The following is a 70,000-nucleotide window of genomic DNA, read 5'->3' on the forward strand; positions in this document are numbered from 1 at the left end:
TCCCCTAAAAACTTTTCATCTGTTCGGATTTCCTAGGTGAAAGTCTAGTGATCCGAAAATTATAGGGATCAAAACTTACCTTTTCGAAAATTTCAGCAAGGAAAAGGCTCCCGAAAATTCTAGGTGGCCCTTTTAAGGGTAAATATCCGTTTAAAATGGGTAATTATACCATTTTGTAGATGTTCGAAAATCCTAGGAGAGGCAGGCAAGCAAGAAATTTTACAACAAATGTTCCGAAAATTCTAGTTCTCAAATCGTCTTCCGAACAGATATTTTCCCGAAAATTGCCGTTGGGTGCCCCTGATGTAGTTACAACAACGCATATGAAATTTAAAAAAAGCGTTTTCGAAACCGCTGATTTTTTTTTTTTCTGAGAAGGAAATGTCTCACCTTTTTTCGTGTAAAATCACGGCCTGTAAGGCAACGTCTCACTAAAGACAGAATAAACTCTCGGCCACAAATGTTTTCAAGTTAGTTTAACAGTTTCTCTTAAGCACGCCCCTGGACAGCGCATTTATTAATACACCCCGTCAATAAAAATGCTTTGCCACTTGCTTCAGATGCCATGACATTTGGCCTATCAATTCGGTGACGCCGCATAACTCGGCTGCTTCGCGGGCTGTTCTCCTCATTCCCAAAATCAGTCATATAATTCGCCATTGCAAATTTGTATTGCAGGGCGGAAGCTTTTTTCTAAAAAAAACTCAAACGACATGTTCTTTTCAAATTGGAACAAAGAGCCCGACAAAGAAAAAAGTTATCCTTGAACCGAGGTTATTCACAAGTTGGACAATAGCAAATATAAAATGCACACGGGCGCACATGCAAGAAAACAAAAGTATATATAACTATATATAAACAAAAGTATATTATCTACTACAATAAACTTGTCGCTTGAATCAGGATTTTTCCTTGACACTTGGAAAGAGTCGATTGTTACACCCTGCTAAAAGACAAGGTCTTGACTTGGTTTTTAAAAACTTTCGACCGATCAGCAATCTTTCCTTTGTTTCAAAATTGGCTGAAAGAGTGGCGGCTGATCAGATTCAGTCCTACTTAAATGAGCATGACCTTTTTCCTTCATTGCAATCAGCCTATCGACGGCACCATAGCACAGAAACTGCCCTGCTTAAAGTCAAGAATGACATTCTGATGAACATGGAAAATCAGAAGGTCACGTTGTTAGTGCTTCTTGATTTAAGCGCTGCATTTGATACCGTGGACCATCGGATTCTCTTAGATCGCCTCCAGTTTGATTTTGGAATTTCAGGCTTTGCACTTAATTGGATTGAATCGTACCTTTCTAACAGAACTCAACGCATCCATATAGACGGAGTTCTATCGAGTAATTTTAATCTTAAATTTGGAGTTCCACAAGGCAGCTGTCTCGGGCCATTATTGTTTTCCCTCTGTGCTATCCTAATTCCCATTGTTATGCAGATGACACTCAACTGTACATCGCATTTAGATCAGGAAATGATTTGGAGGAGACCGCTGCTATAACTGCCATGGAATCATGTATTGCTGATATCAGTCAATGGATGCATTCGGATAAGTTGAAACTGAATTCCGATAAGACAGAATGTCTTCTGATTGGAACACGACAACAACTTCAGAAGTCAGTAACATTAGTACCTTATCGGTTGGGGACTCCCAAATTGCTCCATCTTGTGAAGTTCGAAACCCAGGAACCTGGTTTGATTCTAAAATGAGTATGCTAAGTCATATCAACAAAACCTGCTCGTCCGCTTTCTATTATCTTTATAACATGCGTAGAATTAGGAAATGTTTAAGTCGTTCAGTCATCGGATCATTAGTTCATGCTTTTATCACCAGTAGAATAGATTATTGTAACAGTCTACTATATGGCCTCCCGAATTCACATATCATGAAACTCCAACGGATACAGAATGCCGCGGCTCGGTTGGTCACCGGAACACCTAGATTCTGCCATGTTACACCATTGCTTTTCCACCTTCATTGGCATCCAATAAGTTACTGTGTAAAGTTTAAGATTGCACTTTTGACATTTAAGTGCTTATATGGTGAAGCTCCTAATTATCTAATTGATTTCATTACCATAAAAAAAGCAATCCAGGTACTCTCCAAGGTCAAATGAGTCTATATTCCTCGAGTTACCAGGCATTAAGACCCATCCAACTCTTGGCGATCGTGCACTCCAGTCAGCTGCACCTTATCTCTGGAATGCATTACCTTCGGCAATTCGCAACATGAAGACATTGGACACTTTTAAGACTGCTGTTAAAACTCATTTTTTCAATTTAGCTTTTAAACAGATTTAATTGTTGGCTTTTATAATAGAGTTTTATTATTATTATTATTATTATTTATTTATTTATTTTTTTATTTATTTATTTATAGTTTTTAATACTTTTTATTGTAGTTTTTAATAGTTTCTCATGCTTTAGTCACCTTTAACATAAATTTAATGAAACAATATTGTAAAGCGCAAACGAATATATTCATATAGAGGTTTGCGCTATATAAATGTAAATTATTATTATTATTATTATTATTATATGTATATATCTCTCTATATGAAAACCTTTTTGAAAACGGGTATATATATATATATATATATACACCCATTTTCAAAAAGGTTTTCATATAGAGAGATATATAGATACATAGATACTTTTGTTTTCTTGCACGTGCGCCCGTGTGCATTTTTCACCCGTTATTGTCCAACTTGAGAAAAAACTCGGTTCAACGATAAATTTTTTCTTCGTCGGGTTCTTTGTTCCAATTTGAAAAGAACATGTCGCTGAGTTTTTTTCAGAAAAGTGCACGCGCCCTGCAATAAAATTTGCAATGGCGAATTACATGGCTGATTATAAGCCGTCACACAAAAAAAAATTTTCTTGGAATATTCTGTGTCATTCGGTAGAAACGGAAGTCCCCAAATTGGTAGACCATTAATGTCATGGCATCTATATCAAGTGGCGAAGCATTTTTTATTGATGGAGTGTATTATGCACTGTCTAAGGGCGTTCTTAAGAGAAACTGAAAACTAACTTCCAACCATTTGTGGCCGAGAGTTCAGTATTCTGTCTTCAGTGAGACGTTGCCTTACAAGATGTGATTTTAAACAAAAAAAAGTGAGGCATAAATATGTCTGACCAACCCATCATTTTTATGATAACATGTACTGCTATGAACCTCGACAACGAGAGAAATTGGAACTAAGAACCTGACGAAAAGAAAATTCATCGTTGAACCGAGTTTCTTCACAAGTTGGACAATAACAAGTGAAAAATGCACACGGGCGCACGTGCAAGAAAACAAAAGCATATATCTATCTATATATCTCTTTATATGAAAACCTTTTTGAAAACGGGTGTATATATATATTTAACATTAAAAAACTTCACCAGTTATATTAGCCAAGTAGTACCAACGTACGCAGGTGTACTACCTTTGTTCTTGCAATGTTGACAAGAATTAATTCTCGACCTACTCTTTTCTGATTCGTTTTTCAGATATCAAGGGGGCACTTATTACTTTGACAACTGCTCTTCCTCATCCATCAAAGTGGACACAGCTATTATCAGAAATAATGCCAGACTAAATGGTTGCAGTGACTGTATTTGCTTTTCAGTCAAAAAAGAGAATCAATATTCTTCTTTGCTCGGAAGAAACTGTAACGGGAAACTGGGTTACATTTGTGAACAGAGTATGTTAAAAAAGTCAAATTTGTTGTTTAAGCACGTTTTAGCTAACAGCCTTTAGGATATTGGATGAATATATCTTTATCTTTAAGGTAGCTAAATATAACATTCTCTTTTCCTAAAATTGCATCATTAACACCCGTCAGGGAGTGGTGTCAGTAATATAATACGCTAATTTTGATTTGAACATTCTATTAGAGACGCCAATGAAAACAAGAACATTTCTTTCCGCAATGATATCACCTGTAACAACGTCAAAGTCTATGTCAACAACAACACGGATTACAGTAACATCAGCCTCGATAACACCGAAACCACTGCCAGGTAGACCAAAGTCTTCGTCTTTAATTTTCCGAAAGCGCGTATTGATTAACAATCTTGCATCAAACTATGAAAGGTTTGAGCCCAGGAGTCATTCCTAAAGTAGGTTGAGTTTGATCGTCCGGATGAGCGTAGTCCTGAATAGGACTTTTGTTGTTGACAGTGACTGACGTTTCGACAACCTGTGCGGTAATGATCTTCAGAGTCAAAGTGACTTGTATCACGTCAGTTGATGGTATTATACTCTGGTTACAGATCTGATTGGTCAATTACGTCGCGATGTTATTGGTCGTCTGTCAGTAAAGCCGTGATGCTATTGGCTATGAAGACTCGTAATCAGTAATTGGTGCGTTTTGGTCTGTCTATTGTCACAGTTAAACAGTCGTCTATTGTTTGCCAAATTGTCAGTTCTCCAGTCGTTCTCTCGTAGTTAGTTTTGCTTGATCTGGTCAATAAGTCGCTTGTACTGCTCTGGTAACTGTTGGCTACGATTCACTTGCGTTTTTTATAAGTTAGTAAGCCAGCTTTCTAAAGTAAGACGTTGATAGTAGTCTGTAGAATGCGTTATACATGTGGCAAATTCCAGTCAATTTGATGTTTCGTCTTCAAATGGTGCTCAGCATTCTGATTGTTGACGTCACCATTTCTCGTCGCGCGTTTGTGTTCGGTCAGTCGCGTGCTTAGGTTTCTGCCGGTTTCACCACTGTAAGAAGCCTGGCAGTCGCAGCATTTGATGTTGTATACTGCTCCCTGTCTGTCCTCCGGTTTGTCTTTGTCATTGACATTAGTAAGCAGTCGCCGTAAAGTGGTTATCGGTTTGTGTGCAACACGTATATTGTAAGGTTGTAATATACGTGCAATAGTTTCAGAGGTGCCTCTGATGTACGGTATAGTCGCTGTCGTAACAGGCCCAGAGTTGGTCTGACTGTTGGGGTCAGTGTTACTGCAATGTTACTGTGAGTGTTCCTTCTAAAAAAGTCCGTGTTGTAATTGTTTTTACTAAAAACGTTGTTAAGATAATCAGTCTCGTCTTGTAGGCTGTCAGGTGAGTCGCAAACTAGTTGCGCTCGTCTCGTCAGGGTTGTCCAATACACCCGCACCGTAACGGTCCGTATAAGCCATGTGTCGATACGTACGGATCGAACGGATCGACAAAAGGGGTATACGGTCTGTAAGAGTGTTTTATGGTCCGTAAATCGCATCTCATTAGTGGGACTTAGAATTTTTCATGGCAAAGGTGGTCATATACGGTTTGTCGATCCGTACGGATCGAACGGATCGACAAAAGGGGTATACGGTCTGTAAAGAGTGTTTTACGGTCCGTAAATCGCATCTAATTAGCGGGACATAGAATATTTTCATGGCAAGAGTGGTGATATACGGTTTGTCGATCCGTGCGGATCGAACGGATCGACAAAAGGGGTATATGGCACCTCTGAAACTATTGCACGTATATTACAACCTTACAATATACGTGTTGCACACAAACCGATAACCACTTTACGGCGACTGCTTATTAATGTCAAGGACAAAGACAGACAGGAGGACAGATTGGGATCAGTATACAAGATCAAATGCTGTCAGGCTTCTTACATTGGTGAAACCGGCAGAAACTAAGCACGCGACTGACCGAACACAAACGCGCGACGAGAAATGGTGACTTCAACAATCACATTGCTGAGCACCATTTAAAGACGAAACATCAAATTGACTGGGACTCTTCGGCATGTATAACGTATTCTACAGACTTCTATCAACGTCTTACTTTAGAAAGCTAGTTTACTTACTTAGATCAAACGCCACTGAATCGTAGCCAACAGTTACCAGAGCCGTACAAGCGACTTATTGACCAGATCAAGCAAAACTAACTACGAGAGAACGACTAGAGAACTGTCAATTTGACTAAAAATAGACGAATGTTTAACTGTGACAATAGACGGATCGAAACGCACCAATTACTGATTACGAGTCTTCATAGCCAATAACATCACGGCTTAACTGACAGACGACCAATAACATGGCGACGTAATTGACCAATCAGATCAATAACCAGAGTATAATACCATCAACTGACGTGATACAACTCACTTTGACTCTGAAGATGACTACCGCACAGGTTGTCGAAACGTCAGTCACTGTCAACAACAAAAGTCCTATTCAGGACTACGTTCACCCGGACGATCAAACTCAACCTACTTTAGAAATCTTGCATCAATCAAATTAAAAATAAAACATTGAGCCAGCGGTCCCTCAACGAGAGGGGCAGGGAGGACCCCTCCCCCCGCTCAGGCCCGCTCTCTCACCAATCACTAATACTTCTGAAGCTGCCTCTTTGAACAAATTAATTTGGTCAACACGCTGATTAGAAAATTTTCTATTTTACCTTTTTAAATCTCATCACAGATTTTGTGACATCGTATTTTGAAAACCTGACAGCAAAAGTCGTGGCAACAACAGAAATAACGCCAACTTCTACAAAACCAAAGGCATTAGCAACTTCATCGACACACTTCAGTACAGCCCCTCCAACCGAGAGCCCATCGTCGAAATTCAATGCTGAAGAGAAGGTCAACGAGGGTAAGAGGGTCGTGGCAACAACAGAAATAACGCCAACGTCTACAAAACCAAAGGTATTAGCAACTTCATCTACGCAGCTCAGTACAGCCCCTCCAACCGAGAGACCATCGTCGAAATTCAACGCTGAAGAGAAGGTCAGTCTTTTTTAATACATTTTTGATTGCCATTAAAATGGCATTTCAATTCACATTTATTAAATAACCAAGATGGTACGCGCGCTCTGATTAGCTGAGAGGAGAGTTTGCATGAGAGTATGTAAACATGGTTGTGACGTCAAGATGTTTTGCTTTTCGCGCGCTAATCACGCAAGCACGAATTTGAAAAAGTTTTCAAGTTCAAAACTTGACAAGTTTACTTTATTTACCCATTCCTTCGTCGACTGAAACTTGGAAAATCGTTACAAAGAAAGGATGTCAATTTTTTTTCGCTTAAACTGACTTTTTAAGCGAGAAAAATCCGTATTTTAGAAAGCATCTTTTTGCAAAACAAGAACCGATTACGTGTGCAAGACTTCGTGGACAAGACTTTGCGACTGGTAAGAATTTCTCTTTTGATCAGTGCCATACAAAGAGTTTTTTCTCGGGAAATTTATTGTATAAAAGCAATAGAAAACTTTTTTCTTGTGTTTTCATAGCCTGATATAAACACGAGAGGTTTCGTCTCGGGTTTGCATAACCGTCTCGAATTCTCCGAACCCCTCTCGTGTTTATATCAGGCTATGCAAACACGGAAAACGTTTTCTATTGCTTAAATATCACAATCAAAGTCGGACCGAAGTGGACATTTATTTATATATTTTTTTTTTCAATTGATTGATTTTTCTGCAAAAGATCGTGCTAATTTATGACGAACCTCTATTGAGCGGCCAACCGGACATCCATTCACCCTCGCACGTACACCCACTCATACCCTCAACGTGGTAAAAGGTAGGCCTAGGGTGTGTCGGGGGCTGTTTTGAACCACTCCCTTGCGTTTTCGTTACTTTACTATATTTTGAAAAGTTTCTACCCTTAACAGATAGCCAGTTATGTCGCCTAGAAGATGATGTTAACATTATGGGATAAATATGCAAATGAGGCAGCTGGTGGTCAGTGACGTCATCCAACATCGCAGACTTTTTTTAGAGTTTTTACTTTTTGCACTATCTTAGCATGTAAGAGATGATTAGGTCTCTAAACTTTTAAAACATTACATTTTAATACATGTTTTAGAGTTAATCAACACGCCTTTTTTGTCATTAAATGTCTCCCACATTTACAGTCCGATTTTCGCCAAATTCACAGCAAATATGTCTCAAAGATAAGCAAAAAGCTACTGAAATCGAGAAGTGCCCAGATAATCGTCTTGTTAAAAATTTAATAAAATCGTGAGAGGGGGCAATCCCCCCCACCCCCCCCCCCCCCATCACGATCACTTGCACCTCCGAGGGTTAAACGGCAGGGGCGTAGCGTCCCTATTAACACATACGCCGGTGCGTAGAGCTGAAATCTGGAAAAAAAAGGAGGGAAATGGATCCGAATGTAAAACAAAGATCTAAGTTGATACTTTTGACCACGCCAACCCCCAATTTTATCCTGGAGTATATGTAGCTCTCATAACCTTGGTAACTTTAATATACTGTTTCAACAAGCACAGGTAAACGTAGCTTCAGCGTTATAAAGAGACTGAAAACTTCTTTACGAAGTACCATGATCGACGAGAGATTGCAATTCTGCACTACACAGGCACAAGGACATTGATTGATATAGATTGCGTTGTAACAGAGTTTGCCCTTCTGAAGGGTACATGTCTCGCCCTTTGCTTGTAAACTAGTACTCCTTGATATCGTCGCTGTTTGACCTTTCTTTTCCGTAAACACTGTACGTTGTAGATAACACTAGATATAGATCAAATAAACAACGGTATTTTCCTTTGTTTTTTATTTACCGAAAATGTCCAGTGGAAAACGCTGAATTTCCTAGACCCTAAAATTTAAAAATATCCTGGGGTAGCATGCCAGACCCCCTAGATTGGGGCGCCTTGGGCGCTCTAAATTTTCTTCCTATTCGAAAATTTTCAAAATCTAACGCTACGCCCCTGAACGGCCACTTGTCGGTACCCCGAGGGTCACGCTTAATGGTGGTAGAAGATTAGCTTCCACACAAGCACTGCTACGCGGACGACACGCAGATTTATCTGAGTTTTAGGCCTGACAGCAGTACATCCCAGGGAGATGCAATTCGAGTGATGGAATGTTGCATTGAGAAGGTCAGGCGTTGGCTAATCTAGGAAAGACTCCTTGTTATTGACGATAAGACTGAGTTTATGGTTATTGGAACTCGGCAGCAACTTTGTAAATTGCTGGCTATGAACATCAAAGTAGGTAGTGCAGAGATAAAACTTACCTCGCAAGTTAAAAATCTAGGCTGCTGTCTCGATTCTAATCTGTGTATCCGTGAGCTTATCAGAAACGTTTTTAAAGCAGCTTTCTTCTACTCGCATAATATTAGACGCAAAAGGAGGTATTTATCGAATGACAGCTTACGTACTCTCGTGCACGCATTCATCACGAGCAGGTTAGATTATTGCAATGGCTTGCTTAATGGCCATCAGAAAGAAGAAATAGCTAAGTTGCAACGCGTGCAAAAAACAGTGGCCAGACTAGTAATGGGTACCACTAAGTTTTCCCCTGTCACTCCTGTACTTCATGAATTACACTGGCTACCGGTGCAGGCGCGCATACATTTTAAGATTCTATTATTAGCTTTAAAGGACATTCATGGTCTCGCACCTGCATATATTCTAGCCTTTAAATGCAAGTCCTCCTATAATCTCAATTCCAACTAAGGCATTTTATTAGAGCCACCCAAGGGTAAGATGCTAGAAACTCTTGGCAAGCGTGCATTTCAGGCGGAGGCGCTTCATTTACTACATGCTTTTTGTGGTGCGAATCCAAATTACCCTTATATCTTTCCCTCCATAAGACATACTGTTTAAATTTACCTTAACTGGCCCACTGTCTTGCCCCTTAGCTTATAAAGTTTGTAATAGATAGATTATTGCGTCCAGTCATTATAAAGGTTAGGGTTTTTCATTTTAAGTCTTGTTATTAGCTAAGACTGAACCGCTTAGTAAACTGCATCGACCATTCGGTAATGTTAATTTTGTGGCAGTTGAAATCGCAGATGAAGGCCCTAGATGTCGGGAAAAAAGACTCCTTACAGGTAAAACAGATTTCTTTTCTCTCCAAAATTATAGACTATAATACCCTGTTCACATTAAGATATGTTATAGGAAAGTTCAGATATAAAGCGCACTCTGATTGGTTTAAAAAGCGTGCTTTATGAGAGTATAAAACACGGAGCTAAAGCAGTCATGCCATCTGCCAATAGTTTGTTTTAAAAATTAGAAAGTAAAGCTTGGGGAATTTAACGGATTTTTGTAATAAAACAAATAAAGAAGCCTTGACTGTGCTCTCTTCTGTGGTAAAGCACTGAGGAAGCGGCTAAAGCACTCAAGATATACTCGACTACGTCTCGTGTTTCCCCATAGACTTCCTTCTTGCAGATACAACAGAACAGAGCACAGTCACAGTTCTTTATTTGTTTTTTAAAACATTCAAGGGGGCTAAGGAATACTTGCTTTTGTGCCAGAAGTAATTTCAGATGAAGGTAGAAAAATTTAAATAAGTCTCATGGATAAGGCAACCATTTCAGTACGTTATGGGCAAAAAAAACAAATCTTGAAAGGTACTTTGTCAACATCATAAACTCGAGTTCAGGGTCAGCACTATAGTTTGAAAGAAGGAGGAGGAAAGGAGGAGTGGGGAGGATGATGTGGAGAAGTTTAAGGGAGATGAAAACAAACCAAAGGATGCAGTTTAAAATTTGATACTGACTACTTTACAATATAACAACCAATTACCAACAATAATCACTTGTTGACACGCAAGTAACTGTGCCGAGAAACGGGCAATTTTTTTTTAAAAGAAAGTATTCGAGGAGGTATACTAGCCAGGGCTAAAATTAAAGCGAAGCTCCCGTTAATAAATTTATGATTTAAAACGATAGACTTGTAATCAGTTAACTTTGGGCGCATGCATATGATTTCTGAGGGAAAGGCTAAGTGATTTTAGAGAAAAAAAAAATTGCCAACAGAGTGAAACAAATCTTACATCAAGTTAATAGCGGAGCTCCACGTGCGCGAAGCGCGCGAGCAGAGCCCCATAGTTAAGAAAATTTGGTAATCTATCCATCCAAGAAAGTTTGGTTATGACGTCAGCGTACGACCGAATGTTGACCGTGGGTTTGGGGGAGGGGAGTCAGGAGTCAACCCGTCGGGGGAGTAGTATGTTATAGCTGAGGTGAAATTTTTGCATTTCAAGCACCCCGCTTGTTTCGGCGGTAAATCACATGGCTGCGCGGACTTTTAGGGCAAAAAAAAACCGAGCCTTTCTTTGCACTAAATTTTAATGTCTACATTAACTTAGATAACAGGGAAAGAGCTAGAGCAGAAACAAATAACAACAGAGACCAATTTCGTTTGAAGTAAAACATGAAAATTATATAGCGGCGATGAAAATGTGCTTTACCTGTGAAGTTGCTTTTTTGCTAATTAGAAATAAAAGTGCGCTGCACGTGCAAAGTTCGTTTTCTGCTTATTAGATCTGTTGTTGTTGTTTTCACCATGTCTATAGTGTTACTCGATTTTATATTTTCTTTAGCCGTGGCTAAATCTATTTAGTATATACTAAAACAGTGGATAGTGTTTTTCGCGCGCTCTGATTGGCTACTCAATCAGTGAATATCAGGCACTATTCACAGACTCACCTCCAGTTCCTCCGAGCGAACGACGCCAAACTCGCGTAAGTTTCGAGGAAAATGCCTTCCCGGTTTGCTGCCGTAACAAACAAAGAAATTTCACAACTAATCAAGCAAGCTGTTCCCGAAATACACAAAGAAGGTGACGAAGTTTGGGGTTGAAGTTTTAACAGGTAAAGCTCTGTCTTTTTGACTTGAATTTATCGACAAAACCGGCGAAAAATTTTTTGTTTACAAATGCAAATTCAGCTTAAGTCTTGCGATAATTTATTTAGTTGACCTGCATGCAATGTTCAGGTGCGGCTGAAAAAAACCGGCACAGCGAAAGAGACTAAATGAACAATCAACACAAGAAATATAAAACTGTGAAAGGTTTAAACCCAGGAGTCATTTCAAAAGTAGGTTGAACAATTCTTATTCACGTACACAAGTTTTGAGAGTGAATTTTCTTTGAAAACCCTGAGTTGCCCCGCTGACCAAAAAACCAGAAGACTCTGCGTATGAGATTGTCAATTGACCACAACATGGATGTGCAACATCAGGTGGCAGGCTCCCAAACTAGCTAGAAAGTGTGAGATTAACACTGTGATGCCGACGGAAGGTCGGGCGGGTGGATGTTTGGTCAGATGACTACCAAATTTTCTTGTTCGTTCTCGCGCGCTTGGAGCACGTGTGGAGCTCCGCTATTAGGGAATTAAGAACTTATTTTATACATTTAAACTATGCCTAGTATGGCATCTCAAACCACTTTCAATACTTCATTTCTTTAGGAAGCAGCCACAATAAGCAACGCTTATTTTGAAGGTTTAAAGAACGATACGCCTGGAGATAATGGAATCAACATATTGGCAGCCGCTCAAGAACTTGTTATATTTGCTATCAAGTACCGCAAAACTCATAAGCGAGCGAAGCAAATTCAACTGATGTCTCAAAATTGGTTCGGTGAGTGTTAACATGCATAGGTGTCATCCTATCTCGTGACTTATAAAACATATAACGAACTACAATAACAAAATAGCAATTACAAAATTACATTGTACGATACCTTTCAATCATGGGACTTGTTTAAATTGACGAAAATCTGGACTTAACGGAAGAGACGAGTATTCCAAGATAGAATGATGGCTCGACTGGGTGTTTCCCTTTCTGTACCATTATTCTCTCTTGGTATTTCAAAGCTGGTTACTAAACCAAAAGAATATTACATGTGCTACGCGGCTTACCAAGTGAAGGATCTACTAAGTGGAAACTAACAGGTAGTGGTGTGGAAGGATGTTAAGGAGGATTGGCTTCAACAGTGTGTATGTTGGATCCCCTTAACAAACTGAATTCCTAGATTCACCCCTTGCCCTTGTTATGTTCTCTGTTAGTTCTCTGTGGCGAATACATTGGGCTGTCTTCATTATAGAGAAGATTAGGGATATGTCGTTTAAAATTGCCTGTAAAAGTATCATTTTCCTAAATAAATACCTAAAAATTGATGCAACCGATAAGCTATCGGTCAGACAGGACAGTGAACCAGAGCAAATTCTAATAAATGATAGACTTTCTTAAAACCCTTCAGAACAAAAACAATTATCAAACAAGTTATATCTATATTTTTCTCATGGCCTCAAAAGGTGTTATTTTCTTATATACTTTGCTTCAAAGGAAAAGAAGTAATGCAAGACTTTTTGCATTAGCTGCTCTTCCCAACCACCCCACCCCCTTGCCCCCTTGTTAGCGGGGCTTAAATGTAATTGATGACAAGCAAGATCACTAAATATGAGAAAATTACTAATAGTGTTTTTGCTATTAACATTTTTTACTATTTGTAGCAATGAAAGTTCAGCAAATACCAGCGAACAACGAGGAAGCGATCAGTTTCTCTCTCAATGAAACAGTTTTCTCAACGGGAGAGACTGACATCGCGAGGATTTCCATTCCCTTGGCAGTCTTTGAAGGGCAAGAAGGTAAGTACCACTTAACGTAACTAACGTCAGCCTCTACCGTGTTGTCCTGACCCAAGGTACACTGGGAATTCCTTACCTTTTCACCGCAATATAAAAAGGGAGCAGTAGAAATTGCTGAATGAAAAATGAATTAAAATAATAATCGTCTGAAAACAAATTACTTTCAAAAAAACAATGTTATTTATTCCACCCAGAAGCTGAGGTAAAAGCATGTTTTTTCATGAAGTAAATTTTCATTTTTATTACTCATTGTTTTCTTTTTTGTCCGTGTAGGGTGTATGTTTTTTGTGCTTGTTCGTTAGTGTTCTGTTTTAACTTATGTTAATATCTTTAGACGCTGTTGTTGTGAACATTATTTATAATGGCATTGAAGAATGGATCCCCAGCATTGGAAACGTTGCACTAGAAAATGGGTGAGTATGTCATTTACTATTATTATTATTATTATCATTATTATTATTATTATTATTATTATTATTATTATTATTATTATTATTATTAAGATATATTCCTCAGAGGGTAACAAATTAAAACACTTCCATGAAATAATAATACTCGGCCTCATCCCATAGGTCAAACTTCAAACTTTACTAGTGCTGAGCCCCAAAAAAATGAGCGAGGACGATATATTTTGCTCATTGTAATTTAATTAGCTGCTCACTTACCGAGAGGTATTCTAAATTATTCACATAACGTACATGTCACAGGAATTGAGAGTAATTACCTCGACTAGTTTTAAAACTGAACAACTTTTGATGGTTAATATACTTGTTTTTATATCAATTTTTCATTAATGGCGCTGGACGATTTCCCCCTCAACCACTAAACAATCTCCATTTTTTTTCTTTTCCGTCCATTCAAGTAGTTAGGTTTATTTTGTTGTTTTTTTGTTGTTTTCGTTTTTGATTTTGTTTTTATTTATTCAGCGCAACGATTTCCAACCTGACATTAGGAAGCCGAATAGTATCCAGTACCGTGTATCCTAAACCTAACGGCACTCTCAAAGAAAACGTCACTATTGTATTTACCTGTAACACTGTAAGTTTTTCTTTTATTAATAACCTTGATTTTAACTCTTTTCAGACCTCGCGATCAACCCCTCCCCCCACAAAAAAGTTGAACATCTTCAGAACCGTTTATGCTATTACTCCAAACTTAGCGACCTTTCCTCAAATTTATCTGTCGTGAGAACATTTTAAAAATCATTGTGGTGTGTGCATGTGCGCCACCATTTAAGTTACCATGGCAACGGAGCTTAGACAGCTATCTTTTTCAAAATTTGCATTTTTTTTCTTTTCGTTTATTTTTTTTATTTATTTTTTTTTTTCATTTAGCATTATTTATTTAAATTTATACAACTGTTAACGAATCCGGGTTTTAGTGACTAATTTAAGAAAAAAAGCACGAAGTTCAACTGACCTTAGCATCCTTTTATACAAAGCTGCATCAATTTTCCATAATGATCATCTTGATTTATACAGGTTTTAAGTCAAACGGGATACATTTGATTAATGCAAAGTTATGCTTAGATGTTGGATATGATAAATACATTATTCTGTCAAATTTTGGTGGCTTTATTATGAGCGGTTTTGAAGTTATAGTGATAACTGAACCCATCTGAACAGGGTTATGCTTCGTCAAAACTAGGAAAACAGATTAAAAGACTAATTTAAAGAAGTATAACATCTTCTAGCTGTAGTTATATTTAAATTATACAATTAAGATTTCTATTACAAATTTTGATTCTCCCTTCTATAAGTTCGGAACAAAAGCAAGATGTCCCGAACTTATTTGTAAGCGTGCTGGTTATGTTTCTGAATAGTACATTAATACAGGCGAATTGAGGAATGACGAACTACGAGCAGCGCATGGTGACCGCATCTTACATTACAGTTATTTTATGTCCTATATGGCTGTCAATTGTGCCAAGTATGAGAAAAATCTGGATAGTACATTCTATTCAAGGGAATTACCTCAAGACATAAAACTAGTTGTTGATATTGTAAATTTGTCATGATTGTAATTCAGTTTTAAGTCTTTGTTTTAATTGTTTACTTTAATTTTCCAGGACGCAGAAGAAGAGGTCACTCCACACTGTGTCTTCTGGGATTTTATGTTGAAGTACATTTAAAAACAAACCTTGTTTTTTGTCGTTGACCCCATCTCTTTATCGCATAAAACCACCCTCACAGTAAAACCACATAGCCTCAGACCACTAAGATATTCTAATAGTGCACCTATATTTTTAACCCGTTTGTTGCTGCACCCGAAGAAGAGAAACTTTCTGATTATTACTATATGTATTCTAAATAGTCTTTCTCTATTTTCTCTCAATTATTGTAGATCCGACGTAAATGGGAGTTGGTCTAAGAGAGGATGCTCGTTGGTCAAAAAAATCGACAATGAAATAACGTGTTCTTGTAATCACCTTACAAACTTTGCTGTTCTTATGCAAATTGGAAGCAAGGAGGTTAGTGATCGAATAGGCCAGCAGATGACTTTGGCTTGTCATTTGTCTTTGGATCTGAATGACAGGACGCAAGCAAGTTCGTAAATTAACACACGAGGCCAGTATTCTGTAAATGATTTGATGCCTTCGACTCGATCACGTATTGAAGTAACTTGATTAATTGTTCGACGTCATTGCAAGAGTGATGCGTTTGTCGAAAACGATTTTTACTAACACCTGAGATAATGTTGACGGCTCCAGTGAGACGTGTTTCCACCCAGAAAAAAAAAATCATATGAGACCAATTCCGATATATTAAAATTCATACTTGGATCCGAGGCTTAGGAGAATAAATCAAAACAAGTCATCTTTAGGCTCAGCAATAAACAATACATTCATTTTACGTTCATTCCCTTAAACGACAGGGGAACTATGAATTTTAATACATTGAAATTGGTCTATCGGCCAGATGAACTTAAGTTATTTAAAAAAAGTAAGTTCGTACGTACTTACCATGATTAAAATGTTACGCAATAATAAATAACAATTATTCACCGAAGTGGAGGTGGCGAGGTAAATATCCAATACTAGCCACCGACACTGAGGTGAATAATTGTTTTAGTATATAGTAAAACAGTGAGAAAATTGAACACAAAATGATGATTTTTAACTCATTTACTATTGCCAACGATTACAATTTTGGCGCGCGATGACCGAACGGCCGCGGTCGTCGCTTTTTCTTAGCGACAAATAAAACTTTTGAAGGCGTTTTTAGCTCTTGCGGGGAAGTTTCTTCAAAAGGAGTTGTGAATTCTCTTTGTATTTAAAATAATTCTGTAAAAAAGATTATTAAATTTAGTTTTAAGCTTATTCATGAACAAGTCAACTAAATAAAGTAACCCAAGACTTAAGCTTAATTTGCATTTGTAAACAAAAAAACTTGGTCACCTTCTTCATGTATTTCGGAAATAGCTTGCTTGATTAGTTGTGAAATTTCTTAGTTTGTTACGGCAGCAAACCGGGAAAGTATTTTGCTCGCAACCTACGCGAGTTTGGCGTCGCTCGCTCGGAGGAACTGGAGGTGAATCAGTGAATAGTACAGGATATTCACTGATTGAGTAGCCAATCAGAGCGCGCGAAAAACACTATCCACTGTTTTAGTATATACTAATAATTATTATTATCATTATCATTAAATTATTCTTAAAACTAGATTAGAATTGACTAGCATGTAGTTTCATTTATTAAAGAAATAAGAAAATTTAGAAAACTTACTGGAGCAAATCAAGTATTACGTTTTCGCCACATCACATGATGTATTTCATTTTCTTCATTTTCAAAGGTTCCTTCAGGCCATAAAGACGCTTTGGAAGTAATCACTTACGTTGGCTGTGCCTTGTCGCTAGTAGGAGAAGCACTTGCAATTGTTGCTTACTGGATTCTCATGTGAGTTCTTTTTTCTATGCCTATGTACAATATGACAGGCTGTAATCTTTTGGAAATGAGTCGTTTAAAAATGGCCATGCTATCTTTACCTTGCCTCGTTATTTTGTTAGGAATTTAAAAGAGGAGCAGATTCAAATTCGCTTCAACCTCGTCGTTGCCATAGCAATCGCCCAAATCACCTTCCTTGCTGGAATTGAAGCATCAGCTTTAGAGGTACCTGTTCAGCCTTGGACGGTAGTTTGAGAGTTTTGAGCCCAACTTTCTGCTACAGTAATAAATTCCACTTTATTTACATAAATACAGTATTACAAAGATATTCTAGTTGTGACAGAAGTTGGAATCGTGTTACTATTATAACCAATTTGAATATTTGCCATATTTAAGCCCAGTGAGGAAAAAAGAAAGAAATTGCGACATCGCACTCTTCCATGAAGTTTGCCATAATCTGAGCCACGACAGCGTTTAAAAATTCTTTCAAAAGGAAATAGTCATGCCTTGTTTTTTTCTGTGGAATTTCCTCAGGGACTGTGTATCTTTGTGGCGGGTCTGATTCATTACTTCTACCTTGCGGCATTCGCTTGGATGTTGTTTGAGGGTGTTTACCTGTATCTGATGGTGGTAAAAGTATTTAATACAGAGATCAAAATGCGCCTTTTCTATGCAGTGGCCTGGGGTAAGTACCAAACTGATCTGAACTGAATGAAGTTTTGTTATGGAAGCATTGAAAATAGAAACAATAGGCAGGTGATGAGTTACGTCACTCGAGTGTCAGCCATTGAAGACAGAATGTTGTGGAATTTAGCATTCCTTCTCTTTTTGTTTGTTCTTAGACTGAATTAAAAAATCGTTTCCTTTTAACACGTGTGACACGATGTGAAGTAATTTTGGTTCAATAAACGCTTAACTTCTTCAGTAATATATATTTAGCCGGATTCTTGAAAACGTTATCGCCAAATAGACCTCTTCCGTCCAACAGTTTTTTTTTTTTTTTCAGCCAATGTCCAAAGTAGCCATTATAAAAACTAAGAGTGCAACCATTACTTTTTTCTCTTCTCCTCCTTTCCTTCTCCTTTGTTGGTGTGATTTTGGAGCTTATCGGTCTTAAAAAACCTGCCTTTTAATGGCTTTTCACCCAAATGACTGCAGATGTCGTTAGGTTGGTCTTAAAAAAATCGGCTATGTATATATATATATATATATATATATATATATATATATATTTTTTTTTTTTTTTTTTTTTTTTTCAAACAAAATGCGGTATTTTTTTATCCGATTTTGCCACACGTGCAAGTTGTAATATGCTGCCTGAAAGACTGATATCTCATGGCCTGAGAAAACAGCCGACATTTCACGACGCCATCCGACTGGTTTCCAGGCGAAATGACATCCAAGCAACGAGCGCAGAAACTCCATGCTGCTAACATGTCACTACCAAGATCTGAGTAGTGCTTCTGATTGGTTGAAAATTTACTTTATCCAATCAGACGCACTACCCAGATCTTGGTAGTGACGTGTCATCAGTATGGAGTTTCTGCGCTCTTCGCTCAGACATCATTTCGCGCGGAAACCAGTGGTGGCGAAATGTCGACTGTTCTATAAGGCTTATTATCTCATCACACCGAAAGGAAAGGGAAATTCTGTCAAGTTCCCCGCCCAAAAACAATTTGGGATACGGTTTAGGGTCGAGTTAGAAAACTGTGAGTATTTATGGAAATTTTCTAGGTACACCTTTTCCTTTTGCTGCTATATAGAAATTGTCACGACATTAAAACCTTTCTTCAAAAGAAACTGGAAGCAATTTTTCGGCCGGTCTTAGACTGTATAATACTTCGTCATTTCTGTCGTATTTCAGGCCTTCCTCTTTTGATTGTGTTGCTATCGATGCTGATTGCCTCTACTCAAGATGGTGGAATACATGGATATGTTCATGGCGACTTGTAAGTGAACAAGGCGCTTTCTTTTACAGACATAAGTTATAGAAGTTTGGCCACAGTAAACAAGCACTTTTAGCAATTTTTGGATTCGGCTTCCTGAAGAATCATGCAGATCGCGCTCGAGAAGGTATTTATCTCACGAGGCTAAAGGTCAAGGCGGGTAACACCCTTCAAGATCTCCATAATTTTTCAGATCATAAGAAAGCCGAATCAGTTTTTATTTATTTATTTATTTATTTATTATTCATTCAAAATAATTCTCAATCTCAACATGCTAATACCTCGATCGAGGTTAAGTTCCAGTCATCATTTGTCTCTCCCTTGGAAAATTCAGGATATAAAGGGATATTTAGTCTTCAAGATAGTGTTCAAATATCAACTGTCATGAGTTGAGTTGTTAATTTGCTGTTCCTTCTTTGATCATGAGGCAGTAAAGTTCAGCTAGTTCTTCGCAAAACATGCGAGCTGACGCAACGTCGCCCCCAGGGCTTCTCGATTGCTGTCCTTTTTTTCTGGTGACAGCCTATTCTATTGATGTCATTTTACCGAAAATCAAAAACATCTTCCAAATTTGTTTGTGAACAGTATCTGGTTATGAGGTATTAGCCGGTGGATTTGAGCCAATCAGAAACGGATGATTAGATTGAATCAAGAGAGGATAAAGGGGACAGAGAAGGCATCCCCCATACACACCCTATTCCATAGGTAATTCGTCTCGAGTTATTTTTTGAATCGGGATAAAGTTTCCTCGCGCGCTGCGGGGATGTTTCGTGGAGGTTTCGCACGACTAAACGCCATGCAAAACATGTCGGGCGAAAGGCAATGAAAGCGTAAAGAGATCGAGAGCATTTCTGAATATTGAAGCGAAATGAGTCGGTGCTCACCTGGGAAAAGGGAATCGCTTAACTCTTTGACAACGCGTGAAATAAGTTTAACTCGAAGTTATCGTAACCTCAGTGCTTTAATAAAATGAGAAATTTCGCCGGTCTATTGAAACCGGTCGTTTGTACAATAAAGCAAGTAGCAAGTAATATTCATGTACATGTAATTAGTTTTACAAATTTGAATTTTATTGTAGTTTTTTTAAGTTGTTAAGCGCTGTTGATCAGTGAATATAAATAGCGCTCTAGAAGTTAGTAAATTATTATTATTATTATTATTATTATTATTATTATTATTAGTATTATTATAGGACACCAAGTGTTATTTTTGTTGAATAATAAAAGACTAATAAAAGAATAAATATCAAACCAGAAATTGCTCTCTTCAAACTGCAAATTATAAATGATCCTGAGAGAATATTCACTGTGTTAAATATTTCCCTGCTGTACTGTTAGCTCTATACAAGAGAGGAAGGGCGATTCTTTTTTTAATTTCCGTTTCGCTGACACAGCTTTAGTAGAAATCTCTCTTTAGTCGTTTTCGTCGACAAAACGAATAGCAATATTGCTCTCCGCGTCTTCCGCCATTTTTTTCTGCCTCAATTCGTGAAGGACGCGTGGCTCTGAGCGTGGGTCATCCACGCGGAACACATTCGCGCTAAGTGATTGGCTGTTGTCTAACACCCCTTGGGATCTGTGGTCTTAAAAATAACTCGAGACGAATTACCTATGGAATAGGGTGTGTATGGAGGATGCCTTCTCTGTCCCCTTTATCCTCTCTTGGTTTGAATGTATAATAATAACAATGTTTTCTCATGCCCAGCATTTATAACGCTGTTCCAGGAGATGGATACTAAAGGCAAGAACATGGAATCGGCAGCATGTCATAGCGAAGACTTCATATAATACATAATTTTGGCCAAGCTTTTTTTTGATATATATCAATATAAATACTTTTATTGACATTTTAACAGCTCTTACGCGGTTTTTGACAACGACTTATTTACTGGAATTAACTTCTACTGGTTTAAAAAAAGCCAACAAAATGTGTTTTCCAATCTTCTCCAATATAGCTGCTGGGTTTCCTTCACCAATAACCTCATATGGACCTTTGTTACTCCAGTTCTCGTTGTTTGTTCGGTGAGTTACCAGAAACATAAAATACTATCTCACCAAACTGCTTTATGAAGTAATTATGTTACTTCATCATTTTGAAGAACTTAGCATCAAATTGTCAAATTAAAGAAACTCCGAATTAAAGTTTTTAGTGATAAATTAATCTGTTATTTCATTGTTTAATTTAAGTCTCTTCCTTTCGTTTCTCATCAAACAGATAAATACAGTCCTCCTTGGAAGAGTGGTTAACGAAATCGTTAAGATGCAGAGCGGAAAAACCTCGGAAGTAGAAAAAGTTCGAAAAGGTGTTAAGGCATGCGCAGTCTTGTTTCCTCTTCTGGGACTGACCTGGGTGTTTGGTGTCCTAAGCGTCACAGATGCTGGACTCGTATTTCAGTACATCTTTACTATTCTCAACTCATTACAGGTGTTGCAATTTTTCTATTCACGTTATTATACAACCTCTCACTTCCAGGAAAGTGAAAAAACTAGTACGTAATGATATCTCGATCTTGTCAATTGGACCAGAGTGGCACACACTTGTTGATATATTATCGCAGACCTGACTTCTTTGTGATCAAAGATGGGGAAGGGGATTAAAAGATTTAATACTTTAACTGTCCTGTTTAACTTTTCTGTCTGTTTGTTTGTCTGTTCGTTTTTTCTTTTTTTCTTTTTTTTGTTTTTAAGCCATTGTGGATACGTGTGCGTATAGATGTCCAATAATTAATCAATTACCAAATAGAGTTTTCGTCAGTTACCTTCCTATGTTATGTTAAAAATAAATGAATAAAAGAGTTACTGATTTTTTATGTATAAGGGGTATAAAGGTAAAGATAATTTTAAATTGTAATTTTCAATAACTTTTGTAAATTGTAATTTTAATTTGCTACTTTTTTTGTTGTATTTTTTCCCTTGTCACGGTAAATATGAAATAAAGTGTTCCTGGAAAAAAAAAAAAAAAAAAAAAAGATGGGAAAGGGAGGGAATTCTGCCTGCCCACCCAACACGTAGTTAATAAATAGAACATGTAGGTGCGGCTATAACTAAGAGAAAACGTTAATCACATGGCGCAAGCCCGTTTGTGTAACGCGGGATATACGTCACGGCAAAAACTGCTTAGATCTGTCATCTTGAATAACTGGACCAAAATTGCTTTGATGCGATATGAAAATATCTAATAATATAAAACATTACAAGAAAACAGTGCGTCGAAATTTTGGCCATCGAAATGTCTCAAGTCACGTCATAATTTATGATTTCTGTTGCACAGTAATGTTTCCAAGTACCCTTTTACATTTACTAATAATCCTTCCGAGTTCTAAGTTCGTTTCTGCTGATTACTTATTTTCCAGGGCTTGTTCATTTTCATACTTCACGTTCTGAGGAATGCTGACGTGCGAGCGGCATACTTCCGAAAAAAGAAGAATTGGAAAGCAGCGAGAAGCATTGGAACATCACACACAGCCAATCACGATTCAATCGCATTGGGGTCGAGTAACACGAGAAGTGAAGGACAAGATTCGAGAAGCAAATCCTACTGTACATCGCCAAGATCAGGGCGATCAGTTATTGGTTCTGACAAACCATTTGCTTTTGACCACGACAGATGTATGACCCCTGTAGACACTTGAATGTCACTTATAAGGCATTCCTACCGGCTGGACTCAAAGTGAAAACATCATTAAATTAAGGTATTATTCTGTGACACCAGAATTTTCAAGGAGGCTAAAAATATTTGTAATCTTTTATGCATGCTTGCTAGTGTTGTTAGAAATGCACCCAAGGGTGAAGAATTAGAATATCGTTGGTTAATATGCTAATTGAAGACTTCGTTATAAAGAGGCTTGGTTACCGAGGTTCTATTATTACGACTCGGGTTAGGAGTAGGAGCCTATTATTTTAGAGGACAATTATTTCAAGATACATACACTGTATCGCCATTCTAACTTCCTAATTACTATCATTGTTCACATACCGTAGTAGTTAAATTTACTTTAATGTAAATTATAGCCATTCCTAATCCCCTTAGACTCCCTGAAAAAATATTGTAGTCAAGAAAATAAATGTTAAAGTTTGGGAGGTTAACTTTATTCATTGTCTTATATCTTTAAGTATTATTAAATTCCTGGCATTCCTCTACCATGAATAAACCTGCGAAGTTTGACAGACCTACGTCTTAAACGAGCAAAGATATAACTCCGAAATAAAGTTGCGAAAATGTACAGACGTTGGTGTTCGTACCCCCACCCTATGTACAAAGGTCTGTAAATTTTCGCGACTTAGAGGAGCTATATCTTTGTTAGTTTTCAATAAATTCACTTTCGAACTTGACAATTTTACTAATTTACTTGTAAAGGCGCTCTTTTCAGCAAAGTCGACGGATTTTCCCTAATTTGTCTATCCAATAGTGCAACACACTGCAATCAGCTTTTCGGCGATAGTATCGTAGCATTCTAATAACAGCTAGATCAACCATCTCGTGAAAGGGCTTGTAACAGCCCTCGTACCAATCCCCAATCTACAGCATCCCAACTACCACCACCACCACCCGTCTGCTACGCACTTGAATTCAGCAGAACCCGCCCTTTTAAAAGAACCGCTGCGCGGGTTCTGACAAGTTTCTTTTCTGATTGTCTCTTGGCACTTTTGCAGCTGTTTGTATATTTTCTGCGACGCTTCAAAACACAGATACGTGACATTCTGGTTGAAAACATGTTTTCTTCGTCAATGGAGCCAGAAAGACTAGATTCACAAAGTAGAGTTACGAAACAAATGAAATTGTGGCGCCAGCGATTTTAAGATGCTTTGAAAAAGATCCCATTTTTTTATTCGAATTATTAAAATTCAACTTTATAGCGTTACCTAGAGGAAACAAACAAAACATTGTTTTCTTTTCTTTTTTTTCCTACTATATTTTTATCTCCTTTTTATGTCAGTTTTAGTTCTTGCTATTATAACATGAATTGTAAATTTATTGAAACACGATTTTTCAGTGTGTAAGGCCTTATTTCTTTTCTCGATTTTTTTTTTTTAACAACACCTGCTTACATGATATTTTGGATAAGACACTAATCTAAAAGCTCTTTAATCACACGACCTTCAGTTTGCAACCCGAGTGAACGATGAGTATGTGCAGAAAGAACGCCTGACTGACAACGCAACTGAGTGGTGACAGAAATATAAAGAATGGCCAAAAGTCTAAGATGTGTTATTGTTTACGTGACGGTTTGGAATTATAATCTACTTTATCACTTTTTTGCAGTGAAAGAGCTATAATTCTTGTTTACACAAGGGACAATTTTCTTGATCGATTACATTTATTTTATATTGGCACACCGAAGGCAATGAATTAACTAACAGACCATGCGGGAGCTAATATATTACTACGAGAGGATTATCCTCGCTTGATATTCAGTACAAATTTCATTGAAAATGTTAATTTTGTCTTGAAAAAAAAATAGTTTAGCCTTTATTCAAATCTTCTGAGTTACCGAAACCTTAATCGATAGTTTGCTCATCAATTTTTAAACTCCTTCTTCGTATATTCGAAAAAAAAAATTGCAGCCTTTAAACTCAATCTAAGAAAGGTGGGCAACTTTTTCTTTTTCCGATTCTTGCTTCTTTTGACTTTAATTCATAATCGCTTGTTAAGCCACAAGCGTCACTGAGGCGTTGTAGTCAGTATGCAGGTCTCTTAAAGTCTATGACATTAAGCATAAATTTTTTGGAGTTTATATTTTATTCAGTTTGTCTTCTTTTGCTTAAAATAGTAACAGCAATGCTTGACGCTGAGGAAAGCACTAGAACGCAATTAAATTGACTTGCGAATATGCACTGGTGTTCGGCCATATGAATTTAAAAAGTCTCCTTGTTCAGATTGCAGTATCAGTTACGTAACAACTAATAACTAGTTCCCAGGTTAATTTAAGTTTTTAGTTTTTGTCTCCTCTCGTTTGTTAAATCCCCCGGCAAGGCCTCTGGTTGAGGAAGACTTCTGTTAATGCATCAGTCAATTCCAGCCCCGAGCTTTTGACACGCACGCGGTTTCCTATCAGGTGATAACTACACAGCGGATTTTACTTGAAAAACAGGCAGATTGCCTCATTTGTCAAAGAAGGGGAAAGAATTGGACAGGTTTGTTAAGGCATGTTCTCGATTTTATCTATGCATTTCTTCATTTTTTATCAAGTCAGAATTACATAGCGAAACTCGGGAGCTACCGACGCGAATCGACGTTTTTTTGGTTATTGAATCAAGTTTCTCTTGATATTATTTGAGGAACATCCTTTCATATTTATAAAACTATTCATAGCAGTTAACCTTACAGCGCACTATTAATCTTTAAAATATCAATAATTTTATAACAAATATTATACTAAAACCATAAATTGGTGTCGCCACGGCGTGAAGTCTCAAGTTACAAAGGAAGACGTTAATTGAAACAAAAAATCGCGCATTAAAATGCTTAAAATGGCACTACTTGACTGTGCGATCAATGAAAAATGTTGCAGTGTTGACAGAGGACGGGGCATTTGACAGCTAAAGAGTCCCTACCGCCGGGAATTTGCCATCCAAGGCAAAAAAAATGGTAATGCCCTGGGGTCAGCCCGGGGGGGGGGGGGCGCTGGAATATGACTGACGCACAAGGTCGATAGTTTCATGTAGTGTGCAAAAGAAATGTCTGCAACGCTTTGTGGTAATAAAAAGTGATGCAAATTATCAAGCCTTGAAAAACTGAGAAAACTTTCTAACACGAAACAGAAACTTTATTATAGACACTTACTCATGCAAAGGCAAATTTGCTTACTTACGTCAGCAAGATTAACACATTGTTTTAAAAGCAGCCGTTAGGAGCAGTTGACACTTTCGAAGCTTCAGATGACGGATCACCGATAATTGATAGAGGAAAAGCACACAAGGTGAAGCACTGAACTGAACCGTTTTCACTGAATCGAATGGCAAGAGGTAACTGGCTTTCTCGTTGCATGCATATTTCTGCTCCTCCTAAATGGTGAGTAATAAGTGGCATATAGTGCAACAATCATCTATTTTAAGTTGACAGCAAGACACAGCAATTGAATAATGTTATGCTTTATCGCTCTTTTACTTTAATTTTATAGCTTTGGCACGGTTACGTCCGCCACATCTTAAAAAAAATCGCAAGCTGCTGCAATGAATACTACTACTTCTCCGTATTTCATATTAAAATTTGTTAAAACAAATTCCGTTTAGCCCCAATTAAGTGTAAAGAATATGTTTTAATTCACAAACTGACTCTAGTGTAAAACATGCAGTTGAATCTGATTAAATGATGCGTTTCATTAATTACAAATTTCAAACGCACGCGTTATTAATGTGTCTGAGTGATCAAGACAGTATTTAACCTGGCAGTATACAGGATAGGTAACACGTACAATGCTAAAAATGAGTTGTACCTCACACATGTTTACTATTAAGGAACTATTTGCCACATGAATATCTCAATGCTTTTGGACAAAATTTTCTATAAAGCGCACAAAAGGAAATTGGGCTCCGGACGTATATAAGGGCGACAAAGTTGCCAGTTATATTACTCTTTCGCTTTAAGTATTTGACTGGTAATTCTTGTTCCTTTTGACCAACACCAGTTTTTCCCGTCAGTTGTCAATCATACCTCTATGTCAAACGTCCTTTAACTTGTTCCACTGAGACTGGGCAATTTTACCGAGCCGAGACAAACTGAATGCGACATTATTTTTAAAAGAGACAATCCAGATCATCAGCTTAACATAGTATTTCATAATTTGTTTTGCGATAGCTTAAAAACTACTTTGCTCATTAAAGGAGTAAGAAAAACATCCATGCACGAACTTTCCTTAACGTCCATGGCAACCGAAAATATTACGTTTTAACGTTGTTCACAACATGTTTTTAATGACGTCACAACCGAAACTTCAAGCACAAGCAATTTCTTTATTTTAATCATTTCAATCTCCTGAACCTTTCGAACTTAACAACTCAGAACTGAAATTTCACTTGAAATTATCTTCCCATGTATGCATGACGTTTGTGTGATTGCGTCAGAAGAATTTCACATTGAACTGAATTAAGCAAATTGGAGAGGCATTACAATACTTTTCAATACTACTTCAATTTTAAGTTAAATCGTAGACCAGTGACCCTTTACTGGCGCTAACTGTGAAACAAGTGTATTGGAAAAGTAAACTAACAGCTTTTCAAGACTTTCATGGTAGGTAAACTTCACTTGCTAGTTGTAAATAAGATAAATGAGTCCTTAGAATCTGAGCTGGGGCGAAAACGGTTTACACAAGCAAGAACACCTCAGGCTGAGCTGGTTATTTTGTGATGTGATGCCAGTACGAACTTCACGCTGGAACGAAACTCATTCCGAAGTGAAATTCGTTCCTGTATCAAGTAAATAGCCCCTTGGTCTTGTCGAATCCCTTTGCACGCTATATAATCGAAAACAAGAATAGCCTTTTAAAGCGTCAAAGGTGATCATTACTTCTTTGGCACGATGTCCAACTTAAGAATCGGTATTGGTCAGCGCGTCAGCGTATTAATTAACTGTATCTCAGTAAGTTTGCTAAATCTGATCAGGTAATTGTTTTCTCCCTAACAAATTCGTATCGAAATGTGATATGGCATTTATTGGTCATTTGAAACCGTTTATTTTCTACCGTTGAACCGTTAAAAAATAAAAAACGTATATGCTGCCATAAGTAGATAACTCTCATTCCACCTGCTAAGATTCAATGAAATGTCATGAGCGGTTAGCAGATGGCGTGCTGCAGATATGTTCTGACTTTTTTTATTACCCCTTTAGATTACATCATTTAAAATTCAAATGAAAATTGGCAACAGAAGACTATCTTGTTTCTTTTACTTTCTTTCGTGTTTTTTTTAGTAGTTCTTTGCCCCTTATTTTGAGAGGCAACACCGCATCTAATTTAGAGTGCAGCGGCAAAATTTAGGCTTATATTTTCATTTGAAATAAATACAACAACATAACTACATCTTTGTGGTGAATAGCGAGAAGCAACTTAATGCTATAAATATGGAAATCTGTATATCTTCTCGTTGTATTATTCACATGTAATATAGTAAGCATCTGAAGCCAACACCTTGAAAAATCGAGTTCTAAGATAAGGAAATTCAATAATTATCAATGTAAACTTTGCAATTACTTTCTCTTTTGCATTGAACTAGCGCCATGGTAACAAGGTGAAAGTCCGTAACTTCCTATGCATATTTGTTACATGTATATTCCTGTGGACCGCTGGTGCGTAAAATACACTAAATGCTCTATCCTTATTCACCGCTTGAAAGCTGATTCTGTTTATATTTCAGTCTTTTCATTCTATTCATTCCCTTTTTGTTGGCGACATGACAAAATCTTATAGCACAGCATATGGCGCCGAACACATGCCATGAAACAAATAGACGGTGGGTAACTCTATGGTTGGTGCAAGATGTGAGGTGAAATATTTTGCTTAAGTAACAAGACGCTATGGAGCTTACACTTCGGCGTTGTCGGTCCTTTTTATGTCAGTTTTAGTTCTTGCTATTATAAATTGTAAATTTATTGAAACGCGATTTTTTTAGTTCGATTTTTTTTAACAACACCTGCTTATATTTTGGATAAGACACTAATCTAAAAGCACTAATCACACGACCTTCAGTTTGAAACCTTAAAAAATGATGATGTAAATGTGCATGATGAGTATGTGCAGAAAGTACGCCTGACTGAAAACGCAATTAGTGGTGACAGATTGAAATAGAAAGAATGGCCAACAGCCTAAGCTGTGTTATTGTTTACGTGACGGTTTGGAATTATAATCTACTTCATCACTTTTTTGCAGTGAAAGAGCTATAATTCTTGTTTACACAAGCGACAATTTTTTTGGTCGATTATATTTTATATTGGCACACCGAACGCAATGAATTAGCTAACAGACCGTGCGGGAGCTAATATATTGCTAAGGGCGCTTCCATTTCTCAGAACTGGCCGGCCGGACCACTGCCGGACCATTAACTTAGCAAATGAAATCGGCTTTTTCAAAAGGGTTTTTGCTGAAAAAACCATCTCCTTCGTGCATACATTTAGGATTTGACTCATCTCCCTGGATAGCTTTGATTAAAATTGAAATTCTCATTACGACGAGAATGGTCTGGCCAGTCAGTTCTGACAAATGGACAGCGTCGATCCTTTAAGAGAGGATTATCCTCGCCTGATATTACAAATTTTATTGAATAATTATGTTAATTTTGTCTTGGAAAAAAAAAATAGTTTAACCGTATTCAAATCTTCTGAGTTACCGAAACCTTAATCAATAGTTTGCTCCTCAATTTTTAAACTCCTTCTTCGTATATTCGAAAAAAACTGCTGCTTTTAAACTCAATCTGAGGAACGTGGACAACTTTTTCTTTTTCCGATTCTTGCTTCTTTTGACTTAAATTCATAATCGCTTTTAAGCCACAAGCGTCCCTCTCAGCTCTCTTAAAGTCTTTCACATTAAGCATAAATTTTGGGGAGTTTATAATGCAGTTTGTCGTCTTTTGCTTCAAAATAGTAATAGAACGCAATTAAATTGACTTGCGAATGTGCACTGGTGTTACGCCTTGTTCAGATTGCAGTATCAGTTAAGTAACAATTAGTAACTTAATATATAGATTTAGCCAGGGCTAAAAGCGAAGCTCCCATTAGTAAATTTAAATCAAACAATAAACTTGCAATCCACAAATCAGTTAGCTTAAGGGCACATATGTGACTTTTTAGGGAAAGCTAAGGCTAAGTGATTTTAGAGTGAAAAAAAATCCTACATCGAATTGATAGCCGTATATACACCCAAAAAATAGCAATCATCTTCGATCACATTTAAGAGCCATAATGGCTCTTGATCACAGTAGATTAGGCCTGGAAAACAAGCGAATTCTTGGAAAACAAATCAGGCCGAATTTTTTGCGTTCGACAAGTTTACTTAACAAAATCTTGCCAACAACCCTGGGTGCGTGCGTGTAAACCAACATTTCATACTTTTTATACATCACATCTGAGGTAAAACAGTAATATGAGGCGCTGTTTTTATCATACAGACCTCAGACAAAATGCAGTATTTCACAATTTTTCAAGACAAATTGCACTCATTCAATATTCAGAACAGTACGAAGCACGCGTGGTCTTTTAGCAAAACCGTTCAAAAAATTTCCAAAATCACCTATACGGCCTAGCCGATTCTCACTTTTGACAAGCGCCAAATTTTCAGTGAACACTAAAAGAGTTATTTTTTTTATTTAATGGTTTTATACCGATGTGTAATCTTAAAAAGCGTTTGATACATGCGGCATTTTGAGTACTCCTGAAAGCGATGCTTATGAACGACTGAAAACAAACGGCAAAGTGATTAAAGTTGCAAGAGACTACTAACAATCAATAAAAGAAATGAAATTCGGTGAAACATTTACAGAGACAACCATTTTCATTCGCGAAGACAAGTATTAAAGCGTCTCTAAAAATCCTGAGTCTTTAAGCTTAAGCTTGAACCTTTTTGCGGGCTTCCTGGTGTTTACTGTTTTCAAAGATGAACTCGAGGCACGAAAATCGCTCAAAGCTTTATCTTTCTACAGCCAAAATTATAATTAAATACTCTTCGGAACGTTTTTTCTTTCTATTCGCGGAGAGAAAATATCGACTAAAGGCTTTTTAAAGCTCTGTAAGCTTATATCAAACCTCAAACTAGATCAGATCATTGTCTCAGATGTTAATACAAACGTGCTTAAACTAGCCTCATAAACTGCGCTCGACTTCATGAAATTAGATATAAAAAGACAAACAACATAGACTGTACATGTATGCAATAATTACTCAGGCTTACCATTCGAGATGCAGCTCCTGAAAGCTATCAAGTAAGGCCAGAATCGCTTGAGGGACTTTTCAACCCGCATCCAGCAAGGTGAAAAACTAAAACGATGTCATCCGAAATCGGATTTCCAACTTTGACGAGCGGCGCATTTCTCAACCAAAAATTCAATAAACAAACCAGCCATGAATAACAGAAGACTGTTGATAGCAGCTGTATTTCATTTTATGCATCCAGTGAAAAAAGACAGTAAAAAACATCACAAGTTGACAAAAAACTCTGTCAGCTTCAGCTGTCAAAGTAAACAAGTTTCAAGATGCTGTATAAATTTTCTGCATGAACTCACCTGTCAAATTTTGACCAATCAGAGCATAAAAATTGGACGCTCGTAGAGCGTGATCAACGCGTGACTATGATGAGAAAAGTGAAAAGCCTCCGTCTTCCCTGCTTGTATTTTTAAGTGACTGGCTGAATTTTTGCGTCAGAGATCAGTTTGAAATCAAAATGTTAATTGCGCGGGGCCATAGTGACATAAACACAATACTTTCTGTCTTCATGTCATGATTTTGCTGCCGTTCTCTTTGCATTTGTATTTCTCTTTCGCGTTGCCTTTGTCTAGATCTATTCATTCTAGCTCTGTCTCGTTCTGCTTGACGGCGTTTTCACTATAATTTTCTCTCCTTCTTCTCGCCCTTACTCGTTCTACTTGCCGACTTTCTTCGCTAAAATTTTGTATTCTTCTTCTACTTCTAACGCGCTTTCTATGGCGATCGTCTTCGCTTGCTCTACGCGTGTTGACTCTTGCTCTCTGCCGTTCACCTTCTCTTTGCTCTCTGCTTAAAACGTGTCGTCTACACGCTAAAATCTCTCTGCTGTTGTTTGTTGAAATAATAGCTTTCGTAAGTTGTAATAAAAAGTTATAAAGGCTCCGTCGAAAAATCTTTTCGCTAAGTTGCTTTGGAATTTAATTTTTTCAAAACCAGCTGCGCGATATAATTGCGCGACGTTGCGCCATGCGATTTCCCGCCAAAAAATCTCTACTTTCCCCTACCCCAAGAGTCCATGCGGACTACTTTCCACTACCCGGAAAGTCCGTAGGGACGGACGTACGCTGACGTCATAACCAAAATTTTTTGGATGGATAGTTCTTAGTTATGGTGCTCCGCTCGCGCGCTTCGCGCGCCCAAGGAGCTTCGCTATTAAGTTCCCAGTTAATTAGTTTTCAGTTTTTGCCTCCTTTCGTTCTTTGTTGTTAAATCTCCGGCAAGGCCACTGGTTAAGGTCGATAGTTTCATGTACTGTGCAAAAGAAATGTCTGCATGGCTTTGTGGTAATAAAAAGTGATGCAAATTATCAATCTTTGAAAAACTAATAAAACATTCCAACACGAAACAGAAACTTTATTATAGACACTTACTCATGCAAAGGCAAATTTGCTTAATTACGTTATCAAGATTAACACATTGTTTTAAAAGCAGCCGTTAGGGGCAGTTGACACTTTCGAAGCTTCAGATGACGGATCACCGAATGATGATTGATAGAGGAAAAGCACACAACATAAAGCACTGAGCTGAACCGTTTTCACTGAATCGAATGGCAAGAGGAAACTTTCTCGCTGCATGCATATTTCTGCTCTTCCTAAATGGTGAGTAATAAATGGCATATCGTGCTACAATCATCTATTTCATGGTGACAGCAAGACACAGCAATTGAATAATGTTATGCTTTATCGCTCTTTTACTTTAATTTTATAGCTTTGGCACGGTTACGTCCTCCACATCTTAAAAAAAATCGCAAGCTGCTGCAATGAATACTACTACTTCTCCGTATTTCATATTAAAATTTGTTAAAACAAATTCCGTTTAGCCCCAATTAAGTGTAAAGAATATGTTTTAATTCACAAACTGACTCTAGTACAAAACATGCAGTTGAATCTGATTAAATGATGCGTTTCATTAATTACAAATTTCCAACGCACGCGTAATTAATGTGTTAGCAATACAGTATTATAACCCGGCAGTAAACAGGATAGGTAAAATGTACAATGCTAAAAAATGAGTTGTACCTCACACACGTTTACTATTAAGGAACTATTTGCCATATTAATTTCTCAGTGCTTTTGGACAAAGTTTTTTAAAAGGCGCACAAAATGAAATTGGGCTCCGGGTATATAATTATAAAGACGAAAATGTTGCCTGTAAAATATTACAGTTATAACTCTTTCGCTTTAAGTACTTAAATAAATAAATAAATAACTTTAATAGTAACATCCTCGTGAGGTTTTTCAGGAACTATTTACAAACTATTTCAATTTATAAAAGCAAAAATGACAATAAAAACTCGAAATCACAATTTATGATGGTATTCTACTAAAATCTAAAGCTTATGAAGGAAATGTCTGCCTCAATAGTGTGTCTTTCAGGGCGCGCTTGAAAGATGCCAATGAGGCACTTTGCCTAAGTTCATTATGCAAGTTATTCCATATGTAGGCCCCTCTGTAGGAAAATGTGCGCTGGCCTATAGCCGTTCTGTATAGCGGAATCTGCAAAGAGTTCCGTGTACGAGTGTTACGAGCATGTATATTTGAGCGCTTGGTAAACTTGTTCTTTAAGTATTGAGGTGCAAGATCGTTCTGACATTTAAAGGTCAAAACGGAGTCTCTATAGAATAATTGTTCTTTAACAGGAAGCCAGTTTAGCTCTCGAAGCAAAGGTGCTACGTGGTCAAACTTCCTAGAGTTTGTTACGATCTTGCTGGCAAAATTCTGAATAGATTGTAATCTGTTTATATTCTGGAGTGTAGTATTAGACCATACAGATGAGCAGTAAAGCATCTTGCTAAAGACTAATGATGTTATTAGCAACTCTAGTGTTTCCTTGTCGAAGCTCCTTTTGACTCTATTTATTTGGCAAAGCTTTGCGAAACAAGATGACACTACACATGAAATATGGTGATTGTAGCTCAGATGGGGGTCACGAAAGACTCCCAAGTCCTTGGCAGAGTCTGTCGGCTTCAGTGTTTTACCTAAGAATATCACTCTAGGGTCTTCTGGTAACCTGCTTAACATCTGTCTGGTACCGAGGAAAAGGAGTTTAGTTTTATCGGGATTGATAAGTAGACGGTTCTCACAGCACCATTGAGCTACACTGTGAAGGTCTTGTTCGAGCTTTTCAATGGCAGCATCAAGCTCAACGAGAGGAAATGACATGAATAGCTTTGAGTCATCCACATACGATTCTAGGTTGCAAAACGTCGATGAAGTGGGTAAATCGTTGAGATAAATGCAGAACAACAATGGTGATAGGATTGCGCCTTGAGGAACTCCGTGAGTTATAGGTAGAGTGTCAGAGTAGGTGGAGCCAATTCTCACGTATTGCCTGCGACCAGTTAAATAGATCTTGAACCATTTGACAGTAGAGGGTGAGGCTCCTAAGATGGAGAGTTTGTGGAGCAACCTTGCATGGTCTATACTGTCGAAGGCTTTGGATAGATCTAATAGTACTAGTGCTGTTATCTGCTTTTTATCCATTGCTTCGAGTATCTTATCCGTGAGCAGGATGTTTAAGGTCTCTGTAGAATGAGCTTTTTTATTGCCGCTTTGGTGTGAGGTAAGGCGGTTGTTTTTCGTGAGATAGGCGCTGAACTGATTCAAAGCAATCCTTTCGAGGACCTTTGAAGCTACGGCTAGCAGGGATAACAGTCTGTTGTTGGCAGCTTTTTCATGGTCACCGTCTTTAAGAATCGGAATCACCTCAGCTTCTTTCCACTTGTCAGGAAATGTGCTAGTAAGGATAGAACAATTGACAATTGATTGTGAACAATTCACTTGACTGGTAATTCCTCTTCCTTTTCACCAACACCAGTTTTTCCCATCAGTTGTCAATCATACCTCTACGTAAAACGTCCTTTAACTTAATGGGTCGTTCCACTGAGACTGGGCAATTTTACCGAACCGAGACAAACTGAATGCGACATTATATTTAAAAGAGACAATCCAGATCATCAGCTTAACATAGTATTTGATAATTTGTTTTGCGATAGCTTAAAAACTACTTTGCTCGTTATAGGAGTAAGGAAAACATACATGCACAAACTTTCTTTAACGCCCATGGCAACCAAAAATATTACGTTTTAACGTTGTTCACAACATGTTTTTAATGACGTCACAACCGAAACTTCAAGCACAAGCAATTTCTTTATTTTAATCATTTCAATCTCCTGAACCTTTCGAACTTAACAACTCAAAACTGAAATTTCACTTGAAATTATCTTTCCATGTATGCATGACGTTTGTGTGATTGCGTCAGAAGAATTTCACATTGAACTGAATTAAGCAAATTGGAGAGGCATTAAAATACTTTTCAATACTATTTCAATCTTATTAGCTAAATCGGAGACCAGTAACCCTTTACTGTCGCTAACTGTCAAACAAGTGTATTGGAAAAGTAAACTAACAGCTTTTCAAGACTTTCAGGGTAGGTAAACTTCCCTTGCTAGTTGTAAATAAGATAAATGAGTCCTTAGAATCGGAGCTGGGGCGAAAACGGTTTACATAAGCAAGAACGCCTTAGGCTGAGCTGGTTATTTTGTGATGTGATGCCAGTACGAACTTCAAGCTGGAACGAAACTCATTCCGAAGTGAAATTCGTTCCTGTATCAAGTAAATAGCCCCTTGGTCTTGTCGAATCCCTTTGCACGCTATATAATCGAAAACAAGAATAGCCTTTTAAAGCGTCAAAGGTGGTCATTACTTCTTTGGCACGATGTCCAACTTAAGAATCGATATTGATCATCGCGTTAGCTTAATTAACTACATCTCAGTAAGTTTGCCAATTTCTGATCAGGTAATTGTTTTCTCCCCAACAAGTTTGTATCGAAATGTAATACGGCATTTATTGGTCATTTGAAACCGTTTATTTTCTACCGTTGCACCGTTAAAAAATAAAAATATATATGCTGCCATAAGTAGATAACTCTCATTCCACCTGCTAAGAATCAATGAAATGTCATGAGCGGTTAGCCAATAGCGTGCTGCAGATATGTTCTGACTTTTTTACTACCCCTTTAGATTACTTTTTTTAAAATTAAAATTAAAATTAGCAAAAGAAGACTATCTTGTTTCTTTTACTTCCTTTCGTGTTTTTTTAGTAGTTATTTGCCCCTCATTTTGAGAGGCAACGCCGAATCTAATTTACCGGTGCAGCAGCAAAATTTAGGCTTATAATTTTCATTTGAAATAAATACAATAACATAACTACATCTTCGTGGTGAATAGCGAGAAGCAACTTAATGCTATAAATATGGAAATCTGTATATCTTCTCGTTGTATATTCACATGTAATATAGTAAGCATCTGAGTGAAGCCAACACCTAGAAAAATCGAGTTCTAACACATGAAAATTCTATAATTATCAATGTAAACTTTGCAATTACTTTCTCTTTTGCAATGAACTAGCGCCATGGTAACAAGATGAAAGTCCGTAACTTCCTATGTATATTTGTTACATGTATATTCCTGTGGACCGCTGGTGAGTAAAATACATTAAATGCTCTATCCTTATTCAACGCTTGAAAGCTGATTCTGTTTATATTTAATTCTTTTCATTCCCTTTTTGTTGGCCACATGGCAAAATCTTATAGCACAGCATATAGCGCCGAAGACATGCCATGAAACAAAGAGACTGTGGGTAACTGCATGGTTTGTGCAAGATGTGATATGAAATATTTTGCTTACAAGCAACAAGACGCTATGGAGCGTACACTTCGGCGTCGTAGTTGTGGAACTGATTAATTGTAAATGCCAGCGATTTTAAGATGGTTTGACTTATTCGAATTATTCAAATTCAATTTGCTTTTATTATAGCGTTACCAGTGGTAAACAAAACATTGTTTTCTTTCCATTCTTTATATTTCTATTTCATTTGTATGTCAGTTTTATTTCTTTTATTATAACATTATAACGTTTTTTATGTGTAAGGCAATATATCTTTTCTCGCTTTTTTTAACAACAACTGCTTATATATTGGATAAGACTAATCTAAAAGCTCTTTAATCACATGACCTCCAGTTTGAAACCTTAAAAAGGAAAATGTAAAAGTGCACGATAAGTATGTGCAGAAAGAACGCCTGACTGAAAACGCAATTTGTGGTGACACTGAAATAGAAAGAATGGCCAAAAGTCTATAATGTGTTATTGTTTACGTGACGGTTTGGAATTATAATCTGCTTCATCACTTTTTTACAGTGAAAGAGCTACGATTCTTGTTTACACACGAGGAAATGCTCACAACATAAACAAGTTATAATAAACATCATTTAGCTTAAGTTTGTCAGCTGTCATGCAAGTCTTGATGTCTATAATGTAATCTTGTAATGCAGTTACCGCTTCCAATTCACTCGCACTAGAACCAGGCTGGTTATCGTCTGCGTATGCATGAACATAGTCTTCTCTATATGCTTTTATGAAACTGTTCACGATAAATGCTGCTTACATAAAAGCGTTTGGCAGATTAAAAATGGGTTAAAACGCGGTTTTGTTATACACTGGCTAAACTCCGTTTAAATATCTGGCCCTTTCTCATGACAATAGTAACAATTGTGACCATATGATAAATCGATGAACATATTTTATCAATGATCTTCCTTTCGTTGAACCTGTCCATTTTTGCGTCAAGAAGAGTATCCACCTATCTTAACCTAGCTAACGCACGACCAATGTCACGCATGCTCCGATGTACCCTGCTCAGGCCACTTAAGGCATGACTACCTAATTAAATCTGCATATTTTGTGAAATGCTATTTAGAACGGTTTGCTTCCATCAGTGATCCTGAAAAGTGAACTACAAATGTGGTTTAAACGAAAAAACACGTGAAACGTGATTTCAAATAACACTTGACATTGCTTCGTCAATGACGTCACAAAACACGTTTTCCTAAACGGGGAAGGGTTTGCAAACCTTAATCTAAGGAACTTTCACTACCAAAATGTTCCATAAACAGTGTAAATCGTAAATCTGTCTTGTATTATTGGAAATGTTATTTATTCTATTAGCTATTTAACTAATTAGCAAGTCACGTGACCCTTTTTTCCTTTATTTACCGATTCCTACATAACGTATTAACACACATTCAAGGCGAATTTTTCAGAACCTTTTTACTAGCCTATGAAATGTACCTAAAAGAACTTGTTGCTCTTTCATTGTTATTTCCCCATTTTAGGGTAAATATTTTGACCGTTAATTCTCAATTATCAGTCACGTGACGAAAATTTGAGCTTCGTGAATGTCCATATTGGTAAGGCCATTAAGCTTTATTTGTAGTTCAACTTTCAGGGTCATTGATAGAGGCAAACCTTTCTAATATACTTTGTTTTTGCACACATCGTTTTGCCATCTCCGCCCGCAAATAGCAAGACCTAGACGAGACTGGCAGAGTGGAAAGGTTACAGCAGTCATAAATATTAAATTAAAGGAAGCTACGAAGATTATATTAAAGTCAACTAAACAAATTAAGTTGGAAAATGAGAATTACAAAAAAAAAAACAAGCTAGAGTTACAAACATAGTTTTACAGAAATTTACTAAAGAACTATCAATTTTTGGTGCATTAAGTCGTGGCTGCAGATTTTGCGATTTTTTGTAGCAGAAAGGGCACTTCAACATAATCATCCTCTGTTTCCATTATCGAGAGCAATAAGTCATGAAAATGTTTTTTTAAAAGATCCTTTGGAAAGTTTACGAAATTCGTTGGGAATTGCGTTCCAAAGTTTAGCTTCAAAACTGGAAGAAGAACCTTGATTTTGATTCAGGCTTGACATAATAATTTCCAGACGAAGAAAACCTGGTCTCATACTTCTGCTTTGAATTAGCTTTGGTAAAGAGATCACAGATGTTAGACGGAGCATTCAAGCAGGAGACGTCAAACATTATAGAAGATACTTTTTCAGCATATAATATTTGTAGGGGTAGAATGTTTGAGGAAATAAATAATGATCCTGCATGTGCTCTGGGTTCAGAAAAATACATCAAACGAAGGACTCGTTTTTGTAGCACGAGATTTTTTTGTAAATGGGTTTTGGCAGCTTGACCCTAAGCCGCCAACCGCATGTCAGATGAGGCAATATCAATGATTAATAAATATTTAAAAGGGTTGTACGTGGGACGAAGTGCCTAAGACGGGCAACAACACCAACAGTTCTGCTTACCTTTAATGCAACATTATTATTATGAAATTTCTAGCTTAAATTGCTTACCAATAGGACGCATGCGCTAAGGTATTTAACATGGTCTTTACACTCAAGGGTAGTAAGAATTTTGGTACATCTTGGCTCTTGACTGCTGACTTTTTCCATAGCATTTTATCAGAATATGCATATTTAATTCGATAGTCATGCCTTAAGTGACCTAAGTGGATGTCAGAGGTCTCGCTCACAAGCAGCGAGATGCAAAAAGAGAGAAGTGAAAGGAGGAAAAAAACCCTCTAGCACTCAGGCTAACTCCTGTGAATCAGTACCTCAAATTGTTCAGGAAAGGGATAGGTAATACTGTGTTAGATTGTGAGACTTATTGCTATCATCCCCGAAATATTCTTCAGGGTCAGGGGATGACCAGGAAGACAAGTGTGGTCCAGACCGAGACAATGGGCCTAAATGTAAATGTAAGAAGAGCTGTGGCGGCAATCCTAACAGGAGCATCAGATGCAACATCTTCAACAGTGACTGCAGAGAAGATGGAAGAACAGTGTGCTGTTGCAAAAGTGACAAAAGTTATTGTCGTATGTTGCACGTAACAAATTATATTCTTGCACTGATATTTGAAAACTAAAAAACAAAAAAGCAAAGCGAGGGTTTTAGAAGATAGGATCGAACGTCAGTTAAGTGAGCAGTCATAAGAATATATATAATTATCTTTAATTTTTTTTTTGTTTTTGTCGTGCTTATCAGCCTGTTGTAAGAACGGGATAGTAACCATAAACTATTGGTTTTCAACTGATAACTTCGGTATGTATGGTGGTAAACTATTTTTACTCGCCTCCAACGTGGTGATGGTAGCTATACTTCTAAAATAATATCATTCTCGGAGACCCAGGGGCAGTCAGTCGGGTCGGGAGAAAAAGCGGGACGAAAGTTTTCAAGTACGGGCGAAAGAGCCCCTGGGTACCAACTCTTACCGAACTATTTCCAAAAACTCAAGCGGCTGGTGGCTAGTGATTGGGCACACAAAATGCTTTGTATTACTGTGCCCAATCGGCGAACAGCTTCGCCTGAGTTCTTTTCATTAGTTCGTACACGACAGCTATTGTCTCGCCACACATGCCGAGCTCGTTCACCAAGCTTGTGCGCGCAAGGGAAACTTTTTTTTCCACTTTCCTATCCAGAAACGAAGGAACTACCGATGAGTCGAAAAAAACGTTTGGGATGCTATGAGCAGGAGCAATTGAATTTGCCCCGAGAATATTATGTTTTTGACGGATCACAATGTATCGTAAATAATGGGAAGTTTAAGATGTGGCGGCGACAAGAAAGTCAAAAAAGCAATAGCTTGACAAGGCAAAACAACAACTTTGCACGAGCATCACGCTTTTTTGTACATTTCTTTGCCGTCTGTACGACGTAACCCGTGAAAATGCTTAATTTCACGTTTTGTGAAGGACGTAAACTGACGAAATGACAAAATTCATTCTCTTCATGAACTTGGATATGGTTGTAGAAATTCAGCTCTAGAATAGTTCGCTTGCATTATTTGACAAAGTAAGCGAGCTGGAATAATCACGATAGAGACTTAAAAAAATATGAAGTCACTTTTCCATGCGACGTTTTCGTGGCAGTCAGCCGTCGTGGTATCTTTTAAAAACTCTCTATAAATATTTACGCAAGACGTGGCCGATGCACACGTGAATACCTGTAGTAAGCTGAAGCTCGTATTTTTGGAAAAGCGTCTTTAGTTTTCGGCCAGACAGTATTTTGAAATCAGATGGGTATTTTATATCAAAACTGAAAGTTTCCTGACTGCCGGCATTTCTTTGGTACATGAGACAGACAAGCCGTCATCGAGACAATAGCCGTCGTGTACGAAAACACGAAAAGAACTCAGGAGATGTGTTCGCCGATTGGGCACAATAATACAAAGCATTTTTTGTGCCCAATCAGGAGCCGGCATCCGCTTGAATTTTTGGAAATGGTCCGGTGAGAGTCGGTACCCAGGGGCTCTTTCGCCCTTACTTGAAAACTTTCTTCCCGCCTTTTCTCCCGACCCGACTGACTGCCCCTGGGTCTCCGAGGATGTAATTATGTCTGAATGGAGGCATTTTGCACATTATTTTGGCGTGGGTGTCGGCGGGAATCTCGAGTATTTTAGAATGGTCAATTTACTCCTCTGACTATCGAGTAACTGTGGAGTTAGGTCGAGTCAATGACGTCACCGTCGCCTATCTAACACTGTCGAGTTAGTATCAAGTCGTTCTTTTCACACGAAGTGAGGTGCTCTCTTATAAAAGAGGAACAATAGTCTTGTCCCATTGTTTCCAGTAGTGTACTATGTTGCATTGTAAGCCCCGTAGGTGTATAGGTATAAGTAAATCATTAAGAGCGCCGGTCAGGAAAAATCGACCAAAATCTTAATTTCGTGGCAAGAGTTGAAAAATCAAATTCTTTCATTTTTTGTTCATAGATAGCTTTTAGGTAGAAAAGAAACCTAAAGTAGATTGTTCCTGCCGAAAGCTTTTTATTTGTGAGAAAAATTAGAAGATTGGTTTTCGATGTCGGAGTCTCAGATTGCCCTAATTTTTAACCTGAAATTCGCTAACATTAACTTTCCTCGCGTTCGCAAACGAAGCCGCATGGAGAAATTTGGACTCTTTCCATGAACAGAAAAATTCTTTTTCTTCCACTAAAAGATACTTTCAGGGCAATAGCGAAGTTCGTCGTACTTAAATAATTCAAAAATGAGGGATAGGTTTTCAAGATAACAAAAACTTAAGTTCGTTTCTCATTTTCGACGGCAATATTTAACATGTGGTATAACTCCAAATTCTCTTAATGCTATTTATTTCACACATTTAGACACTCATTTAAAACATACCTGGGAATTGGCTTGGGTTATTGAATGTAAACTCCGTAAGACACCATCGAAGTTCAGGAATTTTCATGGTAGGTCGGCGGTAATTGTGTAAACACTTCCAATTTCCAAACGCACAAAAGTAGATATTTACAGCCTAAAGGCTCGTTTTGTTGTACTTCTTGTAGGTTTTCCCGTTGCAAAACTTCTTTTTGCAATCAAAGAGTGGGGTAAAAAGGTAAAACTGGGTCAATTTTAGCCATTTTGAAACGCTGAACCCTGCCAGACGGCGACTCTGCGGGACAATCTGTTCCGTGACTGCACGTGACATAACGTACGTTTGAAGAGGCGAAGCCGTTAAAATGACGGTCACGGAATCACAGTAGTAACGCAACGCACTTCTTGAAAGAGTAACATTTTCGATCCCGACAATATTTTGAAGAAGAAAAAGTCAGACGCGCTTTTTCTGGTACTCACTTTTTATCGAAATATATGGACTTTAACAATGGTAATTCGCTAATGATGACGGAACAGGAAATTATTTCGTCTTCTACTTTACGATCGAGAAAACTTGGAGCCGTTAAGTAAGTTATTTTGGTCACGCTTCACTAATTTTACCGGACTTTGATGCTTTCGTTTGGAGGCTGCCTAAAGGAACCCAAGCCAATTCTCAGGTATGCTTTAGAAGAATGTCTAAATGTGTGAATAAACGAGGACCGAGAAGATTTGGAGCTATACCACATGAAGAAAAATGCCGTAGAAAACAACTACTAAATTAAAGTTTTTGTCACCGTAAAAACCTGTTCTTCCTTTCTGAATTATGTTAGTTCAACAAGTCTTGATATTGCTTTGAAAGTATCTTCTAGTGAAAGAGGAAGAGTTGTTCTATTGATGGAAAGTGTCCAATTATAAATTTCTCCTTGAGGCTTTATTTGCGAACTCGAGGAGAGTTGATGTTAGCAAATTTCGGGTTGAAAATACGGCCATTTTGAGACTCCAACCACGAAAACTGATATTCTTACTTTTCTCGAAAATAAAAGGCTTTTTGCGAGAACAACTTACATCAGATTACTTATCTACCTAAACGCTATTTATGGACAAAAAATGAAGACAATTGATTTTTCAACTCTTGCCACTCAATGGTCGATATTTCCTGACCGTCGCTCTTAATATTCAACTGCGTTCCTGCATATTAATTTGGTAGTGTCGATTAGGTATAGGTAAATCATTAACATTCACATACCTTCCTGCATAAAAATTCGGTATAGGTTTCCTAATGACCGTCTCTCTTACACAATAGAAACAATTATAAGGCTTGCCTATAGACTTGCCCGGTAAGTAACTTTAGTTGGTTTGTCAGAACGTCTAGTTACAAAATAGGAGTAATTCAGGAGCGATCACCTAGCAACGCGAGAAACGGCTTATGTCTTCTATTTAGCGCTAATAATCGAATATATAAACAAAACACGCACATTCAGAAAGTGGAGCTGAAAACTCTTTATTTCAATTTTGACTTACTATTACAAAACCGTTTACTCCTTTCTATCTCGAAGAAATGACTAATTATTGAAGTCTCAGCGCTTGGTGAGCTTATTGCCTTGTTTCACGCGTCGTTAGTCACTTAATTATGCGAGTTAACAAGCCAACGGTTGCATACAAATTAGCTCCACAGTAAAAACTTCAAGGCAAAACCTTGACTATAAAAACACAAAAAAACAATAAAATTATTAATAACTTAACAAGGATCAATTGAATTGTTCCTTTTATTGTCTTGTTCGTCCTCAGGTTCAATTTCTTCCACATCGTCCTCATCATCGCTCGCAATCAAATTAATCCCTCTACTTTCATCTTCGCTGTCTGCCTTGTTCGCTGTCGATTTGCGCGAGTTGATCTTCATGCGTCTCACCAAGGTTTGGGGCAGATGCTTGTTTCAGTGGTTGAAACATGGGTGTGAACTGTTAACGGGGCAGAGGGGAACTTTTCAGGCTTATCTTGGTGAGGTACTGGATAAACTATGTAATAAACGCGTTTGGGTCGCCGTTAGACTCGAAACATTTGGGTGCTTGGTAATCGGGTACAAGTTTAGGTAATGTTTAATGGCGGTGCGGACGGCGGATTAGTGTAGCGGCCGCGATATCAGATTCATTTTCTTCGTTGTCTTCTCTATGGGTTTGAGTGGGTGCTAAGCTGTACACTTGGATTTTCACTTTGTATAATTTTTCTACTTCGTCCGGTTCACTTAACTTTACACCATGGAATTTCTTTTTCACCAAGCTGACCCGACGCTAACTCAAAAAATGTGAATACTAATTAAAGTATAGGTTTTCTTATCGACACTAAATCGACAGTAAAGAGGAGTAAATTGACCATTCTAACCCACTATCTCGTATTACATCACACATGCTCCACCTCTAAAAACATGTAAGATTACGATTTAACACTAGCCTAGTACCAATTTTATATTCATGGTAAAACAGACAGCGTTACATTAAGTTAAATACTCTATGATAAAGCTCGGGTATGTTGAGCACTAGGCCACCATTCCTCCTTTTTTCTCTCCTACTTTACATGTTTTCGTTTTACAGTTTGTTTTAGTTTTGATTATTTTTGTCAGGCTGTAAATGGTGGGATCAGTGGCTTGTACCATGCAGCCTTTATTTTGTATGTAACATTTTTTTCAACTCATATTCACGCAGATGCTTGGACGACAGCAACAACAACAACAGCAACACTCTTATCACATTCACCCACATCATCACCTTCACCCATATCTTCATTGATAACAAAAACATCTGCAACATCGTCATCATCAAAGACACTCATATCAACATCGATAACAGAAATGTCATCACCTACATCATCATCGATGACAAGTGTACCAACACTGATGGCACAAACATCAACAGCAGCAACATTATCACCATCGCCCATATCAACAATGACAGCAGAATCAACAACTGCGTCATCACCGTTACCTATACAATCATTGATAACAGAAATAGAAAAAACATCGCCATCTTCAACGTCACCCATACCAACTTTCATGAGAGATGCATCGACCGAGGCGGCATTACCGTCATCTGTACCATCACCGAAATCACAAGCACCACAATCAACAATAAAACAGTTATCATCAAAAACAACACAAACAACGACTGGGAAAAAATTGGTGAGTTATGGTGGATTGTTAATAACTACAGATTTCTATTGAAAACACAAGCATGATAAAAACGCAACAAATTATTTCACCTCAAACTCGCGCAACCTGCAAGAGAAGATATGAACTGCATGGTAGCTCACAAGAAAAGATGCAAATGTTAATGAAAATTGCTGAGATCAGGAAAATTGTCTTCTGTGAAACCGGCCATAGCTTTTGAGGCAGCCCATTGAGAACAAAAGTTAGTTTCCTTCAGGACTGAAGGGCCCCAACAGTACACGAAGAATTCCTAAGACAACAACGGCGATAATTTAAGTTGATGCGTAACATGACAACCGTAGAACCATAGAAAAGGAAGGAATAAAAGACGGTGAAAAAAATCAATTAATTATGTCTGAATGCTGAAAGAGGCTGCTCGGTGCCAGTTAAGACAAGAGAGTTATAAATCGTGGTCTTTTGCCAAAGAAGAGTTCGCAATTCTAATAAGGGAATTTTAATAATCTTTAATAAGGGGATTTTATTTCTGGTTTAAACCTCTGCATGACGTCTTTCGGGGATTCAGGTAGCTCCGAGTGTTTGAGTCCGAAGTGAACGCAGTCAGCAAACGCTGTGACAATTTTCCCCCATTACTATGTGCTCGATGCTTGTCAGCTATTGTCCAGTCCGTAATAGCGAGGTGTCCGCAAATAAAGGCTAAAGTTAACGGCGTCCGCCCGAAGCAAAATTAATAGTAAATGCTGATGTAGGGAAATACTATGGAGCAAACTTGGCCAGTTCACAAAAATTTACACATTCCTTTGCAGGTATCTCGGTACTCTTCATCGATTAGGGCTCTCAATGTTAGCAACAAAGGTTCCTTACAGGTGAAGTCGTATCTACTACAAATAATTAACTTGATGCCTAAGTTGAATGCGGCCTTGATCACTGGCTTATTGATTTCGCATGTATTTATTGATCATTTTTATTCTTGAAATGAAGCACTCAAGAATAAAAAAAAATTTAGTCCGTTTTTTCAAGATGAATTCTTTCTGATTTTTTATCGGAAGGGACAAAAATTGATTAATCTGCTTGGTTCCTTTAGCTGAGAACATCAAGCTGGTCAAAGACAGCCAGTCAGATATTGACAGATATTTGACAACGTTCATTATATAAACTTAATATATTCATGATAAAGAATAGATGGTCTTTCAGCAGCATATCTTCTGTAATCCATTTTACCTTTTTTTTCTTTTTCACAGGAAGCAATCAATGCAACCAGAATTTTTTTAAAGGATTTAGAAAAACTACCGCCTGGAGGAAATGACATAAATATACTGGTAGCCATTCACGAACTAGAATCATTTGCAGTTAAATACGGCAAGACTCATCTCACAGCGAATGAAAGCGTAGTTATGGTACATGTGCAAAAATTGTTTGGTGAGTTTTATGCTCTGTTGAGGTCAGGTCTTTTTTTTTTTCATTTCTCAGTTGAATATTTATAAATTTATATCCAGCTTCATATTCAAGGTCACATTAATTTACGCTAGATGCTGACGCTCACAAGGAAAAATGAAAAATATTTGGCCTTTACTTGAATGTTCTCTATAGTGTAATCAAGTGGTTAGTATGGCCGTAAATTAATTAAAACGTATTAACCGGTTAGCTTTTTACAGGAGTGGCCTATACCAGAAGCTAGGTTGGGGGGAGGGGGGTGGAGGCTGAGTGATCACATCTGGAATTAACTAGGTAATTTTTAAAAATAGAAATCTATGCAAACAAATCTTTTTATTGGAGTAAACTATCCCGGGTCTTGATTTTTTCTATACGAACAGACATAAGACAGATAGACTTTTCTACCTGAAATTTTCCAAAACCAGCCATTACAAATTGTGCTATACAAAAACTAAAACCTCTTGTTGTTGAATTAATATAAGAAAATGGCGAACCTGGAAGTGAAAGGGGTGTACCAGCGGGTGTACGTTACGTCTTAATGGGCCAACCATTTGACTTTTGAGGGGGAGGGTATGGGTGATTTCAGGAAAAAATATCCTGCAGACTGATTTCGAGGAAAAACTAATTCGTGCAAGGAAATACCTGGCGGAAAAAGTTTCAGCACTGAACAGAAATATTTTTCATGGCTTATAATGCTGGAAAAAAAATCTTACATCGTCAAGTTTTTAATGTCAGGAAAAACATTATATCACCAGAGGTTTGGGGAAAAAAAGTCTTACCCAAACCAAATCACCCATTCCCCCGTCAAAGTCAAATGCTCGGCCCCTGACCAAATTTTCTTCTTGCATCGATGGGTTACCAATTTATGTAGGTATGGGGCTCCGCTATAAAAATTTGCTTGCTATAACGAGTTTACAAGGAAAAGTCACTAAAATTGTATGACATCTTAAGAACATTTTAATAGCTGACATATTTTATTGGTAAGACTTTACAGTCAGATAGTTATTGGTTATTGGTTTTATAGAAATGAAGATTCAGAGGGTTTTGGGAAACAATACGGAATTGATTACCTGCTCTAAAAGCAATGGAACAGAGAGCATTGTCATTCCTTCGGAAAACTTCAAAGCACAAGGTAAAAGCAGTGTCACTAGCTGCTCAATTATGAGATAATTATGAGTACTTGCACTGTACCGACCATTATTTTACAAGTTCTACCAGTTTTTCAAACATTGCACTAGGCTCGACCACTTCAGAGCACTTTGGCACCGAGAAGATTGTTTGGAATTAGTTAAGATTGAGTTAAGAATAGCCTATATCATGCTAACTCAATAAAGGGGAAATAAAAGGCCACAGAGCTTAATGTTAAATTCGGTATTGGCTAAACATTTCACTTTTTTGCCTAATCACTTTAATTTTATCTCAGACACTGTCACCGTATGCATGCTTTACCATGGTGAGGTCAGGAAGTGGATACCCGGTGAAGAAAGAGTTGGATTAAACGGGTTAGGCATATAGACCTTTTCATCTCTTACATATTAAACAAATCGACGGTCAAAAAACGATTTTGCTCAAACGCTGTGCTTTGCGTAAGTGTCACGTGACAAATAGTCAAAACACGCGTGATCAGATTACGAGTGACAGAAGGTCAAAACACGCGTGATCAGATTACGAGTGATAGAAGGTCCAAACGCGCTCGATCAAATTGCGTTCTATGCATTCCATTCATTCTTAGTGGAAAGCCAAACGAATGCTGGCTACATACGTGTGACGCATGCGTAATAACTACCTGGAGATTAGGATTGCGGGCTTCTCTTGTCGCCCGCAATTAATTCCTTGCCTCGCGTAGCGAAGGTTTATAATCATGTCTAAATTTGCATAGCGCGTTGAACGTGCGTGGATCACACAGCGAGACAAAAATACGAGTCGGCTTTGCACATACAGATTTTTCGAGAAACGTTGTCGGAAAAAGTGCACGCGACAAGCCCGAAAGGTATTGTGGGCGCTTTTAGGTTCACTGTTTTTCAAAGAAATTTGAAAGAATGGCACGAGAGGCCATGGGAGTATAGTTGTGAGTGCTAAAGGAAAGCAACAAAAGTAGGTTCGACATCGACAGTGTCAGAAAAAGTGTATTGATCACATCCTATAATATCTTTCGGGATAGCCACGTGCAAATTTTTTTTTCGGACAACCTTTCTCGAAATAGCTGTATATCGAGTTTTTGGGTTAGTGGTCGCAGTGACTTCGACGATTGTGACGTCAAGGTACATTTTCAGGTTTCCAAGCAACACGATTTCCACTGGGTGTACTATCGTGTTTTATTCATAAAAGGCTAACGTGTCTATTCATCCTTTGTGAAAAATTGTTTAATTTGTTTTTTTCGATTCTCCTCATGCATATGGCAGGGAACTGCAAACTGTACAACGACCGTCAGAAAGAGACGTCGCGACGGTTGCGAGACACCTATCGGATTTGTCGGCCATTATTCTCTAAATGCGATGAAACGAGTTAAATTAGCGCTTTTAACGACGAAACACTGCTTATTTTCCTGAAATACACCTTCGAATTATTGATTAATCCAGCTCCAACACTACAAACAGCGTCTACCACCAGAATTTTGCGGGAAAAAGCTTTAAAGACTGACAATAGTTTGACCTGCCCAATTGAAGTTTGACGATGTGGCGTAGTAGTCTATGAGACGACTTTGCATGTAGGTGGACAGAGTTCAACTCTCCTCTAAGTCAATTTTTTTCTTTCATTTCTTCCCCTTGTTTGGCCGTTTTGTTTTTACTTTTTAACTATATCTTTTACCTATTGGCATGTTTTCCTTTATTCATGCATACTGCTGGCCCTTTACGGCTTCGCAAGGTTTTGTGATAAACGTATTTCTAGTTTAGCTCTAAAAAGGACAAATTCGTTAAGGGTTGAGAGACTCCAAAGAGGAATAAATAAAAAATTTTGCTCCAACTCCGTACAAAACAATCACTCAGGAAACAAAAGTCTAATAAACCGTTGTGTTATAGGTTGTTTTCCATTTACATGGGCAAACCGGTCATACTCAGTCCACGGTTTAGGCAAATGGTACGCAAAATTCAGGACTGGTAAATTTCGCCCCGGATTCGCGTTTAAACATTGTTCGAATCAGTTCCATTAATGGAAAACGACCGCGAAGGCCTGAAACTGGTATCAAAGATGGCTTTGAAGAATGGAACACGAATTTCTGTTTGAAATATTCCGTCGGGAAAAACAGGACTACCCTTTCAGATGTTCCGTTGCTCCTGGAAATTTTCCGCTGGAAAGACCCAAAAAGTCGTGTTCCATTTACTTTTCAAGAGAATTTTCCGGAATCTTTTTGTAAATGGTAAACAACTCTAATGTGCTTTCCAGAGTGGGTAGATAATTTGTTAACGAGGAAAATTTTAAGGGAGACATATATGACCATTTTTCCAGACGCTGCCTTTAAAAGTCTTTACACTGAAATTTTGCAGAGAGATGTCTACAACATTGTACTTATAAATTCTCTGTTCAATTTTTTCTAACAGTAAAACTATCATGAACTTCACGCTAAGTAATATAATAGGCAGCACATTAGATCCCAGGCCCCAGTTCATCCTTCAGAAAAACCTGTCAGTTATATTACGTTACGATGAGGTATGTTCTTTAGCTAGTAAGTTTATTGATAACTGTGATTAAAATCAGCCGAGAAGGGATTGATTGATAACTGCTTATACTGTTTTAGGATATTCTTGTTTTTTCTTCGTAACCTGAAACATTGTGAAATCAAAGAAAACTCAGTTAGTGACTTGCGGAACTCACCACGATGTAGACTGCGAGCTGACTCTTTCTCCTTTGAGTCACAGTAGGTCGAGCGCATGCGTGAGGGGTGAGCGGCTAAGCCGCGAGGAACGAGGGCAGTCCAGGTAATAGCATTATTTGCAGTGATATTTAGCATAAATACCACACGTGATATTTCAAAATTGTCTCAAATTTCACTCGCCTAACGGCTCGTGAAATTACGTATAACAATTTCGAAATATCACTCGTGGTATTTATGCCAAATATCACTGCAAATAATGCTATTACCTGTACTAATTTGCATAATTTCAATTTTTCGCTCGCCGCGCGTGGCAATGAAGTAAGAACCTGACGACTGCTCACGGTCTAGCCACGGTGAAACCCCTTAATAAGGCGTTGTAAAGTTATGCACTTTCTTTCTTTTGTGTTTCGTTTGTCGCTTTTATTTAGTACCAGGTATAAAAATATCCACGACGGCAACGAGTCATTCACCTTTCTATGATTTTTGTTAGTTTTATCGATCTTACCTGAAACTTTAAATGTCTTTTTTAAGGGATTAGAGGCACATTGTGTCTTCTGGGATTTTACTGCCAAGTAAGTGTGACAGAATTTTTCAATACGCACCTAAAAGGACTTAACAACATCAGGGGTTATTAGTATGAGTTGATTTATAGTTATTGTAGATAATAATTAGACAATTCTGTACAGAAAATATTTCGCTACCGACTTTAATGCCGTTAGAGTTGATAAACTGCTGCCCTTTGATTGGCCTTTCCCTTTCAGCAGTCATACTCAGAAACTATATTTCAGATCAAATTTCAACGGTTCTTGGTCAAGCAAAGGATGTTCAGTGGTCAATAGAACCAAAACGGAAATCACATGCACTTGTAACCACCTCACAAACTTTGCTGTTCTTATGCACGTTGGAGTAGACAATGAGGTTAGCTGGAGCAGCTTTGGCTTCTTGTCCGCATGTCCCAATACAATAACAAGCCGCGAGTAAGAACCGAGATTTTAAGAACCGTTTAGGCTAAAATTTGCTAGTTCGAGCACCTCTACACAAGCACCTGTTTAGCCTTAAAATGTGAAACAGGTTCTATGAAAAATTCTCTCAAATTCCATACATTGCTTTATTGTTGCTGTGTTTCCATGTTTGATATACCGCAGGGTATATCGCTCCAGCGTTGGATCAGACGTTAGTACCTGCGATTTATAGCTATACTCTCACTGACTAGCTAATATCGCAGATTTCCAGAGAGGTAGATGTGAAAATATAGATATCTTCCATAAATTTTAAAAATTTCAATCTTTAGTTGTTATTTGAGCTACAAACTGTTATTTAAACGATATTATTATTCATTCAAAATATTTCCCTAATTCTGATCGGCTAAAAGCACAAGCAAAATTCACCATAACCATTTACTGATGACCAAATTTGAAAGAATTTTGGTTTAACGAGGAAATGACGTCAAAAATGCAGCCCTCTACAGGTTAATGCACCGTTAACCGAGAAGACCTGGGGACGAGATTGAGTTGTTTTCGTTGTAAAAACTAAAATAGCGGACACTTCACGCGTTTCAAGAGTAAGAACTACAGCTGAAACTGGCCGAAATAATGGCTAAAAACATAGCAAAAACAGCAAGAAGTTAAGCTGAGACAACTCGGAGGGCGACACCTGCTATTTGGAGAATATTTGAGGAGCTGGACAAACCTAAACGTAAACTATCGAAGATAAACTTAGGATCGATGCAGGTAAGCTTGTTTTCGCTATGTTTTTAAACTAGGAATTATTTTTAATGAATAATAAAACAATTATTGAATTCGGCTTTCGTATCATATGAAGAATTATGGAGATCTCGGAGGATGTCATCCGCCTCGGCCTACGGCCTCGACGGATAACACCCTCCTCGATCTCCATAATTCTTCATAAGATACGAAAGCCGAATTCATTAATTGTTAATTATTGTATAAGAGTTCAATTAACTGTTGGTGCTAAGACAAGGCATTACAATACATGTAAAATTACATTTAAAATTCATGTTGTAACTGCTTCAGTTTTTCTTCTTAAATTGATTTTTACACAAATTTTAATTTGATATGCAGATGTGATATAAAGAATAAACTAAACGCCTCTAAATATTCAATGTATTTTTTCTTCAGAAAATAAGAACTTATTTAAGAACCTCAAATAGCCTAAATTTGTGCTAATTATACCATTTATGTAAGAAGCTGTTTGGGCTAAATTGGGAAAATGCAGGCTCTAACTCGCGGTTTTTTACTGTACTATGAATGTTAAAATAAATAAGGGGAGCATCTATAATCGTGGCGCCATGAACCCTTTTCACATAGTCATTTATAGTTTTAGTGACTCGAGTGATAAGGAGGCCATGCCTATTTTCGCCATTGAGACTACTTCTTTGCAAAATAATAAGGGGTCCTGACTCTTGTCAATATTTGTCTTAATTGATTTGGCGTATTTGCAAACACTTTTTAAGTTATCTTTCCAACAGGTTCCAGCAGATCATAAGGTGGCATTAAAAGTCATTACTTACGTTGGGTGTGCTCTGTCGCTTATCGGAGAAGCACTCACCGCTGTTGCATATTGCGTCCTCATGTGAGTTACAAATAATATACCGTTATAAAAGAGCTCAGACATTTAGATTTGGTTTTTGTGATATCCGGGATGATCAAGGTCGAGGTAATCGTTTTTAACTCACGCATCCTGGTTTCAAATTCACCAAGCATAACCTGGGGAAGAGTGAAACCTAGCTTGTCGCCTGCAACATGCAAACAGTAAGCGTTTGAACAGACTAGACGTTCAACAGAAAAACATGGGGCTGTAAGAAATTTATCGTCCAACGAGCGCTTTAAACAGATTTTTCAGCACCAAATGTTTAACCGTAGCATATTAAGACGTGCTCTGTTTCTAAACTATTTGCATTGAATCTTAATGCTCAGTAAATGCAAAATTATGACAATAACAAAACCACAAGGGAGGGGGACGGGTAGTCAGCCGCCCTCTTCACAGCCCCTCGTAGCGAAATGAGGCACTGGATTATCTTGTAAGCCATTCATTTATGATTCTTAAATTAAGAAGAAGCAGAAGCACCTTAAGATGGGATTTTCTCGCTTTGAAAAAAATAACATGTCAACGATGTTCAATTATTTTTTGCCTCGTTCAGGGATTTGAAAGAAGACCAAACTCAAATCCACTTTAACCTTGTGGTCGCCATAGCGATAGCACAAATTACGTTTCTTGCTGGAATTGATGCCACAGAAGTTAAGGTAAGCTAAAGATGTAAGTTAATCTGAAAGATAAAGAAATAATGAGCATTTTGTTGGCTTGGATGATAAATTGATCGCCAAAACATTTAAAAAGAAAAATCAAAAATGAAAGACTTTTGGATGTAAAAGAGTTGAGTTTTGAATAACTTAATATCATTAGATGATATTCCCATGAGCTCGATTTTAAGCAAATGTGCTAAAAATTGTGGCTCAGTGGTCGAGTGCTCTTTAGTTCTCTTTAGTATCTTTGGTTTATTTTTTACTTTTAATCATCTATTTTTTTGTGGGGGGGAAGGTTGGTAAAAAACGTGCCGTTATGGACTGAATGTGATGACGGTGAACCCCGTTTCTTTATAGGAACTGTGTGTGTTTGTAGCAGCCATGATTCATTACTTCTATCTGGTGGGATTTGCTTGGATGTTATTTGAGGGTGTTTACCTGTATCTGATGGTTGTCAAAGTGTTCAATACGGTCATGAGATGGCGCTTGTTCTATGGAGTGGCTTGGGGTAAGTATTAAAGCAAAAGCCTACTACAGAAAATGACCCGGTTGGTAGATCTAGTCAAGAGGTCTTGACTTGTCAGTCCTTTCCGGGATCAAACGCATTTCGTTAATTGATTCCTGGTTTATCTTACTATCCTTACGTACTTACAAGGACTTGCAATTGAGACTTGCTATTCAGAGGAATTTTTACCACAGGACAGTTTTCATAAGAGTGCTACGCTGACGTAGCTGACGTAACCCAACTGAGCCCAACTTTTCATTTTTCTCTTTTTCGTTTTCAATCAAACCTTAGGCGTCTCCCTTTTGATTGTGGTTTTATCGATCGTGATTGCTTCCATTCAAGATGGCGGGATAGAAAGCTATGTTCATGATCATTTGTAAGTAAACAAACCAGATCTTAATACTACCGAACAAAACGGAGCAAGAAAAACTTGGAGGTTTCAAGAATCCATTTATTTTTTTATTACCATTTTTTATTTATTTATTTATTGCAAAGTTCCTTAATATGAAATTTGCCAAAACTGCCTTTTTCAGAGGAATTATTATCAGCACGTTCATGTTACAGGCCTAAAAAATTGGTTTTCAAACAATTGAAAATTTTTAAATAAGTCTTCGTAGGCTTTTTCTTCAACATGTCCAATTTTAACCGTCAAGTTTTATCAAGCAATCCTTTCTTAGTAACACCTTGATTTTCTATATTTTTTTCAGTTGCTGGGTTTCCTTCAAAAATAACCTTATCTGGACGTTTGTTGCGCCTGTTCTCTTAGTTTGCACGGTAAGGGTAAGAAAGTGAAAATGTCCCATAAAGTGAATGAGTTTGTTAAGAGAACAAGTTAAAAAAATGATTGCTTACAGAATATTGAGGCTCATCTGTAACTGATTAAAAATTGATATAATCATCAAATATTTGCAATGAAAATGTAAGACGTGAAACTGAAATTAATAACGATTCATGTAGAAAAAAGAAAATCAGAATATTTAGCTACCTTTCATATCATAGTCTTGGTGGATTACAGTAAGCCCATAAATGGACTGATAGCGGCTACCAGTGGCGCCCTTGTATGCCTATGTCAGAGCTTACTGATAAAATGTAAATATATACCGTAAAGAGGACACGTCTATTGTCCTCTCATCCACGCCATTTCATTTATTCATTCATTTGCGGGTAATAAACACATCTGGGACAGAGCGCTGCGGTGGAGGGGAGGCTGTGACGTCATACTTAGTGTGATATGCTTGAGGTGTTTCATACGTCCGAGCTTTGATCGATTTTTTATCGATTATATTTTATGTTTTCATTTCTTTCTTTCTTTATTTATTTACTGTAGTTATATTTTCAAGACCTGAGAGAAAGAAAGAAACAGGGTCCAAGCTTTCTGCCATCAAAAGACCTCTTATTTTCATGCATTGTCTCCACACAGATAAACTCAGTTTTACTTGCTCGAGTGGTTCATGAGATTCTAAGAATGCAAGCCGACAAAACATCTCATCTGGAAAGAGTTCGACAAGGAGTTAAAGCATGCGTAGTTTTGTTTCCTCTTTTGGGACTGACCTGGGTGTTTGGTGTTCTAAGTGTCACAGATGCTGGACTCGTATTTCAGTACATCTTTACCATCTTCAACTCTTTGCAGGTACTAGAAAATCCAACATGTTAACTTTTTGAGTAGTTTGAGGAAACAGTCGACATTTCGCAGGGGCACTCAACGAGAATATAGTTCAAAACCACTTAAACATAGCATTGTTGAACGTATTTTAGTATTTAAACGATATATATAAGCATATTTTTATCCCCTAAACATTTTTCATCTGTTCGGCTTTCGTAGCTGAAAGTCTAGTGATCCGAAAATTATGGGGATGAAAACTTACCTTTGCGAAAATTTCGGCAAGAAAAAAGGCTTAGATGACCTTTTTAGGGTAAAAATCCGTTAAAAATGGGCAATTATACCATTTTTTAGATGTTCGAAAATCCTAGGAGAGGCAGGTAAGCAAGAAATTTTACAAAAAATGTTCCGAAAATTCTAGATCTCAAATCGTCTTCCGAACAGATATTTTCCGAAAATTGGCGTTGGGTGCCCTGATTTTGCGACGCCACCACTGGTTTCCCCAAGAAATGACGTAAGGCGGAAACGTCCATACTGATGACGTGTAACAACCCAGATCTGGGAAGTGCTTCTTATTGGATGAAGCAGATTTTAACCAATCAGAAGCACTGCCCAGATCTAGGTAGTGACGCGTAATCAGTATGGAATTGCTCCGCTCGTTTCTCCAATGTCATTACGCGGGGAAACTAGTGGTGGTGTCGCACAATGTCAGCTGTTTTCTCAGGCTAACTGACAGCGAGCAAATATCCTTTTATCAAAGTACTTAGCTCGGTGACTAAAAAAGCGGTTTTAATTCACTAATTCGTTCATTTATTTATTCATATAATTTTGCCACACAAGCATTCGAAGTTTACTCCAGGCTTTGACAGTAGTGTCAAGGATTGTAGCGATCGAGAAAATTAACATGAACATAGAATAGTAGAGATGGTGGGCGGTACCTGATACCATGTACTGCGATTAACCATTGACTACAAATTTTGCCCTCATTTCTTCTTTTCTCTCATCCTTATGTATGAACTTAACTTTCTTTTTTTTTGGACGATACACACATTTTTAGGGTTTGTTCATCTTCATCCTTCACGTTTTGAGAAACAGCGACGTACGTGCAGCATACTCTCGAAAGATGCAGAAGAGGAATGCAGCAAAAAGCGTGAAAAACTCTCAAGAAAACCGCAATACAATCGGATTATGGTCAAGCACAGTGACGAATGAACCAAGTTGTACAAAAGAACCTAGCAGTGCCTCTCTAAGATCATCGGTTGGAGTAAAAAGCAAGATTGACAATGCCCTGCACGAAGAAGGAACCATGACTCCCGTTGACACATGACTGTCACGTAGACTGCACGCGAATTTGTTTTAGTAGCCACTGTTAGAAAATAGAGTATTGGCAAGTTTTCATTATACGTTTAATTCTTATAGGAAAGAGCATAAAAATCCTACAAAGAAATATTACTTCTGTTGACACGTGACTGTCACGTAGACTGCACGCAAATTTGTTTTAGTACCCACTGTTAGAAAATAGAGTATTGGCAAGTTTTCATTATACGTTTAATTCTTATAGGAAAGAGCATAAAAATCCTACAAAGAAATATTACTTCCGTTGACACGTGACTGTATGTCAGTAAGCCATTTCCCGGCGAGTAAAATAAATAAAACTCATTTTCACAAGAGAGGTTGTGCACCTAGCCTCATTTTGAAAGTGAGGGTTTTTGGAACTCGGATGTGGCCTATTTGGAGGAAAAATTTGAACATAGGAGAGGGAGGGAGTGAAAAACTATATACCCCACAGATATTTGACTACAGCAGCGGTTTTAACTGAATGAGAACAGATTTTTGTGTAGCCTGTTCCAGACGTTCAGTAGGGAGAGAGTTAAATTGTAGGCGGTGAGCGATAAAGGAACACGAGAGGAAATCAAAGAAAGACTATCGTCAACTCGTGGGAACGATATTTAGAAAATAATTAAATCATAGTTATTAACTCTGGTTTTCCCACAGTATACTATCTAATATACTATACTATTTAATCTACTATTTTTTCTTTGGAAACAGATACTTTTTTGCTGTTTATTGCACTCTATTAAATAACAGTTATTTAGGCATATATTTATAGAAAACAACAAAACAAATAAGCAAACAAAACAAAGAAGAAACGGAAAAAAAGAAAGAAAGCAGGAAAAAAAGAAAAGTATTGAGTAGGAGTCGACCCGGCACCTTCAGCTTGACGAGACTATACCTTACCACTACACCACTAAAGCTGATTACATAACTTCGGCGAAAAGTCTTAATTTAATGCCTTTTCCATGGAGCTTCCGCCGTTTGAAGATGATCGAGCCGCATTAACCGAGAAAAAAAATGTCAACGCATTCCATGGCGATGAATTTATGAAAGAACATAATTACGCTTTGCAAAAAGCCGATAAACCTCATCTGCGAAGTAGCACGCAAAACATATGTTCTGTTATCTCGATTTCCGCTGTAGTTTTGAAGCTAATGATCAAAATCACATCCGTTTTCGTCTCATACAGGTCCTTAAGAATGTCATGGCATTACATTTTGTCACTTTCAGATCACTTTCCAGCAAGCTGGAATTCAGTATAATCCCCCGTGATCTTGCAGCGTAGTCGAAGAGCAAATGCTCATCTTCTAGTGTCAAGTTTAACAACTGGACGAGTCAAAGGCTCTTAAAATCGAATCCCCAAGTTAACCATCGTACTCATCTGAAAGACTTCTCCATGTCTTAAATTTGGTAAGACCTCTAACCGTACTGTAGAAAATTTGCCACAAAGAAAACTCTGAGTCTGAGCACTAGCGAACGATGCCACTCTCGGCAAAGATTTTGATACAACCGAACTTCGGCGAGCGCGTGCTTCTTCGGAAACGATAGATTTTCGCACTCTCGAGTTCGGACCCGATTAATTACGAAGTCAGTCTACTACGAATGAGTGAGTGACTCATTTGCATATCCCCGTCCCTGCAATAACTCGTGGTACGCTCGCGCGTCCCCACGAGTTAAAAAACGAGAGGAGACCAGGTTCCGGTTGTTCAAACATTGCATAGCGCTATCCACCGGATAAATTTCTATCCAGCGGATAACGCAATAAGTTTCCCGTAATACTTCTCCGCTGGATAGTGATTTATCCGGTGGATACCGCTATCCAACATTTGAACAACCGCGGCCAGGGAGCTCGCAATCAACTAATTTTTTGCCCGCGCTCTACTATCTGAATGCCATGAACAGGTTAATTTTTCTTCTGTGAGTCTCAGAATATTTTGGCAGCTAATTGTAGTTTGCGCAACGCTTGAAAACACTGATAACTGACAAAAAATTTAAAAAAGTATTTAAAAAATATGCTTTTGTCATTAATGGATCCAGAAAGAGTAGATGAAGAAAAAGTCGGAGTCGGAAAACAAATAAAATTGTGGCACCTGAGGTGACAAGATAGTTTGAAATAGGACTGGTCACTTTTGTATTCGAATTATTCAAGTTCAATTTTATAGCATCACCTGGAGGACACAAACAAAATATAGTTTTCTTTTATTGCTTTCTTTTCTTCCTTTTATTTCTTCCTTTTTTTTCTTCTTTTATATTTTATAGCCCCTTTTTGTGTATTTTATGTGTAAGTAAAAAGCAATATTTCTTTCAATTTCTTTCAATTTTTTCGCTTTTTTTTTTTTAATTAAACAACAACAACTCCTGCTTACATCTTGTATAAAACACCATTTTAAAAGCTACGGCTCCAGTTTGAAACCTGAAAAAAAATGTTAAAGGCGCACCATGAGTATACACAGGAAGAACACGTGACTGAGGGAAACGCAAAGCGGGGAAATAAACTAAGGCCAAAAAACTAAAATGGAATATTGTTTAGGTGACAGATTGGAATTATACTCTGCTTCATCACCTTTTTTTTTTGTGAGCCATGATTCTTATTGACGTACGCGATAATTTCCTTTGTCGATTGTATTATAAATTGGCACATCGAACGCAATGAACTAGTCGATATCCCATGCGGGAGCTAATATATTACACATTTCACATGATGCGTTGATTTTGTCTGGTGAAAAAAAAAACAACTTTAGTTCAGTCTTTATTCAAGGCTTCTAAGAACCGAAAACTCATACAATAATCGACTCCTCGATTTTTAAACTCCTTCTTTATATATTCGCAAGTTTGCAGCTTTTAAACTTAATCTGAGGAAGGTGGAAGGCTTTCTTTTTCCCGATTATCTTTGTTTTCGTTTAACTTCTATTCATAATTGCTTTTTAAACCCCCAAACGTCACTGTGGTGTCGTAATTATGTAGTTTTCGGAAAGTCTAATATATTACGCATAAATTTGGTGGCGTTTATGAAGTTTAAACTTTGAAAAAAAAATACTGCAACGTTTGACGCTGATGAAGGAGCTAGAGAGCAATTAGACTGACTTTCGCATGTACACTGACGTTAGGCCATATGAATTGATTTTTCAGAAAGCAGTATTACGTAGTTAACTAAAAACTAGTAAGTAGTTCGTAGTTGATTGGTTATTAGCTTTTTTTTCTCTTTTTCTTTTGTTAAACCCTTTGGCAAGGTCATCACAAATTTAACAGGCATCATAGGGTGGAAGTTAAAGTTGCTTAGAAAGCAGGAGGTAGGAAATCGGAACCTCCTCAATTCAATGCTTTTGTAAGTTAGCTGTAATTTAGCTTTTCATATTTGCCCGTTGGCGGCGAGAAACTGCATCATTAGGCGTTACTGATATTCTATTTTTGTTTTAGCAATAGGTGAGTGATTTCTCGTGCGCCAATAATTGGCTATCAAAAAGAGCCTTTTTTTTTTGGAAAAAAAAGAGAATCGTGGTTCGAAAACAGTTTGACAAAGTTATGAAGAAATTTTATCTTCAATCCTAAAACAAGAGACAACTTAAAAAAGCTGACGTCGACTGGTTAAATCGATGACCAATGGTTGAAATTATATTCTAAAAAGTTTAAACGACTTTTTGGTAATAGGTCGTAATGAAAAGTGATACAAATGATCGAAATTTTCAAAAAGATTTCCAACACGAAACAGAAAATTTATAAAAAAAAAACCTAAAAGGAATTTTTTTTTATTACGTCACCAAGATTAACACATTTAGAAGTAGCCAAGAACAGCTATCACTCTCAAGGCGTCAGCCACATGGGATCACCGATCCCATTTGTAATCGTCTGAGGAAGAAAAGGCTTTGACTGAATCGAATCGCTGGCGGTAGCTTCCTCGTTACATGTATGTTTCGATTCTGCTCCTCTTAAGTGGGGAGTATAATTTCTGGCATATATATAGCGCCACAATTTTTATCTAGTTCATGTTGATACCAAGACACCCTATTTGGTTTATTTGTTTTAGAATTTGAACGTTTTAAAGCTTTAGCGCCCTTACGACGTCCGTTTTTTTGCACTTCTTTGACAGAAAAAAAATCGAAAAATGCTGATTGAATATTTCTTCTCCTTATTTCTTATTGAAATTGATCAGAAAAAAACTTCAGTTTAGCCCTGTTTAGTGTACAGAACATGTTTCACAACAAATTGACTTGTAAAATATGCAGATGGATTAAAGGATGCGTCTCATTCATCACACATGTCCCACGCGCTATCAATCAGTCACTACTTAACTGGAAGTATACAGGATAGGTAACACGTACAATCCTGAAAACTGAATTTACCCATACTGGATAAAAAGGAATATTTTACAACATTTAAACTGTTCAACAATTTACTAATAAGAGCCACGCAAAAGAAAATGATCGCGATAGGCTTAGGGCACATAAAGGCGGAAAGTATATTAAGCAACAGTCACCAGTTTAAAAAAATACGATAAACTGTTTCGCTTATTAAGTATTTGACTTGAATTACCTATTCAGTCTTTTCACCAACACCATTTTACCTTTCGGTTGTCAATCATAACTCTATGTAAACAGTTGTTAACTTAATGGGTTGTTTCATTAAGACTAGGCAATCTTTCCGAACGGTGACAAACCGCAAGCGACATGATATTTAAAAGAGACAATTAAGGTTTAGAGCTTAAAAAAGAATTTTAATTAGTTATATGTTTAGCCATAGCGCAAATACTCGTCTAAGTTACTGAATTACGACAATAGAACATTTTTAGGCTCTCAAATAAGAGAGGTGGTGGGAGAAAATTCGCCAAATAACAATTACAAGATTTAAAAAAAACAATTTACAAACTTTCTTTAACGTCAATGGCAACTGAAAATGCTTTATTTTGACATTGTTCCCAACATGTTTTCGAACGTCACCGACAAGCATTAAGCCGAGAAATTTCTTTCTTTTTTTAAAATTTATTTTAATCATTTCAACTTTCTAAACCTTTCAAACTCAACGACTCAAAAATGAAATTTCACTTTTAAATAAAATTGTTTTCCCATGTTTGCATAATGTTTGTGTCATTGCGTCACTAAGAATTTCACACTGACCCGGAATTAAGCAAATTGGGGAGGCAGCCAATATTCTTTTTTCGCTTTCTTTTTTCAAAAAAAAAAAATTACTTCAACTTGAGGTTAAGTGCAAACATGTTACCTCGCTCAACTTTTACGTTAACGAGCGGCCTTCCACACATTGCCTCTATTTTGTTACGAGCGTAAAAATTACGTTGGTACACTTAGGATTGATTTCCAGTGTCGCGTATTTTTTACGTGCGTAAATTTATATGGGTGAATGAAATAGAGGCAATGTATGAAAGTTCACGCGTAAACGTTAAAGTTAAACCTCGCTAAACGTTCACGCGTACGCGTGACCGTCCATACATTGCCTCTATTTTATTTTACAGTGGAAATCAACCTTAAGACTGTCATTTTGTCATGTGAATCAAATTCTGGAACGAAACTCATTCTGAGTGAAAGTCATTCCTGTATCATGCAAATAGCCGCTAATAGTATTATCGTACCCCTTTGCACACTGTATCATCGAAAAAAAGACTAATATCTTGTAAAGCTTCAAAATTATTTGGCGAGTTATCTAACTAGAATTAGTGTTTGTCAGTATGTCACTCGTTTTCCAAGAATTTCTAATAAGGTAAATTTCTTTCCTTAGACTAATTTGTATCGAAATGTGATATGATATTCTTTGATATTGATTGGTCGTTTGAAACCACTGTTTTACCGTTGCACCGTTAAATACGTACTTATATGATGCCATGATAAATATATTCCACCTGCTCTGATCCAAGAAATTGCATTAACAGTTGGCAGATGGCGTGCTTCAAAAGAGGATTTTACGGGAAGCACATTAAAACCAAGAGGCGTTAAAAATCGACCCGTTTTCGTTATACTATTTCGAGCTAATCTACAGCTCATCGTGAATTGGTAATACGGCGGAGAACCTTTTTCGACTTTATGGAAAGCTGACTGCAAATTTCTGGTAACACAATATTTGGAATCTTACGTTTCGGGTAAGTCATCGCATAAATTTTTGTCGCGATTGTTGCAAAACGACTTCTCGATGCAGTTATGCTCTGTTTTTTTTGCAGTCAGGTGAGAAAGTACCCCTTTAAGTTATGTGCTCGTTTTAAAAATTCAGGCTATGGTTCTTAGCTTCAAACATTTTTTCGCCTTTTTTATAACGGTAGTTTACGCGAGGAAGGAAACTGACATTTAGCCCGAGTTGTAGAAAACATCGGATACCTTTTATTCATTTCTTTTACTTTTAGCAATTTTTGTCTTGTATTTCATTTTCGATCTGCATTATCTATTGGTAAATTATAATTTTAAAAAATTCCAAAAACATGGGCGCACTTACATGAGGGGAAGATAACAACGCTTTCCAGATACAAAGCTAGAGCACCGAAAGCATCCTAGTCACAGTACACTGTAAAATGAAAAGAGCCAAATCGACCCCAAAGGCCAAATCGGCCCCAATTTCTCGAGGGCCGATTTGGAACATGCTGGGCCGTTTTGGACAGAAAGAGCCAAAACAGTTCTAGATGGTACCAATTCGGCCCATCTAATTTCTGAATTGGCTACACTAAAAGCTACTTTGGCACTTCCTCTCAATTTGGCCCTTCCGATAGCCAAATAAAAATTCCGATTTGGCCCCAACAAGGTCTATGCGGAGCGACCGCCTTTTGCCGTCAAAAGGGGCGAAAGGAGACCGCAGTGTTCGGTTGAAGTAACCATACGTCTGACACAATCCAAAGTACAGTCCGTTTAGTCGAGCAAGGAACTAAGATAACTTTAACGTAGACCTAAAACCGTGACGACAGTCAAAGACTGTACGGTAAATCATGGTTTCGAGCGACCCTTTGCCTCGAGCGAAGCTACAAATCGGAAACAAAACTACAATCACGCTTCTGGAACGTTCTGCAAATGATTTCAATGTCGATAACATTACATGATACGTCACGCAAACTAAACGCTGGGAGGGCGTTACAGTACAATATCCCTCGGTATTGATAGCGAACAAAGACACAGCCATGTACATATATTTTCTGATTTATAAGTAAAAGGTTTTTAACATTTCGAACGCCTGCCACGCAGGCACACAATCGAAAACATATTTTACGAATGAAAATGGCGCCTGGCAAACGGCATAGAAACAATACACATCTGGTCAGCGGGCTTTCCCTCTGCACATGCTCTTTGGTTTCGTCCTTTTGGCGTCCATTTGAAACTGCAACGGTTGCGAACATAATAGTTTCTTTGGGGATCAGGAGTCTTGTATTATACTTCTCGATAGCATCAAAGGACATGCAAGGTGTTGTTACTAATTATTTTCGAACTATGGGCCGTCGTTGATCCATCACTTCGCTCTTGAAGTTCGTCGTGAAGAATCGGAGACAGAAGCCTCGTGAGGCGCAACGGTTTTCAAGATGAACTGCACAAATATAACAAACGCTCTCCAAGAATCAAGACTTTGCTGGAAAAAGCCGATAGTAAGACCAGGTAAGCCGCCCTGATTCGCTTTCTTTCTACCAAATGCAAAAGTCTGAGCTATTTTAACCACGTTTGATTAAACAGAATTCAGAGTCACTTAAGTCCACCTTGTTGGAAGACTTTGAAGAACGAGTCATTAGATGCTTTTATTATCTAATGATAAGGAAATAAGTGACCCTGTATTCTGTGGTTAGGCCAGTGGCGGAGTTAAAAAGCACTTCTTCCATCCCCTCACTGTCCCCTATTTAAAACAGGGAGAATGATCAACAAGAGGAAAAAACCTTAAAGCCATTTAGTCGACTTCAACTAAAGAAGATGGTAAGGATGGTGTGGTCTGGTTATACATTTACACTGCAGATTTCAGTACTTGTTTTGTTTTAAAGTAAGGTTTACCTTGCCAATGCATTATTTCTCTTGTCTGATAAATAAGTGCAAAATAAATGCATTAAAAATAGAGAAATTTAAAACCCTTTAAACCCTAAGATCAAAATTTGAATTCTCATTTGTTGCCCCTATTCATTTCCTACAGAAGTAGTGGGAAGAAGTTGATAAAATATCAAGCAAATTGTGTGATCATGTCCATAATTCTCATGAACACTCTGTTCTAAAAAGTATTGATATTAAAAGGAGAAATTTGATGCTGATCACTCTTAAGGCTTAAAGGGTTGAAAGAATAATGTGAATAATATTATAATGATAACATTATGTATAAAATTAGGAAATAGAATTTTAGGTTGCAGAATTCTGCAGTTGTGATTGAGGTAAGAGGGTCTGTCAGTCAATTTGCTTCCAGAATTACTCAGAACTGTGTGTAAATAAACTTGGTGCTCCAAGGAAACTAGTTTTAATTTGATAACATTTCTTCTATGGCAGAAATAGAAAGGCGGGCATCCTTTTGGTAGTGAACAAGGTTCTGCGGCATTGATTGGAGTGCTAAGAGGACTTCGGGAGGAAGTTATCACTATTGTAGAGGTAGGTGTTTTGGGAATACAATGTTTTTCCTGATATTGTGATACAAAATACCACAGGAGTGCTACAAACTCAGCTGTACATTGAACCCTAAATGCTTGGGAAGCCCAGATACAAGTGGAAGTCAGACAAAATGGAGATGCAATTTAGCTTTTATTATGAAGGTATCCCTTGGGGGCCATTCCCGTCACCAGACTACACCAAATGTCACAGAATAATGATGGCTACATAATACTTAATGAATTTCGATTTACAGCTGCAAAACTTCTTGATTGGTGGGAAATACATGTACTAAAATAATCTTTTTGTACCAGGACATGCACACTGTAATTACCTCCTCAATGATGTGTGAATGTATTAGACATAATTATGCTATTATTCTTTTTCCCATAACATAAAGGAAGCATAATTTCAACAAACTATAATTTATACAGTATACCATACATGCATACCTGAAAACTGGAAAAAAGTAATTAAACCAACATTTTTTTGACAATAGTATTGTTATGATCATACTGACTTTTTATGTGTACGCACTGTTTTTTGTGTTTTGATTATTGTTATTATCATTTTTAAAATTACAACATTTGTTTTTATTGCAGAGGGATGCAGATGTTGACAGGAAAATTCAGGATTTTGTTGTGACAAAGGGAGGCACTATTTGCCAGCTTCCTCAGAAGAAGATTGAAGCAGTGATAGTATTGCTTGGGTGTTTTTATGTATTTAATGTATCATACACCCAATGCAAAGCCATCTTGACTTTTCTAGATCAGGCATTGCTTGAAAGTGGACTGGGGTATGTTTCCTCCCTTTTTTAATGACTTGGCAAATGCTTCAGTTCTTGCTGAATGTAAATTCAGGACAACCTCGCAAGGTGTAGCCAAATTGTTGAAATTTTTTTCATGGAAGTTTTCTTTCACCCTTATAGACCATAATTTGGCAATATTTTTTAAACATAATATCTGTGGAGAGTTTAAAACATTTGCCAAGTCATTAAGGGCTGGTTTAGTAGCAAGATACCGAGTCAAAACTGTAATCAAAAGCATAGAGTGTTGATCTAGATAAAACACTAACAGGGTATAATTACTCCAATTATGACTCCTTCACTTTTGATCTAGTGAAAACTTTAAAGCATGGGAACAAGAATTTTGACTGGTAAGTGGTTTATCCTTCGACGATTCCACCCCTGCTTAATCTGGTTTTCTACATCATAAGCAGAATCTGAAGAATAGAAAGTTGTGATGACTCCAATTCCATCATGCTTCTAGTTATGACTTCCCTTGCAACTCTGATTTTTGATTTTCACTGGGTGATGAGTGCTCTTACTACTCTGACTATGACCCTGACTTTGTCACGAGTGAAAACTACCCTTCAAAAAGATTAGGTCAAGTCATTAAAGGCTCGCACTAGCAAGGTAGACAGAGGCGGAGTCATAAGCAGAAGCTTGAGAATTGATATAGCTAAAACATCTTAGTTCATTATTGCTCTTACAACTCTTTTGCTTCAATCTAATATACATTGTCGGAATTGTAGGCAGGAGAACTTGACCAACTCTGACAATCTTTTTTTTTGTCAAAAGGGGAGTTATAAAAGAAACCTTAATTGACTCCAATTCTGGTGGGCTTTAATTAATGAAACCCTTTACAACTTCAATTTTTGATTTTCACTATAGGTTTTAAGTGTTCCTGTGATGCTGATTATGACTTTGACTTTGTCTTTTGTGAAAACCGTTTTAAGAAGTAGTTCTTTTGATCGCACCGAAGACAAGTGTCTCTCTTGGCCAATTTAATTCCTCCAATAATTCTAAATGTTCAATCTAGAAAAGGTTGAGATTAACCGAAGATAATGTTACATAAATAGGTTGGAATACGCGTTGTTATGATGTACACAGATCACAGTAAGTTATTCAGAACTGAATAAATGTTTGAAATAAGCCTTAGTTTGGTTTCATTATTTTACAATACCTAATTAAGGGAAAAAATCTGTAGGCCCCCACCCAAATTAAAAAAACCATAATGGCCCGGTATGGGGCTGAATCGGCTACTTTTGGAGGGGTAGTTTTTAAGAGGGCCAAAATTTGAGGGGGCTGTTTTGGCTACTGGAAAATCCAAAATGGCCCTAGTGTTTTCCATATTGACCCTCTACATGGTCTAATTTGGCCCCGATGCAAGGGCCAATTTAGCCCCAAATTTTGGTACCAAAACAGCCCCATCTCAGTGGGGCTGAATTGGCCCCCAAAACAGTACCATTCTGGACTCACTCGTTTCGGCCCCATTTTTGGGGCCAAATTGGCTCTTTTCATTTTACAGTGTAATATCATGCATTCTCTGCACCTCACCAGTGATAATACATCAGCGACAGCGCGTCACCCATCTTTTCTAAGTCTGAAACTTAAGAATTTCTAAGTCCCTTCAATATTTTTAAGAAAAAAGAAGATCGAAAATGTCATAAGCAAGTATATCGAACCCGGGATCTTAAGCTCCGAAGTCCTAACCCTAACACCTCTACACCATAGAGGATTAGACTATTTCAGTGTTTAAACCTAATTATTATAGCCCGTGCTTAACCCTAACCACTATTTTCAGCGCTCAACCCGACTATTTTGATTAGTTTCCAGTTCATTTTCGGCCAGGGTGACGCGCTGTCCTTGTGGCTTTCGTCAATTTGTGTTCACATCCAAGGTAGACACTGGATCAAAGACAAAAATTGTCTTAAATTCTCAGTGCAGCAAAATATGGGCTTATTTCCTCGTTTGGAGTAATACGTGAAACATAAATGCATTTATGCGGTGACTAAAAAATCTACTTCTTGTTTTAAAAGGACATCTTTTTTTTTCCTTGTGTCAATTTTCATTATGTTGAGCATCTAAGTTAAACACAGATAAAAATTTCAATTCTAACAAATAAGAATTCGTTATATAAACTTTGAAATTATTGTCTTTTAACTGTTGCAAAGGTAAAAGATGACAGGCCGTAACTTCCTGTTTATATCTGTGATATTCCTGTTTACCTGTGAGTATCACATAATTATATTTAGTCCATTTTCTTATATATTGTGTTCTTTTTCAAACAGCCGTTTCCCTACCGCGTTGCTAAAAGAAATAAGACGATCGAGTTAGAATAGCCTGCAGTGCAGGCGTATTTTGGGTGGGCGAAAACTTGTTCGTGTTCGTGATATTGTTGTAGCCGCCATCTTTGATTTTATGACAGTGGAAGATTGGGGAGAGTAGAAATAGTAACCCTTACGGTAGGTGAATGGGCGAAAGAGGGAATGGGGAAGGGGGAGGGGAGAAAAAAAATACGCCTGCCTGATATCATAGTTCTTTTGGGAAACTCCGTATGCTGGCAAACGGAGCTCCTGATTGGTGCGGCATAGGGAAGCAGATCGAGTCTGTCAATTAACTGTAAGTCTATATTGTTTATTCCGTTTCCGTTAGTCTTTTGGAATTGGAGAGGCTGGGAATGTCGAGTGTATTACGCAATGAGAAAGTCAAAGCGATTTCTACACTGGTCATCAGGACAAGATTTGCTCGCAGTACTAAAACCTACACCACTTTTACCTCATGCCAAAATGCTGCTTGTTCCAATACGTTTTTCTTTCTCTTTTGAGGCGTAAAGCCCTTTTTGTCACTAAAAAAGGCTGTTAGGTTCTTTATTTTTGTCCAAAGTGCCTCAGGATCTGAATAACTAAGCGATTTTCTTTCTAGTCCGAGAACGTGATGTTTTCCTGGAATGTTGTATCGCGCTGGGCCTTGAGCTCGTTAGTTTTTTATATTGTTTGCAGGATGTTAAACTCTCACCGATAACGATTTACAGAAGATGAATTTAGAAGAATGAATTGCAGCTTAAACTGAAGCTTCATCAGCTGTGGAGAATTGCATTGTGACTCAGTCAAGATAAAAACAAGGATAAACCCCTGCTTGTTTTTCTAAGACAATGCGAGTCTTTGGACTGGAGCGACTGTTTGGTTGTTTTGTTATTGTCGGCTACTCATTTCCGGAAGAGCGGTCACGGGCGTCTAATAAAAAAATTCTTGATTAAAATCTTATAAAAATCTTATAAAAACTACACACAAAACTTCTGTAACATATTCATAAAAATAAAACGTCCACATCAATGTTATATAAATACAAATTTCCGGCAAAACCCCTTCACAATTCAGAATTCTAAGATACAAATTAAAAACTAAATTTATGTCCACGATAGAAAACTACTTACAATTGTGAATACTTTAAGAGTGGGAAAAGGAAAATCAAGCATTACTATAAGAAAAAAACTATCA

The 70,000-nt window shown here is 37.5% G+C and overlaps 2 protein-coding genes and 1 long non-coding RNA gene across 3 annotated transcripts; all 3 read left to right on the forward strand.

The window, feature by feature from the left end:
- The first annotated feature begins 15,411 nt into the window (after positions 1-15,411).
- LOC140945545 (adhesion G-protein coupled receptor D1-like) lies at positions 15,412-22,798 on the forward strand. The gene is made up of 9 exons (XM_073394557.1): positions 15,412-15,459; positions 15,682-15,808; positions 17,130-17,233; positions 17,344-17,446; positions 17,756-17,906; positions 19,086-19,170; positions 21,122-21,188; positions 21,382-21,591; positions 22,520-22,798. The coding sequence occupies exons 1-9, from the start codon at positions 15,452-15,454 to the stop codon at positions 22,796-22,798; spliced, it is 1,134 nt and encodes a 377-aa protein (XP_073250658.1). The 5' UTR covers positions 15,412-15,451.
- A 24,854-nt stretch (positions 22,799-47,652) lies between these two features.
- Positions 47,653-57,520, forward strand: LOC140946427 (adhesion G-protein coupled receptor D1-like). Its single transcript, XM_073395551.1, has 11 exons — positions 47,653-47,800; positions 50,208-50,316; positions 51,014-51,054; positions 51,271-51,400; positions 52,971-53,074; positions 53,643-53,745; positions 54,103-54,253; positions 54,542-54,626; positions 54,958-55,024; positions 55,671-55,880; positions 56,908-57,520. Exons 2-11 carry the CDS (start codon positions 50,218-50,220, stop codon positions 57,175-57,177), a joined length of 1,260 nt encoding a protein of 419 aa, XP_073251652.1. The 5' UTR covers positions 47,653-47,800; positions 50,208-50,217; the 3' UTR covers positions 57,178-57,520.
- Positions 57,521-64,495: 6,975 nt separating this feature from the next.
- LOC140946201 (uncharacterized) lies at positions 64,496-67,653 on the forward strand. Its single transcript, XR_012166817.1, has 3 exons — positions 64,496-64,759; positions 65,624-65,722; positions 66,322-67,653. It is a non-coding gene; the product is annotated as an uncharacterized lncRNA (long non-coding RNA).
- Positions 67,654-70,000: the final 2,347 nt, after the last annotated feature.

This window comes from Porites lutea, chromosome 8 (genome assembly GCF_958299795.1).
Source record: "Porites lutea chromosome 8, jaPorLute2.1, whole genome shotgun sequence".
Taxonomy (NCBI): Eukaryota; Metazoa; Cnidaria; class Anthozoa; order Scleractinia; family Poritidae; genus Porites; species Porites lutea.

What these genes read in the sequence shown, in the direction of transcription:
- LOC140945545 (XM_073394557.1), top strand. An exon ending in TGCAAATTGGAAGCAAGGAG is followed by an intron (nt 15,809 to 17,129) that starts GTTAGTGATCGA and finishes TCATTTTCAAAG; the next exon opens with GTTCCTTCAGGCCATAAAGA. An exon ending in GTTGCTTACTGGATTCTCAT is followed by an intron (nt 17,234 to 17,343) that starts GTGAGTTCTTTT and finishes TTATTTTGTTAG; the next exon opens with GAATTTAAAAGAGGAGCAGA.
- LOC140946427 (XM_073395551.1), top strand. Translation starts at nt 50,218, where the DNA reads ATGAACTTCACGCTAAGTAATATAATAGGCAGCACATTAGATCCCAGG. An exon ending in TTATATTACGTTACGATGAG is followed by an intron (nt 50,317 to 51,013) that starts GTATGTTCTTTA and finishes GTCTTTTTTAAG; the next exon opens with GGATTAGAGGCACATTGTGT. An exon ending in GTTGCATATTGCGTCCTCAT is followed by an intron (nt 53,075 to 53,642) that starts GTGAGTTACAAA and finishes TGCCTCGTTCAG; the next exon opens with GGATTTGAAAGAAGACCAAA.